Raw genomic sequence first — 69950 nt, 5'->3', positions numbered from 1 at the left:
CACACACATTTACAAAGTGTGCAGCTACCTCATCGCTGAATGTGATACATATGATAGACCATGAATGAGCACTATTTTATAGAAATGAGACACAAAACTCCTCATATCAGTATCAACTGTCAGTTTCCCTATGTCGCCAGATTTCAGCTGTGGGAGGGGTTTGCCAGGTTTATATGCAATGGCTCTGGCAAATGTTGATGGTTCATTTCCATCACTCAGGGAGACAGATTTTCTGCATGTGTGGGACAGCTCTCCCATCTGCTTGGAGCCTCATGAGTTATGATAAAGAAGTAGGAGAAAACCTACAGAAAGACATAAGCCCACCGCTCAGCTGTGGCTGGGTTTACATCAGGGTAGGTAACTTCTCCATCTGGCACATTTGATTATTTGGCACCCTGGTGCCCTGGGGGTGAAGCATAATAGAGCTTCCACTGTACTAATATGGAAGGAAAGAGTGCAGTAAATTACACTCCTTGGACTTCAGAAAAGCAGACTTTGACTCCCTCAGGAACCAGATGGGCAGAATCCCCTGGGGTGCTACCATGAAGGGAAAAGGAGTCCAGGGAAACTGGCAGTATTTTAAAGAAGCTCTGTTGAAGGCACAGAAAGAAACCATCCTGATGCACAGCAAGAGAGGTAAATATGGCAGGAGACCAGACTGGCTTACTGGGGAAATCCTTGGAAAACTTTGGCACAAAAAGGGAGCTTACAAAAAGTGGAACCTTGGACAGATGTCTTGGGAGGGACATAAAGGTATAGCTTGAGAATATAGGACATTTATCAGGAAGGCGAAAGCACAACTGGAATTGCGACTCACAAGGAACATGAAGGATAACGAGAAAAGTTTCTACAGTCATGTTAGCAAGAAGAAGGTGATCAGAGAGGGTGTGGGGCCTCTACTGAATGAGGGAGGTAACCCAGTGACAGATGATGTAGGGAAAGCTGAAGTACTTAATGCTTTCTTTGCTTCTCTCTTCACGGACAAGGACAGCTCCTGGACTAATGCGATGAGTTATGCATTGTGGGATGAAGGTGGACAGCCTTTGCTGGGGAAAGAACAGGTTAGGAGCTATCTAAAAAAGCTAAGTATCAGATGGGGTAGCCGTGTTAGTCTGGATCTGTAACAGCAACGAAGGGTCCTGTGGCACCTTATAGACTAACAGAAAAGTTTTGAGCATGAGCTTTCGTGAGCACAGACTCACTTCATCAGATGCTGGTCACGGAAATCTGCAGGGCCAGGTATAAATAAGCCTGAGCAAGGCTGGGGATAACAAGCTTAGCTCAGTCAGGAAGGATGAGGCTTACTACCAGCAGTTGATCTGGAGGTGTGAACACCAAGGGAGGGGAAGCTGCTTTTGTATTTAGCCAGCCATTCACAGTCTTTGTTTAATCGTGAGCTGAGGGTGTTGAATTTGCAGATGAATTGTAGCTCAGCAATTTCTCTTTGGAGTCTGGTCCTGAAATTTCTTTGCTGTAGGATAGCTACTTTTAAGTCTGCTACTGTGTGGTCCGGGAGACTGAAGTGCTCTCCTACAGGTTTTTGTATATTGCCATTTCTGATATCTGATTTGTGTGAGTTTATTCTTTTACGTAGAGACTGTCCAGTTTGTCCGATGTATATAGCAGAGGGGCATTGCTGGCACATGATGGCATAAATTATATTGGTAGATGTGCAGCTGAATGAACCCATGATGGTGTGGCTGATCTGGTTAGGTCCTGTAATGGTGTTGCTGGTGTAGATATGTGGGCAGAGCTGGCAACGAGGTTTGTTGCATGGATGGGTCCCTGAGTTAGAGTGACTGTGGTGCGGTGTATAGTTGCTGGTTAGGATTTGTTTCAGGTTGGCAGGTTGTCTGTGGGCAAGGACTGGTCTGCCTCCCAAGGCCTGTGAAAGCGGGGGGGGATCATTGTCCGGGATGGGTTGTAAATCCCTGATGATGCGCTGTAGAGGTTTTAGCTGAGGACGGACTGTAGGTGATGGCTAGTGGTGTTCTGTTGGTTTGTCTCTTGGGCTTGTCCTGTAGCAAGAGGCTTCGTGGCACACGTCTGGCTCTGTTGATCTGTTTTTTCACAGGCAGTTCCTTCTTCATCCATTACTTTTCGGCTAAGGACAAAGTACCTCCAAGCACTAGGTCATACTGGGGTTATTAAGTATGAAAGCCAGCTGTGCTGGAGAATGGCTCACTGGTGTTGGAAGAGTTGTGCTCCAGATGAGTACAGAAAGAGTTGAGCCTGCCTTACTCATAAAGTATAAAGCAAAACTAGTGTGGCAAGAGCATTATTACAGCTGTGTTAGGATGGCTGAGTGGTGTAAGGCACCAGACTCCAAGCACTGTCTTTCTCTCCCCTGAGTGTTCTGGTCTCCCCAAGGAGGCATGGGTTCAAATCCTGCTCCTGGCATTGCTTTCTACATGCCAAACCGGCCTCCAGAGGCTCTAAAAAAAGACATGAAAGAGCCAAAGATGTTAACCTGACCCCATCACTCCCTTTCTCTCAAACTCTCCTGTCTGCTTCCCTCCCTGTGGGACCTGCAGGTAAACAATTTCTGGTCACCTGTGACTCCTTGGAGGTTGGCTATTGATACTGGCATCCATGCCTTCCTTCTGAGAAAGGTAGAGTTGCCTCTACAGCAAAACTAAACTCTCACTGTTTTCCACTGGTAAAGAGCACAGCTTAGTGGTGGAGCATTTGACTGCAGCTGAAGAAGTCCCAGGTGCTCCTTCACAGATGGGTGTCTTAAGGGAAATATATTTTCATCTCCAGTACATTTGGGGATTTTCCTGGATGTTTGAAATAGATTTAAACACTTACCATTTTCCTCTGCAAATGTACCAGCACTGAGCAAACCGATCCTTCAGCTGAGATCAGTTCCCAGCCTGCAAAGCTCAGGGTTCTGTTCCCATTGAACACACAAGGGTACTGTACATCACAGATATGCAGGGCCCTGCTCACAGTGGCCTGTGCTGGGCCGGAGAACCAGGCACAAAGCCAGGGGGCTCAGGAATCTAACACACAAAGGCCACTTGGTTCAGATGGAGCTCACAGCACTTTGGCTTCATCACGCTCACCCAGCAGCATCAGGGCCCACCCCAGGCACAGGAAGGAGCCTGTGCCTCTGACCAGGAAACATTCAACTGGCAGGGGGCAGAGCTGCCGGAAGCCCCAGAAAAGAACCCAGCCCAGGACCAGGCAAAGCCCTGCCACAGTGGGGACTGCAGAAAGGACCAACACACCACAGAAAAGTCACTGACAGTTCCCAGCTGCACAGCCCCATGCATTGGCCCAAAGCCCCCAAAGCAAGACATGAGCGAGCCAGGCTAACACCAGCCCCACAGCCAGGGGTTAGGAACTGGCCTTAAGGATGAGAGGTCCATGGAGTGACTTCTGCCCCAAAGGCTCATTTACGAGTTTACCTTGGGGCTCCCAGAGAGGCCAGGGTCTGGAGGATGAGGGGTTTCTTACCTGCAACTGCAGCCTGACATGTCCCCGGCTGCTCAGATTGGCCACAAAAAAAGATCCTTGATCAAGAACTGAACAGTCAGAGCCACAAAACACATTCAGAGACCAGAACAAGTTACAATCCTCAGAATGAATGAAACCAAAAGGTAACTGTGCCAGGGCATCTGCCCAGCACAGGCTTGTGAGGTGGGCAACTGGGCCCAATCACGGCCAAGGCCGTACCTGGAGGAAGAGGCAGGGAGGAGAGATTCATTGCCAGCAGGAGCAGATGGATCTGTAAGCAGGGATGGAAGCTGGTCACACAGAGGCTGCTGGGAAAGGCAGTCACTTGTACGGCTGAGGGGTCATAGCCAGTGAAGCCAAATGAAGAGGGAGGTGTGGGATGCAGTCCAGGAAAGAGCATCGAGACCTGGGACGGGAAAGCTCAGAACTGCTGGGGGGAGGGTCCCAGCCGGGCTGGAACCAGAGGGAAGGTGCACCTGGGTTCCACCAGCAGCCACTGAGGATGTGGCTGAGCTGGGGCCTGTGGCGGAGAACACGAGTGCTCCATGGGTCGCTGTGGGAGTGACAGGGAACTGAAGGACTGTTGCTCAGAAGGAAGGAAAAGCCAAGTTATCCAGACAAAGGCTGAGTCAGCAGCTGGACAGTCGCAGCTTCTCCCAGCAAGAGGTGCTGCCACAGTGAGCAGGAGGTGGGTAGTCACTGGCAGGGCCTCATCTTGACACAGCTAATGCCTCAGCGGAGCCACCGAGTGGCGACTGGCTGCTCCATCACACTCAGAAAAGGAACAGAGGAAAAATGTGCACAAGGACACAAGCCCCCAACAGTCTGCAAAGGACAGAGGCAGAAGAAGGGCTTGTCTGGGACTTGAATCCAGGACCTCTCCCCACCCTCAAAGGGAGAATCATACCCCTAGACCAACCAGCCACAGCAGAAGGGAAGGCATTGACCATGCTCCAGAACCAGGCTTGAACTCACAGCCCGTGCTCTGAGAAGTACTGTGCCTCCGTTCACCTTTCAAAGGTCATTTCCAAGCTCTCTTCACAGCCCTGAGGAAAGAAAGAACCTTCACACTTGGGAGAGTTCGCAAACCACACTGTGTGGGAGAAAAAGAAAGGGACCACGAAGTCAGGGAGAGCAGCAAACACACTGTTTGAGGGGAGCATCACAGTGTTCAACTCAAGACTTCTTGTGCCCTGAGCAGCACTCAGGCTTGCAAAACAAACCCAGCTGTGGAGGAGAAGCAGTCATCGCTTCTCACAATTTAAAACAAAAGCAAAACCAGAGAGCCCCCCACACATGACTTCACCTTGCCAAGAACTTCTCCACACTCCCTCCTGCCTGCAGTGAGATTCAAAACCTGGGAACGGGGCTGATGCTGCTGAGCTCACTCCTTCACAGAGCTGCCTGAGCTGTGTGATTCCACCCAGCACACGTTGAGCTTGCTGCTGTGCTTTACAAGATCCAAACACTAGCAAAGCTGGGCAGGCCCAGGTGTTGGGGCTGGCAGGGACGCAGGTGTGGGCAGATAGCAGAGCTTCCTGCAATATTTCAAAGGAGGAAGTAGAAAGAGCAGTGAGACAACTAAAGAAGAACAAAAGTCCTGAAAATGGTAAGATCATGGGAGAGATGCTCAAAAATGGCAGAGAAAGTATGTCAGGAAATACTCCCACAATGTAACACAACATGAAAAGAAGGGAGGGCACCTAAGGAATGGACAACATTGACGCTAGTGACAATACGCAAGAGAGGAAATGCACTGGAGTGCAAGAACCACAGAATGATTGTCCTCACCAGTGATCTAGGCAAGGTGCTGATGGTTCTACTGACAGAGAGACTGAGGTCGCAGATAGAGGAACATCTAATGGACACGCAAGGGGGATTCAGGAAAGATAGAAGTACCATAGAGCGGATATTGACACTAAGACTGACAGCAGAGAAAGCTCAATGAAAGCACAAAACATCTACAGTCGCTTTGTTGATTTTCAAAAGGCTTTTGACAGGATAGATCAGAAAGTGACTTGGGCGCTGTTGGAGTGACAGGGAGTGGATAGCAGACTGATCGGTTGTTGATAGGTATCAACAACAATGAGAAGGCAGTGGTAAGAATGTGTGGAGGGATGGGAATTTGGTTTATAACAAGTATCTTCATCATGCACCTAGAGAGAGCGATGGACAAGATCATAGACAAAGTAGAAGGAATAGCTGCACGGGATGATAATCTACAAGCTGAGGTTCGTGGATGATATAGTTCTCTTTGAAGATGATGAAGAGAAGCTAACAAGGATGGTGCAGGTGCTCAATGAGGAAGGGAAGTGGTACAGACTGATTATGAACATCGTTATACAAAAACAATGATACATGTAGATAAGAAAATTGGAAGGGAGATCAGCATAGATGGGATCGAAGTAGAGAAGATCACATATCTGGGAAGTAACATCATATATGCTCTAGACTGTAAGAATGAAATAGCGTCTTGAATAGTGAAAGCAACTGCAAGTTTGAAGACAATGGATAAGAACTGAAAAAAACAAAGCGATTATCTTAGGAACAAAGCTGAGTGTCTTGAAAACGTGTGTATTCAACAGCATGTTGTACGGATGTGAGACATGGAGAAGAGAAGAGAAGGATATTGGTGTTCGAGAGGAGCTGTTATGGAAAGATGCTGATAATCGGATGGATGCTGAAGCTCACCAATGAGGAATTCTACAGAAAGAAGCAACTGAAAGAGAACCTACTGCAGAAGGTTATGCAATGGAAGTTACAGGTATCTGAGTATCTCTGCAGAATGGAGGAAAGAAAAATCAAGACCCTGGTATTTAGCACAATGGAGGGTTCGACAAGGAGAGGCAGAGCCCACAGAGAATGGGTAGATGATGTCGTAGGCGGGCTCGGAGTTAGTCTACGGAAACTGAGCTGTTCCACACTGGACAGGGAAAGAATGAAGGAAATTGTGAGGGAGGCGTTGGCCACCAGTGAGCGCTGAGTTGTTGACGGTCTGTGGAATAGCAGGTTAAAGCGCATGTCTGAGAAACAGAAGAGCCGAGGTCCCATTCCCAGCAGTGCCTGGGTTTTAGCAGGTGTGAGGGGGAACCCAGCCAGGGCTTATGCCTGAAGGGGGAGGAGAAAAGGGCAGTGGGGGGGTAGGCAGGGTCTGAGGGGACAAGGGTATCAAGGCATTGAGGGGGTGGGAGAGACAGGATCTGAGGGACACACTTCAGGGGCCCAGGACAGCTGGCAAGGGGCATCCGGGGCTGAGGAACCTCTAACTGGGCTCAGAGCAGTGGGGGATGGGTGACAGAGGCTGAAAGGGGAGGCCAGGCTGGTGGGGGAGGAGAGGAAATCTCATTCCAGTGGCCAGTGGCCCTGCAGCTGCCTTTGGCTCATTTCCAAAAAGGCCCCTTGGGAGGTGCTTCTCTGCAGGCTGGAGAGCTCAGTTGGCCAGAGCGTGGTACTAATAGCACCAAAATCATGAGCTGAAGCCCCTTGCTGGCTACTGAAAGGTGTTTCCTCTTGTCCTTCCCCTGACCCCTCTGGGCAGGAGAACAACAGAGGTGAGGGAAACAGGCTGAATGGCTGGCAGGGAGCAAGCCAGAGTTACCACCCCAGGCTAAGGGAGGGGCTGCAGATTGGGTGTGGGGGAGGAGAGGATTCCCCAGGTTCTCAACACTGACCTCACACAGCAAGGGACAGTAGGAACACTCTGCCAAGGGCACCAGCTTTCCCCAACAGCTGCTCTGGCTTTCTTTGCTCTCCATCACCTTCCCAGGCTTTCTCGCCTCACGTCAGACTGTCAGGTGAAGCCTGAGAAAGGAAAATGCCCCCAGCAGGCATCCAAAAGCTTCCTGTGATCCTACTGGGGTTAGTACTCTGCATTATGGCTGCATCAACCTTGGGTCAAATCCAAAGCCAGGCCGTAGCAGTGATAGCCCAGTGTTTGGGTCGTGCTGCTTTTACTTCACCAGGAGGATGGTGAAATACTGCAGTGCTTTACCTTGACAGGTGGTGCAATCTTCATCCCTAGAGGTTTTCAAGTCCTGGCTTGAGCAAGCCCTGGCTGGGATGATTTAGTTGGGGTTGGTCCTGCTTTAGGCAGGGGTCTGGACTGAATGACCTCATGAGATCCCTCCCAGCACTAGGATTCGATGATTCTAATCTCATCTCCGCAGGAATGAGCCTGGACAGCTCAGTCTCTGACTGGAGGAAGTGTCGTGGGGCCACATGCTAAGGAAGCCCAGGGTGGGGAGAGGGGTCCTGGGAGAAAGAGCAGCTCCAGGGAAGCAATGAGGGCAGAGTGCATGCTGCCAGCTGAGGGTGAGAGGTGCCCAGCATGCAATACCAGCCTGTTCAAATGTGTAAGGAGCAGCTGGGGAGGTGTGAAGGCCACCATTCAGGGCTCTGCTTCCTGCAGTCAGAGTTCAATGTCAGAGGCACCAAAAAAAAATCCCTGGGGAGCTGCACACATACATCCCCTCAATCACCCAGACTACACACCTCCAGCTCTCTCCCGCATCCCCTCCTGCCAAGACTCCCACAGCTGGTGTGTGAGAGGTGAGAGCTTCTTGCCTCCTTTGCAAGCCAGAGGCATCAGTGATTCCTGGCCCCTCTTCCCACCTGGAAGGCTGTGCGGGTGGCTGCTGAGGGAGTGCACGAGGCAGGCTCTTGGGGTGCTAGACAGCTGTGCTTGGCCCTGAGGGGAGAGAGACGAAGCTCCCACTTCACTCTGCCATTGGCACACCTGGCTCTGCACTCACTCAGACCAGAGGTGACTCAGGGTTGGGGAGCATGGCCGCGCTCTCCTGGCACGGCCTGAGACAGGGGTGAAATTATTAGATTGTCAGATGAAGAGACAAATCATTGCCACAACTCCTCTGTTTGCACCAAATCTTGTGCAAGTGGGTCAGGGAATGTATGTATAAAAAACTGATGATTTGCTGCATTTTTTTCCACTTCTCACAGGCACGTCTCATTTTTGGATTTGAAGTTCTGAGTTTTGGCTGCAAACAAGAATGTCAAATGTTTGCTTCTGGGAGACTTCCAACGGCTTGGCCAAACTTTTTGCAAAGCTTGCTGGTCGAGTGACTGACAATGCGCTTTAATAGGTGCCAGTCCACTTCTGAGGTTTTTACTGTGAACGTTGAGCGGATCACATAAGCAATGGCTCCTACTGACAAAGGACTGTGTCACGCGTGGACAGGTAACTTGTTTATGTGACAGACTTCTTCTTGGAATCTAGTTTCACAGATGAAAACAATGCAGTTCCCTCCACACGAGCTAGAGAGCTGAGGAGAAAGCCTTGTGGGTGCCTCCACTTTGGTCTTTATTCCAGCTCCTCTCTTGTGGAACCTCTCTGCTCTGAACTGAGCTCCACAGGCCTTCTGAGCCACGCTAAAAGAGGAGGAGGAGGTCAGAGACTTGTTTTCTCAAGCTGGCAGTTTACTCCGTCTGTGCTACTAGCCTGCACCAAAATCTTTGCAATTAGGGTCTCTAGTTTGATGGCTCTAATCACTTGACCGTCAGCGTTTTGTCCTTTTCTTATTTCTGAAGAAACCTTTCACTTTTGGATTGTAAAGAATTGGCACTGTGTGCTCTTTTGGGTGAGAAGCTGAGAGGGAAGGCTGCTTCCAGTAATGTGGGAGCTCACACAAAGGTACTCAGAAGCAGACTTAACAGCACCATCCCTGGGTGGGCTTCAATCACCATCTTTCTAGTTAACAGCCACAGGGAAACTCCATGAGCTGCAAAGCCACTTGTCAGCAGAATACTCGCCTTCTGTCAGCATCAGTGCAGCATACTCACCAGACTGCATGCTGGGTAGCACCAGCTCAGCTGAGCAGAGTGGTACAGCAGACATCTTCTGTACCCATAACCCAGAGATTGATGAGTCAAAACCATTCTCTGCTAACTGTATACAAGATGCCCTACTGATGGGGCCCAAGACCCAGAGCCGTGTAACCTAAGCTAGCGAACTGGATGCATGATTGCCCCTCCTTCATCTTAGTGGGCTGCAAAAGGCTTTTAACGCACATGGGCTACGTCTACACGTGAAGCCTACATCGAAATAGCTTATTTCGATGAATAACGAAATAGGCTATTTCGATGAATAACGTCTACACGTCCTCCAGGGCTGGCAACGTCGATGTTCAACTTCGACGTTGCGCAGCACCACATCAAAATAGGTGCTGCAAGGGAACGTCTACACGCCAAAGTAGCACACATCGAAATAAGGGTGCCAGGCACAGCTGCAGACAGGGTCACAGGGCGGACTCAACAGCAAGACGCTCCCTTAAAGGGCCCCTCCCAGACACACTTGCACTAAACAACACAAGATCCACAGAGCCGACAACTGGTTGCAGACCCTGTGCCTGCAGCATGGATCCCCAGCAGCAGCAGCAGCAGCCAGAAGCCCTGGGCTAAGGGCTGCTGCCTACGGTGACCATAGAGCCCCGCAGGGGCTCGAGAGAGAGGGTCTCTCAACCCCTCAGCTGATGGCCGCCATGGCGGACCCCACTATTTCGAAGTTGTGGGACGCGCAATGACTACACGGTCCCTACTTCGACGTTGAACGTCGAAGCAGGGCGCTATCCCCATCTCCTGATGAGGATAGTGACTTCGACGTCTCGCCGCCTAACGTCGAAGTTAACTTTGAAATAGCACCCGACGCGTGTAGCCGTGACGGGCGCTATTTCTAAGTTAGTGCCGCTGCAGCGAAGTAGCGTGCACGTGTAGACACGGCTCTGGTCTGATGACATAGGTACTCTGGCTAAATGCGCTTGCCTCCTGAGGCCTTCTGGGGTGTGCCCATTGAACCAGAGCAGCCCCTGGAATAGATGCAGAGGGAGCACACGGCTCTCAGTGTCAGTGGGATGTGCTGGGAACATGCATCTCGTTTTTCCTGTCCTTGCTTTATGTGTATGTTGCTTTGGTAACAACGGTGGGAAGAAACAGTAGGTGGAGCGAAACCAGTGGAATGTGGCCACCCTGCGCGTGGGCGATGATAAGCAGAAGGTCTGATGGGATGCACATGTGGAACCCCAAGGACTGGCACGTGAGCGACGGGACACAGATTGTTAAGCATTGGCCTAGGCCGTGAAGGGGTGTGGCTGCCTGCCCAGAAGTCAAGCACAAGCGTGAGGGATGAAGGCCTCCTGTCTCCTCAGCCGTTATGAAGCACGAGTGCTTCCTCATCCCCTTTTCCCACTCAGAAGGGTGAGGTGGCTTCCAGGGCAGGACAGACCTGGCCAGGCTCAGGCACGGCTGCTGCGTTAGCTCTGTGGTTGGACTGAGAACACAGGCAGAGCTGACAGCGCGGTCACTGGAACGGCCTGGCCCAGGGCTTTTGGCGCAGGGCTGGGAGCATCTCACCAGGGAAGAACCTTCCCTTTCAGTTCACAAAGGCTCCATTGTCCTCGGAGAGCGCAGAGAGCACATACTGCATCCCTGGGACGCTCTCATCCACTGGCGGTTGGGCCTGGTGCGGGGAAGCAGAGTGAGGGGGGAGCCTGCTCTGGGAGTGACCCAGGACACCAGGGGCCCAGAGGCAGAGCCTCGTTAAGCCCTTGGCCCAGCTGGAGTCTCTTCAAATTTCTCCTCCCCTGAGTGGCGTGAATTTGCTTGTGTGTCGCGCGGCAGAGGGCAGTGCAATACACAGCTGATGTGTGACACCTCAGCTTCACCCTGGTGCACAGAACACAACTCCTGTGGCGGGAGTGCGGCCAAGGGTCTGAGGGGGAGGGGCTGTGGGCTGTGGCAGAGGCTTGGGGTGCAGCAGTGTGAGGGCTCTGCCTGGGAGTTCGGGCTTTAGGAAGGTGCTGGAAAATTGGGATTTGGGCTGCCAGAAGGGAGCTCCGGGTGCGGAAGATGCCGAGGACTCAGGGGGAGCAGCTCTGCCGTCCGCTTGGAGCCTCATCAGGAATTATGAAGAAGTAGGCGTGAGTAAGATGAGCTCCTCATTTCCTTACTCTCCCCTGGATATACGGAGCTCATTGATAGGCCCAGGGAGCTGATGTGGAAAGACATGAAGCTACAGAGTGCTGAGGGGCCACTCAGCTGGTGAAGGGTTATTTCCTCTCCTCTCTGGGCAGGTGGGGATGGAAGTGAAGAGAAGAAAATCCTCTTCTCCTCGCTGAGGGTGATGGAAATATCAATTTCTCCTCTCTAGGGCAGGGAAGAAGAGACTTTTCCTGCCTGAGACCAGGATCCCAAAGGAAACAGAGAGAGAGAGCAGAGAACTGGCTGGGTGTCTCTTGGGATCATGATTCCACCTGTGTCAAATATTCCAAATAGCTCTCTTGAAATTATGGCTGTGCAGCCAGGGAATAGAGCCTTGTTCAAAATAAGCCAAACTCCATCCAAGAGCTCGAATTCACAACAGTCTCTACTGTTTGCAGATGCTGTATGTCAAAACAGCTGAGCAGTAGTTTGAAATCCATGTTGTGTGGAGCTGCGCTGCATCAGATTCAGCAGTTCTGGCATTGCTTATTCAGGACTAACGTTGCTGTGCAGACACAGCCTTTGTGCGCCTGAGCCAGAGCTATGGGCAGCTGCGAGGATACTGTGGCCTCCAGAATGGGATTGGTGAGTCAGGATGCTCAAACAGGCAGAGGGGAATTAGCTGAATGGGCAGAGCACTTCCTCTGCATGCAAGAGCAGTGTGATTAATGCCCACGTTCTCCAGCGGAACTGGTGTCCTTATTCCTTCTTTTCCAAAGCAGTGTCAGGCCAGGAGCTAAGTTTCTCCAGTGCCCCCTCCCTCTTCCTGCTTGCTTGCCCCCCAGCAAAAGAAGCCCATTTGGGGCAGAAAGCTGCTGGGACCCGGCCCTCCTGGGCCTTACAGATTTCTGTTCAAAACAAAGGTTCATCTGCGTCACTTTGTCCTTCCAGAAAACTCGGGCTGAATTCCTGTTTCCCTGGGGTGTGGAAATGGGTCCCTCACAGCTCCTGCAGCAGAGCAGGTTTGGAGTCTGGCTTTGGGGGCAGGCAGCTGTTAGAAGCACAATACTGATGGGAAATTCTAGGCACCAGGGATCCAAGCTGATTAGAACCTTCAGAAGCCCAGTGACCAGAACCTGCTGTGCTGGGTGCCAGGCCGGCTTTGTGCGCAAAGGGGGGAGTGTTAATGCCCCAGGAAGATGAAAGGAAGAAAAGGGCTGGTTCCCCTGTCCTTGCTGAGCAGCTGCACAGGAGCACCTGGGCAGGGAAAACAATCCCTTTGCTTCACACCAGCCAACCCAGCACAATCTTTCTGAGCCTTGTGCTATTGAGGATGGATGTTTAACAAGGACCCCCTTTGTCCTACACCTCATTTTACACCGAGAGATGCTGAGCAACAGTAACTGTCAGTGATTTTCTCCAAGTGCCACAGGGAGTCTGGAGCAGGGCTGCGAATTAAACCTCCATCCTTTTAGTGCCTTACCCACAGCAACTGCGTGGAACAGTGTTAGCCGATGGTCTGGTGAGATACCACGTGTCCCCTCACTTCATCCGAGTCTTTGACTATGAGGACAGGCAGTCCCTTCGCAGCGGGCAGCCAGGAGTGGCTGACGGATGCCCCAAGGATTTATCACCCAAGTCTTTCACTGCTAGGATGGAAAGTCCCTTCGCAGCGGGCAGCCAGGGAGGCTGAAGGGTGCCCCAAAGGCTGTACTGAGAGCCTCCTTCACCCGAGACTTTGACTGCTAGGACAGACAGTCCCTTCGCAGAGGGCAGCCAGGGAGGCTGACAGGTGCTCCAAGAGTCTGCCCTGTGGAGGCGGCACGACCCAGTGCTCACCTCTCAGTGTGCCTCACCAGTGACCATGCTAATGCAGCCGAAAACCAGCTGGGTTCTTTTATTTGTGTTCTGTTTGCACAGTAACAGGAGGAGTCAGGTTAAAACTTAACCAGTTACTATTTATTTGATAAAAAAGCTTAACTCTTATAGTTACAAGGCTTAGATTTTCACTTCTTAGTTACAAGTAGCGAGCATATAACAAAAGTACTTTAATTCATAGATCTGTTATTAAATGACCACAAAAGCAAAACACATAGCAGGTCTTATTCTCACCGCTGTGTTACCTGTCTTGGTGTGGCCAGCGTCTGTCACTCAATCCCTCGGGAAGAAGAGAATGAGGATGGAGTCCCCTGGGACCTCGGGAGGCAAAGACCTTCCTGACTGGCAGGTATAGGTGATTAGAGCTCAATTAGAGGGGGCTGCTGGCCCCTTCTTTATACCACTTGGGTCAAGTTCACTCTTCCTTATCTTAAAGATGCCAATTGTGTTAGATCGTCTCGTGATGCCAGTTCTCACAAGGAGTTTCAAGGGCTTAATTCACACCTGTGAGGTGGAGATAATTTAGACATTATTTTCCTATGGACGTGAGATTCCTCTCCTGGGACGATGTGCAGGCGTATCAGTCACCGGTACAAGCCAAGGGCAGCCTGAGGCCCTGGTCATCTCCTAGCCCGTTTGTCTTTTGTTGTCTGGTTTTAGCCCATTCAGGGTCATGATGAGGCAGGACATCTGTGCTCTGAGGCATCAAAGACTGTGCTTGAGATTAGTGCATCTGTGTTCTCAGGCATTCCAAGACTGGGCTGTTTCCTTTGTGCTCTGGAGCACCTCAGAGGGGCAGGATAGAGGAGAGCAGGGGAATTCTGTCTGGCTACAAACAGCAGAAGCATGAGCTGGAGTTGGAGGAGAGGCAGCCAAGGGGGCTGAGCAGGGGTAAGTGGGGATGGCCCAAGCTGCCAGTGTTGTGGGGAAACTGGACTCAAACTGCTGCCCTGGTGTTAAGAGGGGGAGGATACTGATGCCATGTCACAGCCTTGGAGAGGGTTTGTGATCTGCCCCAGACTGGCCCCGCAGACAGGCTCCGCTGTGTGACTCCCCTGCTGGGTCCCAAGGCCATAGTGGCGTTCAGCAACATGGATGTGGTGGAGGTGAGGGGCTGTGACCTGTCCAAACAGGTCCTGGGGCTGAAATATGACCTGACCCCTAAGTCATATGGGCCACCCCCAAAAACATGGCTCCAGTGGTGCAATGGGTTAGCACACAGTACTTATAGAGCAGTACTGCAATAGACATGCTGAGGTTGTGAGTTCAAGCCTCACCTGGAGCATGGCTTTTCCAAAAAAAAAGAGACTCACCTGGAAGACTCTGAATCAGAAAACATGAGGACTGGAAGGGACCTCAAGAGGCCATCAGGTCCAGGCAGCTGCCCTTGTGGCAGGACCAAATACTGTCTAGACCATCCCAGATAGAAATCAATCTAACCTATTCTTAAATATCTCCAGTGATGGAGATTCCACAACCTCCCCAGGCAATTTATTCCACTGTTTGACCACCCTGACAGTTAGGAACTTTTTCCTAATGTCCAACCTTAACCTCCCTTGCTGCAGTTTAAGTCCATTGCCTCCTGTTCTAGCCTCAGATGCCAAAAAGAATAAGGTTTCTCCCTCCTCCTTATGACACCCATTTAGATACCTGAAAACGGCTATCAAGTTCCCCCTCAGTCTTCTCTTTTCCAAACTAAACAAGCCCAATTCTTTCAACCTTTCTTCATAGGTCACATTCTCTCGACCTTTAATTATTCTTGTCACTCTTTCCTGGACCCTCTCTAATTTCTCCACATCTTTCTTGAAGTGCGGTGCCCAGAACTGGACACAACACTCCAGCTGAGGCCTAACCAGTGCAGAGTAGACCGGAAGAATAACTTCTCGTGTCTTTTTCACAACATACCTGTTAATGTATCCCAGAATCATGTTTGCTTTTTTTGGAACAGCATCACACTGTTGACTCATATTTAGCTTGTGGTCCACTATAACCCCTAGATCCCTTTCTGCCGTAGTCATTCCGAGACAGTCTCTCCCCATTCTAAATGTGTGAAACTGATTGTTCCTTTCCAAGTGGAGCACTTTGCATTTGTCCTTATTAAACTTCATCCTGTTTACCTCAGACCATTTCACCAATTTATCCAGATCATTTTGAATTATGACCCTGTCCCCCAAAGCAGTTGCAACCCCTCCCAGCTTGGTATCATCTGCAAACTTAATAAGTGTACTTTCTATGCCAATATCTAAATTGTTGATGAAGATGTTGAACAAAACCAGTCCGAAAACAGACCCCTGCAGAACCCCACTTGTTATACTTTTCCAGAAGGCTTGAGAACCATTAAGAACTACTCTCTGAGTACGGTTATCTGGCCAGTTATGCACCCACCTTATAGTAGTCTCATCTAAATTGTATTTGCCTGTTTTTTTTAATAAGAATATCATGCGAGACCATATCAAAAGCTTTACTAAAGTCTAAGTATGCCACATCTACCGCTTCTCCCGATCCACAAGGCTCGTTATCTTATCAAAGAAAGCTATCAGATTGGTTTGACATGATTTGTTCTTTACAAATCCATGCTGGCTGTTCCCTATCACCTTACCACCTTCCAAGTGTTTGCAGATGATTTCTTTAATTACCTGCTCCATTATTTTTCCTGGCACAGAAGGTAAGCTGACTGGCCTGTAGTTTTCTGGGTTATTCTTATTCCCCTTTTTATAAATGGGCATTATATTTGCCCTTTCCCAGTCTTCTGGAATCTCTCCTGTCTCCCATGATTTTCCAAAGATAATAGCTAAAGGTCAGATACCTTCTCTATCAGCTCCTTGAGTATTCTGGGATGCATTTCATCAGGCCCTTGTGACTTGCAGACATCTAATTTTCTAAGTGATTTTTAAATTTTTCTTTTTTCATTTCAACTTCTAACCCGACCCCTTTCCCACTTGCGTTCACTATGTTGGGCCTTCGTTCAGCTGATTTCTCAGTGAAGACCAAACCAAAGAAGTCATTAAGCATCTCTGCCATTTCCAAGTTCCCTGTTACTGCTTCTTCCTCCTCACTGAGCAATGGCCCTACCCTGTCCCTGGTCTTCTTCTTGTTTCTAAAATATTTATAAAAAGCCTTCGTGTTTCCCTTTATTCCTGTAGCTCATTTTAGCTCATGTTGTGCCTTAGCCTTTCTTGCTTCTGCATTCTTGTGTCATTTGCCTGTATTCATCCTTGGGAATTTCTCCTTGTTTCCATTTTTTATATGATTCCTTTTTTATGTGAGATCATGCAAGATCTCCTGGTTAAGCCAAGCTGGTCTTTCACCATATTTTCTCTCTTTCCTGTGCAGCGGGATAGCTTGCTTTTGGGCCCTTAATAATACCCCAATGAAAAACTGCCAACTCTCCTCAGCTGTTTTTTCCCTCAGTTTTGCATCCCATGGGACCTGATCAACCAGCTCTCCGAGTTTTCCTGAATCTGCCCTCCTGAAATCCATTATCTCTATTGTGCTGTTTTCTCCTCTTTCCTTCCTTAGAGTTCTGAACTCTATGATTTCATGATCGCTTTCACCCAAGCTGCCTTCCACTTTCAAGTTCTTGACCAATTCCTCCCTTTTGGGGAAAATCAAATCTTGAACAGCTTCCCCCCACCCCACAAGGGCTTATCTGGGATTTGAACCCAGGATCACACCCACCTGGAGGGAAAAAATCACACCCCTAAATCAACAAGCTAGCTTTCAAGGGTCATCACACACACGCACAGCCTTCCGCAATCCCATGTTTACCCAGATGAACTCCCACTGCTGGTACTGACAGCTCTGTGGGAAAGTTTACAATGGATTTCAACTACATGTGTCTTCAACCCCATGTTTATATTTTCATAAGCTGTGACATATTAATATAGTAGAAGCTCTGTTATCTATCACTCACAGGGCAAGCTAGATAATCAAATGCGCCAGATAGAAGACTTACCGACCCTAAATGCAAACCCAGCCACACCGGACGGATGAGCTGATGTCCTTCAGTAGATTTTCTCCTACTTCTTTATAATCACTGAAGAGACTCCAAGCAGATAGAAGAACATTGTCCCACACACAAAGGAAATCTGCCTCCCTGAGTGATGGTAGCTCTGTGAGTGGGAGAAGCAAGGTCAGTGGAGAAGCTGTGGTGTGCAGCTGGGCAGAGAAAGTTCAATCAACCCCCATTTCAAAAACTACTCTAGGCTGGGACAGAAAAAGGAGCCTGGGGAAGAAGAGGTTGTCCAACAGGGACCCAAAGATTAGTGATTCAAGCAAGAGTGAAATGTGGGTGTGGGCCAGTGGTAGAGTGTTTGATTTCAGATGAAGTGATCTTCTTTCTAATCCATGCTCCCCTTTTAAAAGGCAGCCACTTGTATGACAAGAGTTGTCTCACCTTAACCACCATACTCTGGATTTCTATAGTGTGGGGATCCTGAAAATGGAGATGAACCCTTAACATTTACCAGTGCCAATGCAGATAAACCTAGCAAACCCCTCCCTCTGTTGAAACCTGGCTACACAGGGAAACTGACAGTTGATACTGATATCAGGAATTTTGGGTCTCATTTCTGTAAAGAGGTTCTCATTCAGAGTCTATCAAATATTTCACTTCCAGCAGGAAAGGTCTCTGCACACTTTGTAAATATGTGTGGAGAGAGGACGTTAATTACTCTGGGAATTCACAGCCAAGGCTATTGTGTTCTCCCTCAGCTAGATATTCATACACAAGCACCACCAAGCTCCCCAGTCTCTGCACTTCTGTTAATTCTCTGCAGGCTGGTTATTGTAAAAACAAAATTGACCCTTTTCATCCTTCTGGGGGCTTCAAAGAAATGTCACCTTACAGCCAGGTGGAGCCGGCAGCAAGACGGGCTGGGCTCAATGTCTCGGGAAGAAGAGTGGTAGAAATGGGGCAGGAAGGAGTTTTCTGAGAGGTGAAACAGCTGGAGGGTGCCATGGAGTGCAGGGTGCCAGCCTGTCAAGAGTCACAGGTGCCCCAAGAAGTTCCATTTGGTAGGTCCTGGGGTGTAAACAGCAGGACTCTGATCTCTGCAATCTGAGTTCAAATCTCAGTGGCCTCCTTGTTGGTTGTGTTGTTGCTGTAAATCTCTGTCTCCCCAAAGCTTGGGCTTCTTTATCCACAGGTGCACCTGAGGAAGTGTTTTTTCCTCCTATTGGATGAGTGAGGCCCACTGGAGCTAGACAGGTCTCTGGCTGGGCTGATTTACCGACATGGCTGCAATAGGTTGGGACCCTGGAACTTACCAGTCTGTGTAGAGATACATGAGCACTGAGGTTGTGTTTTTCACAGCTTCTCCTGGTTGCCACACAAGTGGTGCCTGTACCTGGAGCTGCCAGGCTATTCCTATTGCACACATGGCATTTAAAGGAAGGACCATCCAGAGCAGGCTAAGAAAGTCAGGGGACAGCAGGTGAGAGGGAGAGTTCCAGGCTGGAACACAACTCATCTGTCCCCCTCTGGGCCCTTGGAGGAGGGGCTGCTAGTTCTGACACCTTCATGGGATGCCCTAATGCTACCGAGCACCCAAGGCCAGCACAAGAGGAGGGGAGGGCCTGGACTCCATGTGGCCAGAGGACTTCCCTAAAGATCACAGGGCTGGGTGCTCCCCCCTGCAAAGCAGCATGTGCTCTGCAGCCAGCCTCAAAATGGGATAGAAAAGCAGCCACTCCCCCAGAGGGGCCTCTTAACTGTGGGGCAGGAGATGAGTCCCAAAGAGGCTTTTCCCCAGCTGCTGAGAAGCACAGGAGAACTCAGGGCTGCACAGGGTGGCACAGTTGAGTGGAGACCTGCCCCTGCCCCTGCCCCTCCCCCTGTGGCTGGATCTATTGCTGTCAGGGGCAGAGCACCTTTCATTCCCCTGGGCAAGTACCTGCTCCTCTCCCAGCTGTGCACTGCCCAGCCCAGGAGCCTGGAGAGACCAGAGCCCCATCTCAAGCCTTGGAGAGGTGCCCTTCCCCCTCATTGGCTGCACCTGAGCCAGGGCTGCCCCCTCCTTGCCAGAGCACTGCACCCCTGGGTGCATGTGGGGCCCTGCTGAGGCCCTGGCAGCAGCACTGCAGGGGACTGAGGGGAGCAGAGCACTGTTGGGCTGACACTGGAGACAGGCTGGGCCCTGTCAGCAAATGAGATCATCCCACCCCCACCCTTGGCAGCCAGAGCTCAGCTCAGCCTCACAGAGCTGGTCTGTGCTTTGCAGGAGCCCAGCAGAGGAGCTGGGAGGCAGCAGGCTCAGGGAAGGGGGTGGGTCAGAAGCAACATCACACCCTGAGGCTGGGGCTCAGCAAACCTGTGACTAGGAAGGTGCAGGGAGGAGGGGATCTGAACCCAGGCATGCAGAGCACAACGGATTATTAGTGCATCACCTTCCCCACTCAGCCACCTCCCCTGCTACCTCTATGGGCTTTTCACATCCACCAACGTCAGTCCTGCCAGGAACCTTTCTGCCACTGGCTGCTCAGCCGGGGACACAGGCTGGCAGGTTTGGCCCAACAGGGCTACACTCACTCCTGTCTCCTGCACTGCGGCTGCCTCGGGGGAGCAGGGCCCCAAACACAGCCGGGTGCAGTGCCCCAGCCAGAGACAGGGGGAAGGTGGGGGCAGCCCTGGCTCAGCTGCAGCCACTGACACAGGCAGCTGTCTCTGAGGGAAGGGCCTGTCTCCGAGGCTGGCTCAGGGGCTCTGCTCTGTCCCAGCTGCTGGGCCGGGCTGGGCAGTGCACAGCTGGGAAAGGGGCAGACACTGGCCTGTGGGGATGAATGTCACACTCCCCTCTCTGACACTGAGAGCAATAGATCAGTCTGGAGCACCAGCCACAGGGCCTGAGGCAGGCGTCCCTGTGTCCATCCCGCCCTGGAGCCCCCGGGGTCCCTGCTCAGCGGTGCCCAGAGAGAGGCTGTTGAAAGTGCCGTTTTCTCCTGCTGCCCTGGGAGCTGGGCACTTCCCCACCGGCACAACAGCACAAGCAGAACATGGCCCCTGCCTGCACTAAATGCCGTGTGGGGAGCTCCTGAGAAAGCGCCAGTGGGGAGCACCTGGGGCTGGGCACAGAGAGAGGAGACGAACCCCGGGGGTGGGAGAAAGTGCCTGGGGCGCAGAGACACACACAGGGCCTGGAGCCCAAAGCTCGGCCCCACTCGCTCCTCCTGCTCCCAGGGACTCGGCCAGAGCGGCAGCTGCAGCTTTTGGGGGTGTAATGGCCTGAACGCCCAGCAACCCCCCTTCCCCTGGCGGTGGGTCTGTGCACACCCGAGCCCTTCCTCCCCGGGGGGGAACAACTCGTCTGCAGTGTGGGGCGTCCCTCCCAGCTCCCTCACTGCCTGCAGCCCAGGGGTTAGTGATTGTCCCCTGGACTCCCCTCCGCCTGTCAGACCCACACACTGTCAGGCCAGGCAGCCCTTGCTGGTGCCCTGCTCTGACCTCCTGCCCATGGCCAGTCCCAGGGCCTCACCAACGTGCAGTGCAGAGTGACGTGGGGGTGCACTAGGGGTCACTCGCACCCTCCAGCTTCCACTCCCACCGCAGTCACCATCAACGCTGCTGGAGGAGGAGGTGGGGCAGGGGCAGGAGAGGGGCAGAGCCGGAGGCGAGGGCAGGGCGTGGGGCAGAGGGGGAGCTGTTTCAACACTTCCCCAGTCACCACTGAACCCACTTCACCCACAGCCTCTGTGCAGTGGAAGGAAAACCCTGATGTATGGACCTTGGGCACAGCCCGGATCGAAGCTCCCTCTTCCCCTGCTTCTGCTTAGAACAAACCCAGCTGTAGTGCCCTGCCCTGGGACCTGCACAGTCCGGACACGGGCAGGCTCTGCTCTGGGGCTGGGTCGTGCACCAGCTCTGTCCATGTGTCTCTGCTGGACGGGTACAGACAGGGGCTGTGGCCGGCCCTGGGCAGGGTTTGCAGCTCTTGTGTCTCCCCCGACACTCTCTGCTCCTTTGCAGCTGCTCCGTTAGCGCAGCATTTGCAAAATGGCCATTCTCCTGGCCTGCTGCTCACACAGCTCCCCTGTCCTTGCAGCCTCCGCTGACTCCCACTTCTCACCTCCTCAAACACAGGCTGCAGCTCCGCACTCACCTGGCCCTTCATGAGCGACCGCCCTGCACAACTGCTACCCCCATTCAGGTCCCACCTCCTGTCAGCCTCACCCCAGCCTCCATCGCCTCTTGGACCAACCACACACACGTTTCCTGCTCTCTCCCTCGCAGGCCCTCCCACCTGGGACCAGCTTTCCACAGAGATCCACAAAGCTCCCAGCCGCCTCCTTCAAACCCGTCTGCACCACGGTCCTCCAGCAAGCGGTACGGCAGAGAGGCTGCGGGTGCTGGGAGATCCCCGCCTGCACTGCTGGGCAGGGCTGTCTGCTTCTTCCCTTGCTCCCCGTCTGCCTGTCTGTTTGCAGCTGCAGTCACTCAGCTGGGCCTGGAAGCTGTCGGCTGCAGGGACGGCTTTTCTGTCTGTGTCTGTACAGCCCCGAGCACAAGGAGCCCCAGGCTGGACTCCTGCACACGGCAGTGACACACACAGTGCCAGGGACGCACAGATCGGATGCTCTATAAGGGCGCTGTGTGAATCGAGACAGGACTCTGAGTGACTCTCTGGCTCATCCCCTAAGGCTCCACTGCCCCATTTCTGGCTCCCCCAGCCCTGTCCTGTCCATGGAGCTACCAGGGCCATGGAGAAAGGCACCTGTCACTATTTCCTGCCTGCAGGGAGCAGGAGGTGGCCGGAGGGGAGGAGGTGGGGCAGGGACAGGAAGAGGCAGAGAGCGGCAGGGCCTGGCGATGAGGTAGAGGGTGGGCAGAGACAGAGCAGAGCAGGACACCGTTTCAGGGGCAGAGCGCAGTGGGGCATGAGGGGGGCACCGACTTGCCTGGAGCTTTGCTCTGAGCTCCCCCAAACAGCAGCAGCCAGTGCGTGTCTGGAGCAGCAACTGCATCACAGCCTCAGCGTTTGCCCCAGGCACAGGCACCTTTGTGTGGCGAGCTCAGGCTGTGCTCAGAGCGCCTGCCTGCACTGCCAGGGTAGGAGTGTGGCGAACACAGGCCTCACTGTGAGCAGGATTGGAACCTGCCCAGGGAAACCCTATTGGGGGTCTAGTCCAACACCCTCATCGCTCAACCATCACAGCTGAAATGTGGTACCTGGTGTTAAGCCAGAGACACTGGAAAATAACCACAGGGCCCCGGCCTGACGTCCTCAGCACCACAGAATTCACCCAGCAGCCTGGCTCCCAGCACACGGGGGATCTGGGGCGCTCTGTGCTCAGCCATGTGCAATGGCACAGGAGAGCACCTTGAACATCTCCCCTCCCCCTGGAGGGAACGGGAACAGCTCTGCCCTGGAGGCTGGGTCTGGAAGAGGACGTCAGGGCCATGGCTGAAGCACTTGGCTGGGATGCAGCACTCAGGACCCCTTCCCCAAATACACGTATCTACTCCCCATCGGACACTGTGTTCTGCTTCAGCTGTCCGGCTGCCTCCAGCATGGGCTGAGCTCAGGGGCATGTGGGTGACCTGCCCTGCAGCTGAGAGGGCATCGGACCCCTCCCACCAGTCAGCTCCCTCACTCAGTGCACCCCAGGGAGCTGAGCCCTTGTGCCCTGCAGTGAGGCAAACCAGGGCAGGGCAGGGCTGGGTGTGGTGCTGTGTCTGTGGCTGGGTTCCCTATCAGCTGTGCCCTTGTGTGACTGCTCGGAGAGACTCGAGTGCTGCCCAGCTCATTAGCAGAGCGCTCACCACTGAGGCTTTTGTTTCCATTGGTGGTGCACATTGGTGCATAGTTCAGAGCATATAAAATTTGTTCCACACATGGTTGGAAGAGGCTGGAGAGAACATCATCTGTGGGTGCCCAGCCAGGCCAAGGCAGGGCAGTTGGTTGTGTGCTGGGCCTCGCTGGGAGTTTGGGGAAGGCCAGCTGGGGCGGCTGAGCTGGGTGTGCGGCTGGGTTTGTTGGGTTACGTCACAGTGGTTTTCTTTTCTGCGGTGTTGTGGAAGCCATCTCAGATAGACACCGTTTCTTGTTTCTTAGTTCTGCACGTACACAAGAGCTTGAGCTTTTCCTGGCCTATTTGGGAACGGCAGGGAGGGTGAGCTGAGTGCAATGCGTTAATGAACTCTGGATTTGGGGCTCTTACTCCCTAGTACCTGCTCCTCCTGCCTGATAACAGTTTTCTCTCTGAAAAGAATTGGTTTCTCTCACTAATTCCTTCTGGCTCTGGACTTGTTTGTGTGAGGGTATAAAATACTGGAGTTAGCTGCATCAAGCAGCCTTGCTGGACCTGGCTTTACTGGTGTCCAGTTTGGCTCATCTGTTGCCTTGTTGAATTCAATAAAGCTGAACGTTAGCCGCCTACACACAGAGAAGTCTTTTGCTTCAACATTGTGGTGCTTTTTGAGGCGGTAACACTGATCTCTCTGGCACACCTCATGCAGGGGCCATTGCTCCTTGTGCCAAGGCATGTGGCTGGGATCAGGACTCAGGACCCTTTCCCAAATCGACACATTCCTCCCAACACACCCATGTGACAAGACTCTAGAGCCATCACTTTGCCTGGCTGGTGCCTCAAGGGGCTTGTCTACACTTGCCCCTAACAAAAAAGGGGACACGGTAATCAGGGCCAGGGGAGATTACTAAGGAAGGGCTGCTGTGTACACGCACCACTTCACTAGGCCAATTCTCCCCTTCAGCAACTTCCAAGTGTCATCCTGACACTGCAGGTTCAGCATCACTTCCCCATGAAGTTCATGTCTGAGTTATGCCTGTCTTGGTACTGCTCTAACAGAAATCCAGAGCAAGGCTTGGTGCAAGGTTAGAAGAGTCCAGCAAGTGGAAGTGGGCTGATAGATCAGTTCTTTCCAGGAGCCTCTGGAGGCCAGTTTGGCATGCAGAAAATGAAACTGATGGCATGAATGGGATTTGAACCCATGCTTCCTTGGGGAGACCAGAACAGCCAAGTGGGGGTGGGGGGGAAATGTCTTGAGGCTCAGGCTTGTCACCAGTTGGCCATCTTCATGGGCCTGAAAGTAAAGCTCTCTCAATACTAGCTTTGCTTAATCTTTTTATGAGTCAGGCAGATTTAACTCTCTCTGTCCTCATCTGCAGCACAACCCATTCAACACCAAAGAGCCATTCTCCAGCACAGCTGGCTTTCACCCATGATCACCCTGATATGAGCTAATGCTGGGAGGTACTTTATCCTTAGCTGAAAATAAATGGATGAAGGAGGAGCTGCCAGTTTGCCACACTGAGGCTCTGTTTACCCTACAGGGATCTTGTGAAAGAAGCCCTTCCAGAAGATCTCTTCCGAAAGAGCTTCTTTCAAAGAGTGTGTCCACACACAAAGAAGAGAATCAAAAGCGTGATCTGCTCTTCCAAAAGAGAGCATCCACCCAGCTCCCGCTCTTTCGAAAGAACGCCCCAGGGATCCTAAATGAAAACTGTTCTTCCAAAGAAAGGCCCTTCAAAGGCCGTTTCTACACAGACCACTTTCTTCGAAAGTGGCATGGTAATACACAGCCTGAAATATGCTAATGAGACATGGATGTAAATTCCCCATGCCTCATTAGTATACGGCCAAGTGATTTGGAGTCTGGAAGACCGTTCTTCCGGACTCCAAACGCTGTGTAGAAGCGCGTCCCCGGAGGTGCTCTTCCTGGAACAGGAAGGAAGACTGATTTCAAAAGGAGCACTGCATTCTTTCCATTGACTTCCAAAAGAATGGTTTCAGAGTGCAGACGATCCATGGGCTCTTTCAAAAGAGCCCCCTTCTTTCAAAACATCTTTCGAAAGAACTTGCTAATGCAGACGCAGTCTGAGGGTTGGAATTCTCCTCTGCTCAGATTTGTTAAATAAGTGGCAATCAAGCGCCCAAGTGACGGGAGCTCTTTTTGGCTACTATTCCCCACTATCCTTCAAGTGTTAAAGTTTCATGAAAGGAAAAAAACCAATGAGGAAGAAAGCAGAGCAGGTGAGGGCTGGACATCCCTGGACCCAGCCTCCCAAAGCTCAGAGCTACCTGCCCTAAGCCCACACTGCACAGCTCTCCTTACACAGGAAGGAGCAGCAGGATCACTCTCCCAAGGGCACCAGCCCTCCACAGCAGCTCCATTGGCTTTCTCTGCTTCTCATTTCCTTGCCAGGTCTTCTGGCTTCAAGGATTCCCTCTCCAGGAAGCGAGGAAGTCATAGAGACAGGAATCCAGTACCTAAGCCAAACACACACAGCCACACTTCAGCAGAGACTCATGTGGCACCCTAGAAATCCCATTCAGCCTGGTTCAAATGCCTCTGACTCTGTCTGCACTACAAAATTAGGTTGAACAAGTTTGTCGTGGCTGATTTTAGTAAGAGGGCGGCCAACGTTGCAGAAGAGAGAGACATTTGCAAGCTGACAACACTGGGCTCCTGGGAAAGGAAAACCAGCAGTGGGAGAATATGGACATGGAACTGACTCTCACCTCACCTGAAAGGGGAGGAGGTACCGCTTGAGCTAACCCCCACATGTGCAAGCCGTCTGAGGCACCAGCCAGGGAAAGTGAAGGCACCAGAGTCTGAAGTGGAACAGTGTCAGATGTGTGTGGTGGGAGGGGAATATGTACATTTGGGGAAAGGGTCCTGAGTCCTGGATCCCAGCCACATGTGTTGGCACAAAGAGCAACGGCTCCTGCATGAGGTGTGTCATGGGGATAAGAGTTACCCTCACAAAAAGCACCACACCTCAGAAGAGAAAACCACTGTGACGTAACCCAACAAACCCAGCCGCACACCCAGCTCAGTAGCCCCAGCTGGACTTCCCCAAACTCCCAGTGAGGTCCAACACACAATGAACAGCCCTCCCTTGGCCTGGCTGGACGCCCACAAGCAATGTTCCCTCCAGCCTTTTCCATCCGTGTGTGGAATAAATTTTATATGCTCTGAACTATGCACCAGTGAGCACCACCAACAGAAACAAAAGCCTCAGTGGTGAGCACTCTGCTAATCAGCTGAGTGACATTGGAATCTCTCCTGAGCAGTTGAAGAAGCCCACAGCTAATGGGGAACAGGGCCTCAGACACAGCACCGCACCCAGCCCTGCCCTGATTTGGCCTTGGGATGCACTGAGTGAGGGAGCCAACTGCCCCTGAGCTCAGCTCACACTGGAGGCAGCCGGACAGCTTTAGCAGAACACAGTGTCAGATGGGGGATAGATGGTACATTTGGGGAAGGGGTCCTGAGTTTCGCATCCCAGCCCTGCACTTCATTCATGGCCCTGACTTCCTCTTCCAAATCCAGCCTCCTGGTCAGAGCTGTTCCCATTCCCTCCAGGGGGAGGGGAGACGTTCAAGGTGCTCTCTTGTGCCATTGCACATGGCTACACACAGAGAGCCCCAAATCCCCCCTGCCTGCTGGAAGCCAGGTTGTCGTCTGAACTCTGCAACCAGTCATTGTACCTGAATGTATTTCCCCTTCCACCAGCACAGCCATCCCTGGGTTCTTCTGTGCTTCTCAGCAGCAGCTGGGAAAAAGTATCTTCCAGGTCTATTTCCTACTCCAATGCAAGCCCCACAGAGGGAGTGGCCATTTTCTTTACCCCCTTGTGATGATGCCCTGACGGCCACATCCTCGTTTGGGCGTGGCCTTAGTGAGGGGGAGGAGCCCCACACTGGGTCTTTATGGAGGCCTGAAGGCAGTCACGGTCTCCCCTGCACTTCCACACATTGCAGCTATGTCAGTGAACCAGCCCAATCAGAGACTGAACTCCAGTCCACCTCATTCATCCGCCATCAGGCCCAAACCCCTCTCTTAACAAGCATGTGGATGGAGAAGCACAACCATGATAGAGCCAGAGATTTGCAGCCAACCATCCCAGCACTTCGAGGTCCCACTGAGATTTCAACGCAGATTGCGGGAATGAGAACCCTGAGCGCTGCCCATTACCCTATGGGCCCTGCAGTTGTACTTTTCTTGGGAACCTGTGACTCTTGGCAGGCTGCTGCCATGCGCTCCCTGCCTCCCTCCAGCTGCTTCATCTCCTGCCCCATCTCTGCCTCTCTCCTCCTCCAGACATCAACCCCAGCCCTTCCCGCTGCTGACTGCAGCTGGCTGCTGGGACACATTTCTCTGACGCCCCGAGAATGATGAGAAAAGTCCATTCTTCCTTTACAAAAACCAGCTGGAGACAAATAACGGAGATGCAGAGATTGGAAAGGTCGGTGGTGATTGTAGAGCAAGATCCGGCCAACAGAGGAGATAATAGCTCTGGTTGTGAATTCACAGGGTAACTGACATCCTCTCTGCACACACATTTACACAGTGTGCAGACACCATGCGGCTGAATATGACACATTTGAAAGACTCTGAATGATCATCCGCCAAAACACGAGCAAGCTGCAGACTTTTGCAGTTCACAAAACCATCCCTGTTGCATGTACAGCACCATCACATCTAGCTCAGCAAACCTGTGAGAGCCCAGGCCCAGCAGCACAGAGGATACCAAGAACCCACACCTGACTCCCTGCCAGCCCCAACACGTGGGCCTGCCCAGCTTTGCTGGTGTTTGGATCCTGTAAGGCACCAGGGTGAGCTCAGTTTGTGCTGGGTAGAGTCACACAGACCAGGCAGGTAAAGGGGCTATGAAGGACTAAGCCCAGCATCACCAGTCCATCCAGCTCAGAGTGTGTGAGTCTCACTCCAGGCAGGAGGGCGTGTGGGGAAGGTTTGGGAGGTGAGGTCAGGTGCAGTGGGTGTGAGAAGTGATGTTTGTTCTTCCTCCACAGCCGGGTTTGCTTTGCAAGGCCGAGCGTTGCTCAGAGAGCAAAAAGTCTTGAGTTGAGCTCCCTGATGCTGCCCCCAGAGAGTGTGTTTGCTGCTCTCCTTGACTTTGTGTTGTTCCCGACATTTTTCTCCCATTCAGAGTGGTTTGTGACCTGTTCAGAATGTGAAGTTAGTTTCTTGATTTAGACCTGTGAAGACACCTTGGAAATGACCTTGGAAATCAGAAGTTTGATGCAGAACTTCTCAGAGCACTGGCTGTTTGTTCAAACCTGGTCCTGGAGCATATCCCAGGTGCTCCCCCAGCAGGGGGCTTGTTGGTCTAGGGGTATGATTCTCCCTTTGGGTGGGAGAGGTCCTGGGTTCAAATCCCAGACAAGCCCTTTTCCTCATGCTCTCCCTGGGCAGCTGGTGGCCTTGCACTTATTCTTCCTCAGCTCATTTGCTCAGTGTGAAGAAGTTGTTGAATTGAACTGGATGGCTCAGCCCAGGCATTAGCTCTGCCAAGATGAGGCCCCTGCCAGTGACTACACCCCTTCTCTTCACTGTGGCAGCGCCTCTTGCTGGCAGAAGCCACCAATGCCCAGCTTGCAACTCAGCTGCCTTTTGGATAACTTGGCATTTCCCATCTTCTGAGCTAAAGGCCCTTCAATTCTCTGTCACTCCTACAGTGACCCAGGCAGTCCGCTTGTTCCCTGCCACAGGCCCAATCTATACTACACCAACAGGGGCTGTTGGGGGAACCCAGGCCCACTCTCCCTCTGGTTCCAGCCCAGCAGGGACCCCACTCCAAGCACTTCTTGGCTTTTCCCTCCCAGCTCCCACTGCTCCTCCCCTGCATTGCTTCCTACAGCTCCCCCTTCATTTGGCAGTACTGGCTATGAACCCTCAGCCTTTCAAGTGGTGGCCATTTCCCAGCAGCCTCTGTGTTACTAGCATCCATCCTGCCTTCACAGCCCCATCTGCTCCCGCTGGCAATCGCTCTGTGCTCCTCGTCATTTCCTCCAGGTGCAGCCTGGGCAGTGATTCCTTCACAAGCCTGTGCTGGGCGGATGTCCTGCCACAGTCACCGTCTGGTTTAGTTCACTCTCAGGACTCTAAGTTGTTCCAGGCTCTGCACATGTTTTGTTGTTCTGTTTGGTTCTTGTTTTTGGTTCTTTTTTGCGGCCAAGCAGAGCAGCAGGGGACATGGCCGGCAGCTGTCCCAGGTAAGAAACCCCTCATCTTGCAGACCAGGACTGTAGCCTCTCTGGAAGCCCCAAGGTTAACTAAGACATGAGCCTTTGGGGGCAGGCGTCACTGCAGGCTCGTCTCAGCCCTGCAGTCTCAGCGCCACCTTCTGACCCATGGCAGTGGGGCTGCTGTTTGCCTGGCTCACTCATGTCTTGTTTTCAGGGGCTCTGGCCAATACATGCAGCTCAGGAACTGGGGCCTTTTCTGTTGCTGCTGCATTGGTCACGTCTGCAGTTTTCTCTCTGGTAGGGCTGTGCTGCTCCTGGGCTTGGGGCCTTTCTGGGGCTCCTGGCAGCTCTGCCCCAGCCTGGTGAATATTGCCTGCTGAGAGCCACGGTCTTGTCCCTGTGCCTGGGACAGGCCCCGCTGCTGCTGGCTGGCTGTGATGGAGCCAAAGAGCTGTGAGCTTGTCCTGCACCATGAGGCCTTTGTTTGTCAGACTCCTGACTCCCCCAGTGGTGGCTCTGGTTCCCCGGCCCAGCACAGCCCGTGGTGAGCAGGCCCTGCATGTGCATGTCATATTGTGCCTCTGTGCGAGCAATGGAACAGAAAGCTGAGCCTCGCAGGCTGGGAACTGACTGCAGCTGAGGGCTGGGTTTGCTCAGGGCTGGTACATTTGCAGAGGGAAACGTGCAGTGTTTAAATCCATTTCAAACATCTAGTGCAACCCCCCACTTACTGGAGAGGGAGATGAAAATATATTTCCTTTAAGGAAACCCTGTGAAAAGGAACATTTGGGACCTCTTCAGCTGCAGTCAAATGCTCCACCACCTTGTTATTCACCAGTGGAAAATGGTGAGAGTTTTGTTACGATGGAGAAGTAACTTGACCTCTCTCAGAAGGAGTGTGAACGTGACAGTCTGGCCAGCCCAGGAGTACATGGTGCCGGCCTCCCAAGACTGTCCAGAAAAGGCTTAAGTTGCAGGTTGCCTGGTGTAATGGGCAACACTCACTCAGAATTGTTAACTGTGCAATCTGAGTTGAAAGCTCAGTGGGACCTCCTGGTACAGCGAGTGCTGCTGTAAATCTCTGTCTGTTCAAGGACTGGGCCTTTTTTTATCCACAGGCACACCTGAGTGTGGGACTTTCCTCATGCTGTGTGAATGCGGCTCACTGGAGCTCCACCAAGAGTATCTCACCTTCAGAGGAACCTCCGGGAAATTGGCCCATGTCCCCCACTGGTTCAAAGCCCTCCCCATGCACCAAGCCAAAGGGGAATTGGTTGCCGTGTTCACCTCAGCTGCTCTGAGGGAGGCTGTGGCTGAAACCCTCCTGCTCTCTCCTCCCACTCAGCCAGCCACTGTTTTACTAAGGGAGGGGCCCCCCTAATCTCCACTACCCCCCCCCCCACCAGCAGCCACCACAAACCTGGCACTGCACTGAGTTAGCTGCAGTAAACGCAAGTAGTTGTCATGCCACCATTTCCCACTGGTGTGCTCTGTCCCCTGGCTCAGCCACCCCCCAGCCTGGCCCACTCTCCTCCTCAGCCAGCAGTTTAAACCTGAAACCAGCACAGCAGCCCCCGCAAACCAACACACTCTTTCTTCTTCCTTTCCTCTTACTCACGTAACCCTTCTATTTATGCCTGGTGCTGCCAGAAGGGCCGGGCTCAGCTCCTGGGGGGTTTCCTGTCAAGGGTACAACCAACCAGCTTCAGCCCCCACCCAGTGGCCTGGGACAATTTCAGCCCCATGCTGGGTGCCTGTAAGGTGGTTCTCCCCCCCTTGCAAGCACAGACTCTGAGATAGAAATGGCTTGTTTAATGACCATAACCTACCCCAGGTTACAGTGACAGCTGCAGTGTATCTAAGCAAAGAAGAGACAAACCCCTTTACCAAGATCCCATCCCCATATGCAGTAGAACCAAGCATCTTGCTGCTGCCTGCCGACCACTGGCCTCCTACCAGCTGCCCACCATCATCCACCACTTCTCCTTACAGCCACCATTGTCACTCCCTTATCTATTACAGTGCCGGGAATTGCCCTGAGACAGACCCCTGTGATTTCAGCTTTGCATGGCCTTAGCTATTACTTTGTAACTTCAGCTCTTAATATCTTCTGTGGGGTTTCATAAACACCCTAGTATCCTGCTCTGTCTTTCAACAAGTGGGGAAGACTAGTCAAGCCCAGTTTATATCTATGTGGCATAGACACGGCTTGAACCCCTCACCAAGCTGGCTGAATCTGAATCACAATCACACCCCCCCTCTTTTCTTACTTTACAGTGCTTTAAACCAGGGAGCCCTGTGTCATCAATGTCTTATGCAGCTATGGCGACTGCCCTGTCCCCCACAACAACCCAGAGCATTGGTGAGATCTCACAGCTCCCACACTGAATGTCAGCCTAAATTGTGATTTTACAACAACATGTTTACAATAGACCAAATCTCATGGCTGACTTGCTCCCCATTAGGCTTTGCCTGAAAGGTATCACACATGCACACCTTTGCATTCTTATGCAAACGATCTCTGGGAGACACACTCCTCCCAGCCTCAGGAAATCCCAGCTTCAGTAACCTTGCGTTCCTTCTGCCACATTCCCCACACTACCAAAGACCGGGGAACTGCTGCTGCCCCCCACTTGGGCAGCCCACCTCCTCATCCAGCAGCTGCTGCATCCTCACCCCCCAGGAAAGGTAAGGGGCTTCTGAAAGCAGCGGTTGGGCCCCCTCCACAGGCCTCTTCCTGTGGAGTGGCCTGGGAGGGGTGAGTTTGGGCAGAGCCCTTCCTTTCCACCGGGGCTCCAGAGGGGTGGCTGCATAGCCAGGGGTGGGGTGTTAGGGTGTGCCCCTGCCCCACCCCTGCAGCCCCCCCCCTTACTGCCCCCCCACCCACACCCAGCCACCGCTGGGGGCCCCTCCTCCACCTAGGCCCCCTTCTAACCAGCTGCCCCTTCCTTCTCCCCCTGGTTTCCTGAGGGCTCTGCAGCAGCTGCTGTGGGCGCCCCCCCCACCCTCAGGCGCACGTGGGCCCCCCCTTCCCCCATTTCCACCAGGTTGGCTGTGCCCACGCCCCCTCCCACCCCCCTTTATTCTTCACTTCACCCAAGCGCCTGAGCCCCCACCACCACACGCACAAACTTTACTCCCTCACGTCCCAGTGCAGAAAAGGAGCCATCTGACCATCTTGTGCTGGGAGCAGCGGCCATCTTAGGTCTCACCTTCCCCTGACCTCACTGCCCTCACTCTGCCCTTCCCCCACCTGACTGGGTCCTCAGCCCAGCCTGTGGGGGAGGGGCAGCCACGCCTCCACCCTTCCTTCCCCTCCACTCTCCTCCCCTCCCCCGCTCTCTCTTAAAGGCCCCGCGCCCAACAAACTTCCCCCATCTTACAAACCCACCACCATGACCCCCACACCCGCCGGAGGGTCATCCGGTGACACCCTCCTCCCCTCGTCTTCCACTGTCACCCCTCCCACCCCCGAAACGGCGGCCCACTCATCCAGGGCCGCCCAAGACTCTGCCGCCATGTCGGCTGAGGGCGCGAGCACAGGCTCCGGGGCTCCCACCACCTCCACCGCGGCGTCCTCCAGCAACCTGGCCCCGAACCCCCCCCCCAAAAGGGCAGGAAGGGCCAGGGGAAAAGGAAGGGCAAGAGCCCCGCCCGGAAGGCTAAACCCCCCGTGGCGGGGACTCTCCCCCCGGCTGCCCAAGCACTCGCCGCAGCCTCCCCTTCTCCCCCTCCCCCTGCTCCCTCCACCACCCCTGGGGGCCCCGACATCTCGGCCCCCAGGTTGTATGCCCAGGCAGCGGCCGCCGCCCCGCACCCTGCTCCTTCCGCCTCCGCCAGGACTACCATCCCCAACGGTCGCGGCCCCTTCCCCGCGCTCACCAGGAGGCACGGGGTCCGCTGCCTCCTGGTGGCTGCCTCGCCCCACGTGGAGACCTATGTGCGGGCGTTGGCACGGGTGGTGGGGCCCGCGGCCGTGGTGGCGGCCTCCCGGATGTTCGGGAAGATCGTCTTCTTCCTGGCTTCGGAGGCCGCCGCCCAGGAGGCGGTGGAGAGGGGCCTGGCGGTTGGGGATGTGCACCTGCCCCTGGAGCCGCTGGAAGACCTGGGCGTGCGGGTGGTGTTCTCGTCCGTCCCGCCCTTCCTTCCCAACGCCGCCCTTCTGCCTTTCCTCACCGCCCTGGGCCGGCCTTTGACGGTCCTGAGTCCCCTCCCCCTAGGCTGCAAAGACCCCGCCCTCCGGCACGTGCTCTCATTCCGCCGGCAGGCCCAAGTCCAACTGCCGCCGGCGGCAGCACAGGGCGGGGTGGCCCAGGAGGGGACTATACTGGTGCCCTATCAAGGGGCCCAGTACCGGGTCTTCTACACCGTGGGGGAGGCCCGGTGCTTCGGGTGCCGGGCGGCGGGGCATGTCCGGAGGGATTGCCCCCTGGCCCGGCACGAAGGAGAGGAGCCCGGGACCTCCTCCAACCCGGGGGGCGTCAGCCACGAGACCGGCGGCGCCCCGACCGCGACAGGCCCTGGGACCGCCCCTCCTCTTTTAGGCCCGGACGGATCCATCGCCGCTCGGGCGTCGGAGGGCGCCCGGCAGCATGGTGCTGGGAGAGAAGAAGCGGGCGCCGGCGCCCGAGCGGGCGCAAAAGCCGGGCCCGTGGAGGAGAGGGAGGCAGGGCCGGCAGCAGGACCAAAAGAGGGCCCACCCCAGGGCGGGTCGCCCCTCTCCCTCGCTGGCCCACCCCCACCCCCTCCCTCCTTGTTGGCCCTATCCCCTGGCCCCTCCTCCTCTACTGCCCAGCCCGCCTCCTCGGAGGGCTGGGTATTGGTGGGGGGGAAAAGGAAAAAAGGGGGTGCGCGCGTCCGGCACCCCACCCCGCCGGAGGACGGGGTAGAGGTGCCGCGCAAGGCACCCAAGAGATCCGCCAGCCCCGCTCCACCCGCCGAACCCCCGGCTACCAACCATCTGCCGGGGGCGACGGAGGTTGCCGCCGCGGCGGCCGAGGAGATTAACACCCCCTCGGCCCCGGAGCCAGAGCCAAAAGAGGCCGAGACGGCCCTCCCTGTGCCCGCGCCCTCCTCCGACACCCCTCCGGCCGCTACCCAGGCGGCTGTAATGGAGCGCCCGGAAGAGGTGGCTCCCGGCCTCGCCCTCCTCTCGCAGGAGGTCGAGGCCCTGGGCCTCACCCCGGTGGCCCTGGACATGGAAGGCCTGCTATTAGAGGCCTGTGGGCCACCTATGGACTCTCCCTCACCCCTCCCACTTTCCCCCACCCCTCCCACCAGCGATCCCTCAGTTGCCACCTCTTTCTGCCCTGAGCTGTCCCAAGGGGCAACCCCTCCCTCAACTAGGGACGACCCCCCGGCAGAGGTCGGCGAGCCCCCGGACGCCCCAGGGGAATTAGGGCTCCCCTTGCCCCCCCCTTCGTCCCCGCAACTGAACACCCCGATACCCTCTCCCCCGACCTGCCGGCGCCTCCCGCTGAGAGTGCCGGCACCTCAACCTCTACCCTGCCATTGCCTGAGGAAGCCCCCCTCCCGGAGACCTCCTTGGCCCGTATTTCCGCCCTTGCTCCCACCTTGGCCTCACTGCTTGCCACCCCCGCCATACCCCTTCCCGGCCAATGCCCCGCTCCAGAACCCGCAATCCCCCCCACTCTAAACCCTCCCCTTCCTCCTCCCCCCTCACTCCCTCCTTTCCCTCCCCCCCATGACCCCTCTCTTCCCCCACTGATCTCTACCCCCCCTGCCCCCATCCCTCCCCCTCCTTTTTACCCCTGCCCGCTCATACCTGCCCCCGAGGTTGTAACCCCTCAGGAGGCCCCTCTTGCACTGCCCTCTCCCAGCACTTCCGGGGCTGCTCTCCCTCCACCGCCCTCATCCCTCCCAAACTCAGGCCCCAGTCCCTCCCCCAACCTCTTCTCTGGCCAGGGGGCCCAAGAGAACGCAAGGCCGACGGGTTCTCAAGACCCCGAGACCTCGGCAACCCACGCGCTGGCGGGCGAGATGCGCCAGTTCTTGGAGGACGTTCGCGGCTCCAAGAACAAGGTTACTCTCGCCCTCCAGCGCTGGGGAGACTTTCATTCTGCCCTGGAGTCCGCGAGGGCCCTTCTGAGGGAGGGCAAGGGGACCGGGAAGAGGGACGCCGCGGTCTACCAACGGGCCCGTGGCTTCCGTGACGCCCTCGTCACCTTTGGCGTGGCTCACGGCTTGCTGCATGGCCCCACAGGAACCGCCGGCGCTCCCTCTGGCGAGGATCCTCCCCAGGCCTCCAAATGGCGCCGTTCATCTTTGCCACACTAAACGTCAGGGGCTGCGGGTCGGGTCTCCGCAGGTGCCGAGTGCTCTCTTTCCTCCGAGAGGGCGGGTACTCGGTCACCTTTCTACAGGAGACCCACACTACTCCGGCCGCCGAAGCCAAGTGGCGGCTGGAGTGGGGAGACGGGGTCCACTTTAGTCATCTCTCGGCCCACCGGGCCGGGGTAGCGACCCTGTTCTCCCCAGACCTGCAGCCCGAGGTGCTGGGGAGCGTCGAGGTCGTGCCGGGCCGCCTGCTGTATCTCCGGGTGCGGGTGGAGGGGCTGCCTCTTCACCTTGTCAACATCTACGCCCCGACACTCGGCCCGGAGAGAACCCCCTTCTTCCGGCAGGCGGCGGCCTTCCTCGACACCATCGATCCTCGCGAGTGCCTGGTCCTCGGCGGGGATTTCAACTGCACCCTCGAGGAGCGGGACCGCACGGGGACCGAGAAGTGCCAGGCCGCTGCAGACGTCCTCAGGGAGCTCATTAACCGTCGCTCCCTGGTGCACGTCTGGCGCAGCCACCACCCGGACGAGGACGCCGGTTTCACCTACGTCCGGGTGGTGGGCCATAAATCTGTACACTCCCGGTTGGACCGCATTTACATCTCGCGGCACCATCTCTCCCAGGCCCACGCCTCCAGCGTACGGCCGGCCCCCTTCTCGGACCACCATCTGGTGGCCGTGAAGGCTTCCCTCTCGCCGGGGAAGCGGGGGTCGGCCTACTGGCATTTTAACAACAGCCTGCTGGAGGACGTGGGCTTCGTGGTGTCCTTCCGGGAGTTCTGGCTGGCCTGGCGCAAGCAGCGGCGTGCCTTTCCCTCAGCACGGCGGTGGTGGGACCTGGGAAAGGTGCGCGCGCGGCTCTTCTGCCGCGACTATACTCGGGGGGCCAGCCGGCGGCGGGATGCGTTGATAGGGCAGCTGGAACGGGAGGTCCTTGAGCTGGAGAGGCGTCTAGCCGCCAGCCCCGGAGATCCATCCCTCTGCGGCACATACCAGGAGAAGCGGGACGAGCTCAGGACCCTCGACGCCCATCGGGCACAGGGGGCCTTGGTGAGGTCGCGAATCCAACTCCTCCGGGAGATGGACCGCGGCTCCCGCTTCTTCTACGCCCTGGAGAAAAAGAGGGGCTCCCAAAAACATATCCCCTGCCTTCTGGCGGAGGATGGCACCCCTCTTACGGATCCGGTGGAGATGCGCGAGAGGGCTCGCGCCTTCTACGCCGCCCTTTTCTCCCCGGATCTGACCGACGCCGACGCCCGCAGGGTGCTCTGGGACCAACTCCCGTCGGTCAGCACGGGCGACCGGGACCAGCTGGAGCTTCCTCTCACTCTGGCCGAGCTCTCGGAAGCCCTCCGTCTCATGCCCACCAATAAAGCCCCGGGCATGGACGGGCTGACCGTGGAGTTTTACCGCGTGTTTTGGGACGTCCTCGGCCCAGACCTGCTCGGCGTCTGGGCCGAGGCCCTGCAAGGCGGGGTGCTCCCCCTCTCGTGCAGGCGTGCAGTCCTCAGCCTGCTACCCAAGAAGGGGGACCCCCGCGACCTCAAGAACTGGTGTCCCATCTCGCTCCTCAGCACGGACTACAAGATCATTGCCAAAGCCATCTCCCGTCGCTTGGGGTCCGTGCTGCAGGACGTGGTCCACCCCGACCAGACCTACACCGTCCCGGGCCGCACCATCCTGCATAATTTGTCCCTGGTCCGGGATCTCTTAGAGCTTGGGTGTAGGGACGGCCTGTCGTTCGCCCTCCTGTCCCTGGACCAGGAGAAGGCGTTCGACAGGGTGGACCACGGGTATCTCCTGGGCACCCTGCAGGCCTTCGGCTTCGGACCCTGCTTCGTCGGGTTTCTCGGGGTGCTGTACGCTGCCTCGGAGTGCATGGTCAAGCTCAACTGGACCCTGACCGCTCCGGTCAGCTTCGGACGGGGAGTACGACAAGGCTGCCCGCTCTCAGGACAGCTGTACGCTCTGGCCATCGAGCCCTTCCTCTGCCTCCTTCAGCGAAGGTTGACGGGGTTGGCGCTTCCAGAGGCAGGGCTGCAGCTAGTCCTGTCGGCGTACGCCGATGACGTGCTCCTCGTGGTCCAGGACCCGGGAGACCTGGCGCGTCTGGAGGCCTGCCAAGCTATCTACTCGGCAGCCTCCTCCGCCCGGGTCAACTGGGTCAAGAGCTCTGGCCTGGTGGTCGGGACCGGATGGCAGACGAGCCGCCTCCCACCCGCGCTTCAGGCCATCCAGTGGAGCGCGGGTCCGCTGCTCTATCTAGGCGTCTTTCTCTCCGCCACGCATCCCTCTCCGCCGGAAAACTGGCAAGGCCTAGAGAGCAGGGTCGCTGAGCGGTTGCAGAGGTGGACAGGGCTACTCCAGTGTCTCTCCCTCCGAGGGAGAGCGCTGGTGTTGAACCAACTAGTCCTGTCCATGCTCTGGCACCGCCTCAGCTCCCTGGTCCCACCCCCCGGGTTCCTGGACCAGCTCCAGAGGTTAATCCTGGAGTTCTTCTGGCCAGGACTGCACTGGGTCCCTGCAGGGGTACTCCATCTCCCCCCGGAGGAGGGGGGACAGGGCCTGACCTGCATGCGCACTCAGGTCCATGTCTTCCGCCTCCGGGCCCTGCAGAGGATTCTCAACACCAACAGTGCAGATAGTCCGGCGTGGAGCACGCTGGCGCACGCTTTCCTCCGCCGTTACCGAGGGCTCCGATGCGACCGGCAGCTCCTCTATTTATCCTGCAGAGACCGTCCGCGAGGCCTCTCGGAGCTGCCGGCCTTCTACCAGGACCTCCTCCGCACTTGGCGGCTGCTCGCAGCCTCCAGGTCCTTAGGGGCCACTGTGGGAGAAGATCTCCTCGCGGAGCCCCTGCTACACAACCCCCACCTTCGTGTGCAGGCGGCGGAGTCTCGCACGGTGCGCCGGAGGCTGGTCCTAGGTGGAATCACCAGGGTCGGAGACCTCCTGGACTACGAGCGGGGGGACTGGATGGAGGCCCCGGCGCTCGCCCGGCGCATGGGGCTCTCCGACCTACGCTCCTCCCGTCTCGTACTCCAGGAGGTGAAGGCTGCCCTGCCCTCCACCTCTCACAGTTACCTCGGCCGGGTCCTGCGAGAGGGTGCACCCCGCCCCCCTCCCACTCCTAGCCCTCCGGACCTCTTCGTGGGCCCCTGGCTTCGCGATCCTGCCCGCCCCCCTCCCCCCCATCACCTCAGCCGGCTGCACACTTTCCAGCCGGTCCCCTTCCGAACCGCGCCTCGACACCTTCTGTACGCGCTCGTGCTTCACACGCTCCACTTCCCCACCCTCGTGTCCCGCCCCGATCACAAATGGCGGAACCTCTTGCCGTCATCGGAGGGTGGGGAGCCCCGGTGGGCCGGCCTCTACTCCACCTTGGTCCCGCGGCCCGCTGGGGACATCAGCTGGAGAATCCTCCACGGAGCGGTGAGCACGGGCGTGTACCTGGCGCGGTTCACCCCCATCCCGGACACCTGTACTTTTTGCGGCACGAGGGAGAACCTGGCACACATCTACATCGAGTGCGCCAGGCTGCAGCCCCTCTTCCGGCTCCTCCAGAACCTCCTCTTGAGGTTCTGGCTGCACTTCTCCCCACACCTTCTCATCCTCTCACACCCTATCCATGGCCCCACAAAGTCGCGGGACCTCCTCGTCAGCCTCCTCCTGGCCACGGCCAAAATGGCAGTAGTTCAGCTGCTCAGGTGGGGTGACCCTCGGAGCTCAGGCCAGAGAACAGGTGGCTGAAGGCTGCAGCATCCTGGCACCAGCCAGTCATGTGGAGCAGCAGCTCCTCATTCCCCAGAGCGTCAGAAGTCCTTAAACTCAGTCTCACTCCAGGAGGGGCCCTCGTCTGCGTCCCCTGGCTGGGCTCCTGGCACACCTCAGATGGGCTGAAGGGGCGTCTGGGGGATACAGGGCTGTGGTCATTGGCCATGGATTGCCACATGGAACTTTAACCGGGCAGAATGATCCCCATCCCCCACCATCTGCTGCCCCAGGGCCACAGCTCCCTCGAATGTTCCCTGGGGACGTAGAATACATTTTGCTCTGTGCACCAAGGCCTGGGCAGATGTGCACCTCCAAGAGAAACACCGGCTGCTGCCTGTGGGGCTCTGCTAATTAGCCAGGCAGCACCTGCATCTCTCCTGAGCAGCCGCCCCAAGCACACAGCTTCCAGGGACACTGCCGGGGCCGGGGCTGAGGAAAGGGAAGGGCAGCAAACGCACCAGCTGTCTGGAGTGTTCCTCACCAGCCTCGGTCCACTGAGCATTCACCAGGGTCTCTGGCCTGGGGGCAGAGATGGTCTCACAGCTGTGATGGCTGAGTGGTTAAGGTGTTGGACTAGAAATCCAGTAGGGTTTCCCTGTGCAGGTTTGAAACCTGCTCACAGCGAGGGCTGTGTTTTAGCCACATCCTGGAACCAGGACAAGACAGCAGCACAGGCCGTGAGACACTGCCCAGGGGCTGTCTGTGACCAGTGTGTCTAAGAGGCCAGCGGGGTCTGTGCCTGGGGGAAATGCTGACCCTGGGGGGTGGTCACTGCTCTGGCTGCTGCTGGGCCCAGCCTGTCTCCTATGTCAGGTGACAGTGAGGCACCGGAGATGGAGGTGACACAGCAGAGACAAAGGGGAGTGGAGGATGGGTGTTCCCTCTTGGTGCAGAATGTGCTGAAAATAAGGGTTGAGAAGCCTCCCAGCAGCCACCTCACAGCAGGGGTCCTGGCCAACAGGCAGCTGCCCCATGGAGAAGACTCCCCATAGCAGGAGCTGCCTCCCTGAGTAGCAGCATGCCAGGGGCTGAGGCAGCTGCCCCACAGAAAATCTCCCTGACAGCTGTGACTGACAGAAATAACAGCCCAAACCCACGAGAAGAAACAACTGCAGGAGCAACACTGACAGAGTGGGCAGAACTGAGGTCCCTCAAGTGTGTTTGCCGACTGCTTCAAGAACCTGCCCGACTGCCTTGCCCAAGATCCCCTTTCCCTCCCCGGTTTTTACCTCACAATGGCCGTGTCTACACGTGCCCCAAACTTCGAAATGGCCATTTCGAAGTTTACTAATGAAGCGCTGAAATGCATATTCAGCGCTTCATTAGCATGCGGGCAGCTGCGGCGCTTCGAAATTGACACACCTCACTGCCGCGCGGCGCGTCCCGACGGGGCTCCTTTTCGAGGTCCCCTTATTCCCATGAGCAGTGGCCCAGGTCCCAGACTGTGGAGTGATGCCCAAGAAAGAAAAGCTCCCTAGAAAGCTTTCCTGGCTGGCCATGATTGTACAGGGGTTAGTACTCTGCACTGTGGCTGTAGAAACCTTGGTTCAAATCCAAGTCATGGCAGTAATAGCACAGGGCTGGTACTGCTTTTATTTTCCCCAAAAGGGCGGTGAAGCACTGCAATGCGTCACCTGAAGAGGTGGTGAAATCTCCATCCCTGGAGGTTTTTAAGCCCTGGCTTGACAAAGCCCTGGCTGGGATGATTTAGTTGGGGTTGCTCCTGCTTTGGGGAGGAGGCTGGACTCAATGATCTCCTGAGGTCCCTTCCAGACCCAGGATTCTGTGGTTCTAAGCCCATAGCCACAGGAATGGGCCTGGAAAACACAGTGTCTGTCTGGTGGAAGCTTTGTGGGGCCAGGTGATGAGAAAGCCCCGGGCAGAGAGTGGGAGACACAGGATCTCCAGAGAAGCAATAAGGACACAGTCCATGCTGCCAGCTGAGGGTGAGAGGTGTCCAGAGGGCAATGCCAGCCAGCCCCAAAGGGTGAGGGGCAGGTGGGAAGGGCTGGAGCCGTTGTTCACGGCTCTGCTTCCTGCAGTCTGAGTTCAAGGTCAGAGGCACCTCCTGGGGCTGCCTTACTGAGGCACAGCCCTAAAGTTCTCTGAGCTGCTTCCCTCTCCTGTCCTGCACGAGAGTGAGTGGGGTGACTGGCGCCTGGTGGAGCCTGGTCTTTGGCTCAGCCAGATGGAAGGGTTCAGGCAATTGTTTGGTGCTCTGCAACTTGGCAGTGTGCCCAGCGATCCCTGGAGTCCTGATGCTGGTGTGATCTTGTAAGCCTGGGGCAGCCCTCCCTGGAACTGCGGTATCTCTCCTGCTGAAGGCTCTGGTGCAGTGAGAAGTGATTTAAACTCCCCACTCACATGTACACAGTGCTCTTCTGACCCCCATAGGCCCCCTGCCGCCCATCCCTGCAGCGTGGGAAACAAAAGTTTATGACCAAGACAAAACAAAGGAACAGGACAGGAGGTGTTACAAGGCAGGTCACAGACATACAAAGCCTTCAGAAGCCTTCCTCCACGCCGTGCTGGGGAGTTTGCAGGCAGGAAAGTCCCTCTGCAGCCAACCCCAGCTGGGGCGGGTCATTCAGTGCTTTTCTCAGAGCTCTGCTTGTAGAAAGGTGACCCCAGAGGTGAGGAGCAGAAACCTGGGAAAGATGAAGCTCCCTTTGACCTTCCTGGTGGCTTGTGTTTCCTCTGTCCCAGCCACAAGCCTCAGGGTTATGTGCACAGGAATGGCCAAACCCACCTGCTGTGCCTTCAGGTGTACCCAAAGTTTGCATTTCCCCTGGTTCAGCCAGGGGATGCATCCAGGGCTACTTCGAACACTCGACTCTTCCTTTCGGTAGGGGTGTGGTGATGAGCGAGGCTGGAAGATGCTACTGAGCTGCTGCCATGAATATGCAGTGCATCATTAGCATAATGGTGGACATGGAAGTTGAAAAGTGCCACTTTCATATCATGCACCGCTGTGTAGACGGGGGCCTAGCGAAAGGACCCCCCCCTTGTCTTCAAAAGCACCGTCTTCCGCTTTGGTTTTAGGAAGGGGCTGGTGTAGGCACAGCTAAAGCGATGTGTCAGGGCCTGCCCGCACTGCGCAGAGTTGTGAGTGGGACATTTGAAGTGGGTAGGGAGAAAGTTTGGGTGTGTGGACTGGCTGTTTACAGTGTAGGACTGCTGAGCCTGAGAGGCAAAGGGCGCTGCTCCATCTACTTGAGCTGGGACAGTCACTTGAGGGTTGGTTATGAACTCTGGGTGTGGTATTTTCACCAGGTTATGCCGTATGGCTTTTCTGACTCTTTCATTAAAAGCTTATTTTTTCCACTCAGACTCTGCTTGCGAGCGAGGAAGCATGGCCTTTCCGAGGCGCCCAGGGGTGTGTGAATTTCCCAGGCTACTGGGTGGGGGCTTGAGTTGGTTCTACGTGAGACAGATGAAAAGGGACCCCAAGATAATGAACCCGGCTCTTGTTGCTGCCGACTCTTTATGACCGAAGGGTAACATGACAAAACTGTAGACTCTCTTATCAGACTGAGCTCCTTCATGTGTGACTCAGAAAATCAAAAGTGTGACAATGCACCAGTCTTTTTCCTAGAGTACTAGAACAGGAAGGGTAAGACCTGAGCTGCTGCCACCGCTGCACCTGGGGCAAACCTGGAGCTACCACACGGGGCCCAGTTTTGTGCTTGTTACCAGCATAGACTCCCCAGACATCAAGCAAAACTGTCGCAGCTTAGATGAACCATTATGAAGTATTTATGCCCCACACAAAGAGCAGTTGTGTGTGTTTCGCGGTGGTATTGGTACAGGCGTCCAAAACTGTTACAAACGAAAGAAAAGGCAAATTCTCATCTAATTCCTAAATCTTCTCGTGCTGAGCTAGATGGGAAAGTTTCCCTTCCCATCACTTCTAGCAGTTTGTGCTTATTGGGCTGCTTTTCCAGTTAGGCCAAATCAAAGCTGTCTTTGTCTTTCCAACATTGCTGTTGCCTTCAGTGTAGGTGCAGGAGGAGAGAAGAAATGATGACGTCATTGTCCCTTATTTTACACTTTCCTCCAGGTGCCAGAAAGATCCATTGTGTGTCCCAGAGCCAGGCAGCTCCTGGTGTCCAGCCCAGTGAGCAGCTGCCTTTCATGGGAATTGTGAACCTGTTGCCTACATCTCCCTGGCTGGGGATGGTGACCTGGCCCAGGGCGGTGACTCTGTCCTGCTCCCTGCCAGGCTCTCAGCCTCTTTCCTTCACAGCTTTTTTGGCTTCCTGCCCAGATTAAGGGAAACCAAGAAAGGCCTGTAAGGGCCTGCATGGGGCTTGAACCCATGACCTTGGTGCTATTAGCACCACACTCTAAACAGCAGAGCTCACCACACTGGGAGGAAAGGGCTTCCCAAGGGGCCTTCTTGGGAATGAGCAACAGGCAGCTGCAGGGCCCCTGCCCACTGAATGAGATTTTCTCCCCTCCCCCACCAGCCTGGCCTCCCCTTTCAGCCTCTGTCACCCATCCCCCACTGCTCTGAGCCCAGCTAGGGGTTCCCTCAGCCCCGGCTGCCCCTGGCCAGCTGTCCTGGGCCCCTGCAGTGTGTCCCTCAGATCCTGTCTCTCCCACCCCTCCCCACTGCCCTGATCCCCTTGTCCCCTCAGACCCTGCCGACCCCCCCACTGCCCTTTTCCCCTCCTCCTTCAGCCACAAGCCCAGCCGGGTTCCCCTCACACCTGCCACCCCTCCCCACTGGCAGCCGCCCTCCCCCTCCCTCTGCCCTTCACCGTCACACACTGAGACCTTGGCCTGCCCGGGGCTGTGTCAGAGCAGAGACAGCCTGTGGGTGCAGCCCCTGCCCGGGGGGATCCTGCGGCTGTGTCTTCATGTGCCTCTTCTTCCGGAAGCAGCATGGTTGTGAGCTGTCCAGAAGATGCTAATGAGGAGCAGATGCAAATTGCCTGCACCTCATTAGCATATGGTGCATAATTCAGAGTCTGGAAAAGGCTCTTGCAGACTCCAAAATACGTGTGCCGACGTGTGGCCCACAGGGATCTTCCAGAATGAAATGCTCGTCTGCCGCTGCTCCTTCCGGCCGCCTGCCGCTGCTCCTATGGGCTGCCCCCCGTCGCCGTCATCCACTGCTCCTTTACCAGTCATGCTGCTTGGGATCGCCCTGAGGCAGAACCCTGTGATTTCAGCTCTGTGTGGCCTCAGCTGCCACTCTGGCTATGTCAACACTTGTCAAAAACTTTGAAATGGCCATGCAAATGACCAATGTGAAGTTTACAAATGAAATGCTGAAATATGTATTCAGCACCTCATTAGCATGTAGGCAGCCCCAGTACTTTGAAATGGATGCAGGTCTCTGCTGTGCAGCTGGTCCAGACAGGGCTCCTTTTTGAAAGGACCCTGCTTACTTCAAAGTTGCCTTATTCCCATTTGCTCAGAGGAATAAGGGGACTTTGAAGTAAGCAGGGTCCTTTCAAAAAGCAGCCCCATCTGGGCAAGCCAAGTCAATTTCAAAGTGCCACAGCCCCCCACCTGTTAATGAAACACTCAAGATGTATTTCAGCACTTAAGTAGTAAACTTCAAAAGAAGCATTTTGAAGGTTTTGGTTCGTAAAGACACAGCCTCCGTGACTTCAGCTTTTAATATCTCTAGTGGAGACGTGCACAACCACTCACGTATCTACCTCCATCTTTCAACAGCTGAGGAAAGCTGATCTACTGACCAACCAACCCTTAACACAATAGGTGGGGTCTCCCTAGGCCAAGTCCTCAGCCCAGCATCCCTCTCCGCCTCCCAGCTCTGCACCACACCCAGCTGTGACCTGCTCCTGCTCCACGCTGCTGCTGCACTGGTGCTGCTCTGCCTGCACCTTCCTGGATGGCTTCTCCCACTGCACTGGTGGCTACAGCCCTGCCCCCACACAGGTGCGCAGTCTGGGCTGGTTCTGCGCTCTTGCGCCCAGCTCTGCCCTTCTCCCTGGGCTGCTCTCCAGCTGTCTGTGGCTGAGGCAGCTCTGCCCCAGCTCTGCTCAGGTCCCTGCTCTCTCCTTACTTGGCCCCACTCTGCCTGACCCTGAAAACTGCAGCTCACATGAAAGGCAGGACCCCCACCCTTCCAGCCTCCCGCTTCCTCTTTCCTCTGCCTCCTTGTCCAGCACACGGACCTGGAGCATTGGCCTTGCCTCATCGCCCCTGGGGCCCATCAGTCTCAGGGTCCTGATCTCCCACCCACTCATGCTGGTGCTGGGCCCAGTCACCCAAACCCTCCCCCGCTGAGTTTGAGTGTGGGGCCAGCAGTCCCAGACCCAGAAATGAAGGGTGAGCACTGAGAGAGGCCTGGGGCGCCAGGGGAGGGCTGAGGAGCTGAGAGTTTGCCTGAGAGCTCAGGGACACAGTGCGAGGCCCAGTCCCCGAGATCTGTGTGAATGGAGCAGAAGGGGATTTCCCTGGCAGGGCAAGTGTCTGGAGAGTGTCTCAGGGTGTGCAGAGCTGTAGTGCCCGAGTTACGGTTAAATTTACACAGGCAGAAGATCCAACTGAACAGTTCCTGAAGGTATTTCAATTTCCTCCAATTTCTTTTGCTGCTACTTCAGCAGAAACCCTGCCCCACTGCTGCTGCCACGTCAGGGGAGAGAGCGAAAAGAAGCTTTGTAGGGCTGCATTTACCAAAACCCTTGCAGGTCAAAGCACTTTGCTTCCTCGCCCTTAAATGACCCACAGTCAATGGTTTCTTCCCTGCGGGGTGACTGATGCCCAACTGAGCTCGATCTTTGATCCAAAGGCTGGGGACCAAGAACGTAACAACCTCCTAAGCCCAGCACCCCAGGGCAGGGAAGGTCGTATCCAGGGTGAGACTGAACCTCTCAGCCCAGGGAAGGCTGGTAGCCGACGTTCCCATCTCAGACTAGTCTGCCGACCTCACACCCATTCTCAGCCCAACCCTACAGCCCCCTGCAGCCACTGTTCCCTTCCTTCTGCCCCTCGCTGCTCCCTGTCTCATCCCCTCGGGCTCCACTGACCCCCTTCTGTCTCCCCAGCCCTGTCCTGTCCGTGGCGCTGCCAGGGCCATAGGCCAGTCACCTGTCACTATTTCCTGCCTGAGGGGGTGGGAGGTGGGGGCAGGGAGAGGAAGAGGCAGAGAGTGGCAGGGCCTGGGAGAAGAGGCGGCGGAGTGGGGCACACACACCGCAGAGCAGGACACCATTTCACAGGCACAGTCGAGCGGGTACCGGGGGCACCCACTTGCCTGGAGCTTTGGTCCAAGCTACCTAAAGGCAGCAGCAGCCAGTCTGTGTCCAGAGCTGTGAGCAGGGCCCAGCCTCAGGGTTTCTTCCAGGCCCAGACAGCCTTTCCGTGGCAGGCTCAGCCTCCCCTGCCTCGTGCGTGTGCTGCCACATGCAGCCTTTGCACAGAGCGTCTCAAGGGGTGTGCAGCTGTGTCCTCTCATGAGGGGCTTGTGAGACACTGCGAAATAGTCACCGGGCCCAGGCCTGCCACCATCTGCAACACAAAATCGAAACAACAACCCGGCTCCCACTTCACAGCGGGACTGGGGGGGTCTCCGTGCTTAGCCGTGTGGTTCAGCATCGCACCAGCCCCCTGCTGTGGGTCTGTGGCTGTGACCCCGGCTCCCTGCACTGTTGAAAAGTGCACTCACTTCCTGTTACTGAACAGGGTTTGTGACTGGCCTCTTCCATTTCTAACCACCTGGGCCTGGGTCGGCCCCTGCGGCTCTGGGGCACCTACGGCTCTTTAAGGAGCTGTTTGGGGCTCCGCGCGCTGGCGCCACTGAGTCCGTGTGCGGCTCTGGAGGCTGCTCTGGAGGCTGCTGTGTTTAAGCGGAGCTGCTGAGCGCTCGGCTGTGCCGGGGGAACCAGCAGCGCAGGGAGCCCCAGAAGAGGGAACGGGGGCAAAGTCAGCCTGCAGGAAAGCCGGGGGAGGGGCGGCCGAGCCTGCCCTGCCGGAGCTGCGCAGCCACGCGGAGAAGGTGGAAGCAGGGCAGGGGGAGCAGCCGCAGTGCACAGAGCCCCTCGGCTGAGCCAGGTAAATCCGGGGGCTTGCGGGGGGCGGGTTTGGGGCTGAAGGGGTTAAGCCTGGAGCTGTGGGGGGAGGTTTGTGGGGTGGGGGTGGGGGTGGGGCTGGGTGTAACTTAAATTTCTCGCGGGTACCAATGCCTGTGTGAGCGCTGCTCTGAAACCAGGGCTCACCAAAAGTCCAGTCTGGCTTCATTTCCTGTTTCTATGTATCCAGGACGGTGCCGGGTTCACAGGCCCTGAGGCTCTTGAAGGATTCGTTTTGTAACTGAATTTGCAAAAAATGGCTCTTCTCACTATTTCGGTTGCAGACCCCCGGCCCGAGCCATGAGGGAGATGGTCAGACGGGGGGAGGTCGCAGGGGGTGGCCGAGCGAGTCTGTCGCTTCACAAAAATCAAGCAGCTCTGTCGCACCTTAAAGACGAAAAAATTCCTGTGTTAGGGAAAGAGCTAATGGGTGGGTTCATTCACTGTCAGGGCTTTTCCATTTCTGCTGAGAAAATAGTTAGCAGTTGTACGGCATTATGAGGAGGAGATTAAATGTTGTAGTCTTGCTGCAGAGAATTTTGGTCTCCAAATGCGTCAGTTATGTTACGATATTGAATCGCCCTCGTGAGGAATTAAAAATTAAATGAATAAAAATTAAAAATGTAAAAAGCAAAAAACTTTTAACAACTGAGGAGGACGGGGCCTCTGGAGAAGTGTTTCATTCTGGAAGATCCCTGTGGGCCACACGTTGGCACACGCAGAAAGGGGAGGCCAGGCTGGTGGGGGAGGGGAACAAATCTCATTCAGTGGTTGGGGCCCTGCAGCTGCCTGTTGCTCATACCCAAAAAGGGCCCTTGGGAAGCTCTTCCATACAGGCCGGCTAGCTCAGCTGTCTAGCGCGTGGTGCTGCTAACACCAAGGTCCTGGGTTCCAGCCCCCTGCTGGCCATTGCAGGGCCTTTCTTGTTTTCCTTAATCTGGGCAGGAGGCCAATAGAGCTGAAGGAAAGAGGCTGAGAGCCTGGCAGGGAGCAGGACAGAGTCACCACCCTGGGCCAGGTGAGGATTCCCAGCTCTGTAACACACACCTCAGCCAGCAAGGGGCAGCAGGAGCACCCTGCCAAGGGCACCAGCCCTCCACAGCAGCTCCATTGGCTTCCCCTGCTCCCCATTTCTCCCCAGTCCTTCGGGCCTCACAGGCTCCCTCCCTGGAGCCCTGGTACTGCAACACCACAGGCCCAGATAACTCCCCAGGGGGGGCACGTTCCTGCCTGTACTGCTCCTCTTCCCACACTTGTGCTGCCCGTCCCTGAGGTGGCCCAGCCCCTGCTCGGGCTGCTGGAGGGGCTCGGTCCATGGTGAGCAGTGTTGGCCAGGGGAGCTCAGGGGAGGGGCAGAGAGGCGCATGTGGTGGGACGGGAGGGGTGTTTGTGATATTGCAGCTAGTGTTAGTCACAGAGTGACACTGAGCTAATTCTCCAGCCTGTGCAATGAGTCACCCCTCTCTGGGAGTGAAACTTCCCCAGCTGCTCTGCCTGACAGCATCCAAACGCCACCAGCGGAGCTGGGCAGGCCCAGGTGGGGGCAGGCAGGAGTCAGGTGTGGGCAGAGCAGAACTTAGCTGGAGGTCAACGCCCTGGCTGAGCTGGGTGAAGCCCCTGCCTGGTAAACAGGCAGCTCTGGTTTCAGCTCCTACTGGGACCTGCTGCTGGGCTTCTGGAGCACCTGAACGTGGCCACTGCCAGACGACTAGACACTGGGCCGGACGGACCTTTGGTCTGACCCCCAGGGCGCTTTCCTGTGCTTTCCATGGTGCTGGCAGGCGCTGATCTTAGAGGTGCCTGTCCCCATTGCAGGGTGAGTGCCCTGGGGTGGCAGGCTGTGCTCCAGCCACCCCAGCGTCACCACGGCCTCATGTTGTCAGATGTGTTGACGAGATTTCACAGTGTGCTGGAAATTCCCAGCAAACCTCTGGGAAGGGCCAATGGCTGAGCGCAGAAGCCAAGTGTGGGGAGAAAAGGGGTTGAGGCCAGTGGTGAAAGTGGGGGATTAAGAATCTGGTTTCACTGGGGTTTCACTGTGCAGGTTCAAGTCCTGCAAACTAGGGAAATGCTGCTGTGCTGGTGGTTACTACTTTGGTGCTGAGCACCTTTGTTACCAGACAAACCCGGGATGGGCTTATTACTGCCCTCTTTATACTTCTGTGCTCCAGTCTCACTGCACTTCTGAGTGAAGCGAGGTAAAGGAGTTCACTCACGCACCACCTGGGCTTTGCTGAGAGCCGCCCGTCCCATCCCTTGCACCTCTCTGCCTGGGCACACAGGGATGGGGGGGACTTAGGTTGTGTCTACACAGCAGCCTTGTTCCCAAAGAGCTGTTCTGAAAATGGTAATTGTGAAATAATGCTGCTGTGTGGACGTACAACACTGGTTGCAAGTGCCTCTCTTTTGTGCACTTCCACAGGCTCTCACCTGAAATAGTGCATGTTGGAATAATAATTCTGGAATAAGCTAAAGGTGTGAGGGGCGGCTGGGGATGGGTGAGTGCCAGTGTTCAGGGCTCTGCTTCCTGCACTCTGAGTTCAGTGTCAGAGACACCTCCTGCCTCTGCCTTGGTGTGAGGCACAGCCCTACATCTCTCTGAGCTGCTTCCCTCTCCTGTCCTGCGTGAGAGTGAGAGTGGGGTGACTCGCTGGCTGGAGGGGTTGGAGGCCACCATTCTGGGCTCTGCTTCCTGCACTCCGAGCTCAAGGTCAGAGGCAACTGCTGGTGCTGCCTTGGCAAGTTCTCTGTGCTGATTCCCTCTCTCATCCCATGTAAGAGTGAGATGGGGGTGACTCTCGCCTGCTGGAGCCAGGTCTTTGGCTTAACTGGCTGGAGGGGTTGGGGAATCGGTTGGTGCTCTGGAACTTGGCAATGTGCCCAGAGACCCCTGTACTTCTGAAGCTGGTGTGATGTGGTGAGCCTGGGGCAGCCCTCCCTGGCAATGCTGCATGGCTCCCCTGCTGGAGGCACTGGCTACCTCTCAGGGCTTGATTGGATTCCAGTTCTCTGGCTCCCGATCAGCAACTCGGTCTGGTACAGTGGAAGTGCTAAGAAACCCCTGCTCACCAACACTCACATACCATTAGAGTGAAAACAAACCAAAGCGCCAGGCTGGTGGGAGGGTGTAGCCAGACAGACCCCCCTGCTTTACTCCATCTTGCCCCTCTTCGGTGCCTCAGAGCACACGGCCCAGAGAAACAGCCTGGTCTTGGAATGTGTTGAGAGCACAGATGCGCTAATCTCAAACACTGTCTGCTGGTGCCTCACACACACAGATGTGCTCGGTCAGCATGACCTGGACGGGAGAATACCGATAAGAGGGCTAACGGTCCGTCCGACGGCCTCGGGGTTTCAAGCTGCCCTTGGCTGGTATTGATAATTGAGCCACCCGCACTTTTGTCCCAGGAGGGGAATTTTACTGCCCGTGTGAAAGTTTGCCCCATTTCTTTCAATCTAGTTATCTCTGTCTTACAAGTGTAACTGCCTTGTAAGCGCTGGCATCACAAAGACGAACCAGCACAATTGGTACCTTACAGATAAGGAAGCCTATACGTGCCCCAAGGGGGTATAAAGATGGGCCTGGCAGCCTACTCTAACCGAGCTCCAATTACCTACACCTGTCGGTCGGGTAAGGTCTTTGCCTCCCGAGGGTCCAGGGGACGCTCTCCTCGTATTTGTTCTTGCCAAGGGATTGAGTGAACGACGTTGGCTACGCCGGAATCGAAGGACATAGCGGTGAGAATTATACCTGCAATGGGTTTTTTTGTGCACATTTAATAGTAAGAGCTCTTTAGGCTGAGGCTTCTGGTCCTCATATGGGTAACTCTTCTGACTGACATGTCATTTGTATCATCCTACTAGTAGTTAAGTAAATAGAGCAATAACAGTGTAACCATTAAGATTTTATCTCAGCTTTCCTGCAACTGTAACCATTAAGACTTTCTATAATTCTGTAAGCAGTAAGATTTTCATTTCTGCTTTGTAATAAATAGTAACCATGTTTAAGCTTCAACCTGACTCCTTCTAGTTGCTGTAACTCAGCCAAACACAAACAAAGAACCTTAGCCATTTGGCTATACCAGCCTGGCCAGTGGCAAGGTGCAGTAAAAGCTGGGCACTGAGTCGTGCTGCCTCCACAGAGCAGACTCTTGGGGCACCCGTCAGCCTCCCTGGCTGCCCACTGCGAAGGGACAGTCTGTCCCAGCAGTTAAGGACTCGGGTGAACCTCGGGGGCATCCGTCAGCCATCTTGGCTGCCCGCTGCGAAGGGACGGGCTGTCCCAGCAGCTGAAGACTCGGCTGTAAAATAGGCTCACAGACCACTCATCACCTGGCCATCGGCTAACACTGGGGCAGGCCCCGCTGCTGCTGGCTGAGTGTGACATGGCCTAGGTGTGTCAGCCTGCACCAAGGCCATTTCTGCATCAGACTCCTGAGCCCCCCGGCTGTGGGTCTGGGTCTCCTGCCCAGTGCAGCCCATGGCAAGCAGAGCCCTGTGCATGTGCATCACACTGCACCTTTGTGTGATCGATGGGAACAGACACCTGCGCCTCGGAGGCTGGGAACTGAGGCAGCTGAGGGACGGGTTTGGTCGGCGTTCGGACATTTGCAGAGGAAAGTGTGAAGTGTTTAAATCCACTTCAAGCATCCAGTGCAACCCCCCAACATACTGGAGCCAGAGATGAAAATGGATTTCCGTTCAGAAAACCATCCAAACCGGAGCACCTGGGATAGCTTCATCTGCAGTCACGTGTTCCACCACCGAGCCAGGTTCTCTATGGCTGGACAACAGTGAGAGTTTTGTTACTATGTTGAGGCCGCTCCACCTTTCCAAGCAGGAACATGCCTATGACAATATGACTGGAAAAGGGACTGTTGGAAATTGTGCTGCCAGACCAGTTTAAAAGATGTGTGACATTGTGAAAGTCTTTAACCCCAAACTCTACATGGATTAAATTTCACTGGTACGGGAATGTTCAACGCAACCCAGCACCTTCCTACTGAAAACAACACATCATATTGTCACGAGGGCTGACATTTTAGTACTGAAGAAGCTCTGCTGTCCAGCACCTCAGGGAACCAGGCTGCTGGATCACCACGTGTGCCAGAGGGAGGAGTTACTGCCACTGACGGCAAACCCAACAATATCTGATTGATTGGTGGGTGTTCTTCCATAGGTTGTTTCCTGGTTCTTTGTAACCACTGATGATGCTCCAAGTGGATGGGAGAGAACTGTCCCACATATGCTGGAAATCTGCCTCCCTGAGGGGCTGTAGCTCTGTGAGTGGAAGAAGCCAGGTCAGCGGGGGACAAGCTGCATCATGCACAGGGAGAAATAAAGTTTCATCAAACCCCATCTGTGCGTCAGTGAAACCAGTCTGGGGTTGAGGAAGGGAAAGGAGCTGGGAAAAAGTTTGTTCTGCAGGACACTCAAGATACGTGAATCAAGAGGGGCTTTAGAGAAGGGGGTGTAGGTCAGCAGTAGAGCATTTGACTACAGATCAAGAGGTCCTTGGTTCAAGTCCAAGCACTCCCTCCCAAAAGCTCTTACTGCTTCTTCTTTTCCAACACACTCTGGATTTCTATTCTTTGGGGATTCTTTAAATGGAGCTGAACCCTCAACATTTGCTATTGCCAACACCTGTAGACCTAATAAACCTGTCCCTTAGCTGCCAGTGGATAGTGATACCTTTTCAGGCAAAGCCTAATGGGGAGCAAGTCAGTGATGAGATTTGGTCTATTGTAAACATGTAGTTGTAAAATCACAGTTTAAGCTGACACTTAATGCGGGAGTTGTGAGATCTCACCAATGCTCTGGGTTGTTGTGGGGGACAGGGCAGTTGCCATAGCTGCATAAGACATTGATTACACAGGCTCCCTGGTTTACAGCATTGTAAGAGAGCAGTACTGATTGAGCCAACTTTCTGAATGCCCTGGCCCTGCCTATGCCCTGGTGCTATAGCTATAAATTTGCATTGACTAATTTTCCTTGTTCGTAAAAACACAGAGCTGGATACTAGGGTGTTTGTGAAACCTGGTATGAGAGATGGCAGGGGCTGAAATAACAGAGTGGTAGCTGAGGCTGTGCAGAGCTGAAATCACAGGGTTCTGCCTTAGGGTGATCCCAAGCAGTGGGTTTGGGAATGACAGAGACCAGTGGGTGGCTGGTGGGAGCAGTGGTGGGTGACAGGGGGTGGCTGGTATGAGGAGTGGAGGTGGATGATGGTGGGTGGCCTGTGGCAGCAAGGGGAGGCTGCAGACAAGTGGGCAGCTAGTATTGCCCTGGTGATGTATCTGTGGGCTTCCGATTTGGGACTGCACTGAAGAAGGTTCACCCTGTAACTGTGTGTGTGGGGTAAAGGGCCAAGAGCCCCAGCAAGAGACTGGGTTCTACTGCATATGGGGATGGGATCTGGGTGAAGGGGGTTTGTCTTTTCTTTGCTTAGATACACTGCAGCTGTCGCTGTAACCTGGGGGTAGGTTACGGTCATTAAACAAGCCATTTCTATCTCAGACTCTGTGCTTGCGAGGGGGGGAGAACTGCCTTACAGGCACCCAGCACGGGGGTGAAATTGTCCCAGGCCACTGGGTGGGGGCTCGAGCCGGCTGGTTGTATCCTTAACAGGAAAACCCCACAAGAGCTGAACCCGGCCCTTCTGGCAGGCATCTGGCATTAACAGAAGGGTTACACTTTTAAATGTGTGTGTAGAGAAAATGTCAATTACCCTGTGAATTCCTAGCCAGGGCTATTGTGTCCTCCTTCACCCACCTATCCCTCTACAATCACCACCAGCCTTTCCAGTCTCTGCTTCTCCCTTAGTTCTCTCCAGGCTGGTACTTTAAAAGAAAAATGACCCTGTCTTGTCACTCTGGAGTTGCAGCAAGAAGGGCGGAGATCGAGGTCTGGTGAGAGCAGCAGAAGTGGAGCAGGAAGCACTGTCCTGAGAGGTGAAAGAGTTGGAGGGTGGTCAGGAGTGCAGGGTAGCAGCCTGCCAAGAGTCACAGGTGCTCAGAAAGCAGCTTAGTTGCAGGTCCTGTGGTGTAATGGTCAGCCCTCAGGGCTTTGAATCCTGTGAACTGCATTCAAATCTCCATGGGACCTTTGTGTGGTTTATTATATATCTTAGCCAGGGCTGGCCGCCTTTATCCACAGCTGCCCTGAGTGAGACCTTCTCCCTCCTGCCTGAGGAATTTGATCCCCAGGAGATATGGTCCCTGCATGGGCTGGTTCACCAACATGGCTGTAATACAGGGGAACCCCAGAACTTTCCTGTCTGGTCTGAGATCCAGGAGGACATGTGCCTGGTGCTGCAGACTCACCAATTGCTGTCGGGGGTGGAGTTGGACGTTCTGTCCCTCAGGGCAATTATCTGCTTCTGCACAGCCCAGCCCAGCCCAGCAGCTGGGAGAGACCAGAGCCCCTGAGTCAGCCTGGGGGACAGGCTCTTCCCTCACAGGCAGCTGCCCATGGCCCTGTCTGCAGCTGAGTCACAGCTGCCCTTTTCCCTGTGCCTGGCTGAGGCTCCACATGCCCCAGCTCTGATTGAGTCCCGGCTCGGCTGGGGTCTGTTTGGCACTCTTGGGCTGACATAGAGGACAGGCTGGGCTCTGTCAGCGATAATTAAACCATCCCACCCACCCTCACACCGTCAGGTTGTGCTTGGAGTCTGCCCAGCAGAGGAGCTGGAACCCAGCAGGGCCAGGGATGGGGCGTGTCGGCAGCAGCATCGCAGAAGGGGGCTGGCGCTGAACAGGTCTCAGTGGGAAGAAAGCTCTAAAGCCGTGGTGATAATGGAATTCAAACCTGCCCATGTGGAGCACAAGGGATGAGCAGTTCAGCGCTTGCACCACCCTGCACCTCACTCAAACCTGCCCATGTGGAGCACAAGGGATGAGCAGTTCAGCGCTTGCACCACCCTGCACCTCACTCAAACCTGCCCATACGGAGCACAAGGGATGAGCAGTTCAGCGCTTGCACCACCCTGCACCTCACTCAAACCTGCCCATGTGGAGCACAAGGGATGAGCAGTTCAGCGCTTGCACCACCCTGCACCTCACTCAAACCTGCCCATGTGGAGCACAAGGGATGAGCAGTTCAGCGCCTGCACCACCCTGCACCTCACTCAAACCTGCCCATGTGGAGCACAAGGGATGAGCAGTTCAGCGCTTGCACCACCCTGCACCTCACTCAAACCTGCCCATGTGGAGCACAAGGGATGAGCAGTTCAGCGCTTGCACCACCCTGCACCTCACTCAAACCTGCCCATGTGGAGCACAAGGGATGAGCAGTTCAGCGCCTGCACCACCCTGCACCTCACTCAAGCTCTTTGCTGCTCTTTCAAACGTCCCACAGCCAGCACTGCCGGGAACCTTCCTGCCACTCGCTGGCTGGCTGGGGACACAGGAGGGGCAGGTCTGGCTGTTTAGAAAGGCCCCTGTGCTCTGTGCACTTGTTTGCTCCTCCCCTGGGCTCACCTTGTCCTGTAGACACACACTCAGTGGGCACCTGTGCTGGGCTAATGTCCCTGCCTCTGCATTGGGTGCTGGGGAGCAACCGACGACAGAAAGAGATTTGGCCTCAGGCTGGGCTCTGGCCTGTACAGCTCCACTGTCCCTGCACAACCATTTACAGTCGTATCATTAACCACCCCCAACACTTCAACGCCTGCTCCTGCACGCGCACACGCACCACGCAGCAGTGAGTGCGCCGGGGAAGCTTGGTGTCCATTGGCCTCATGCACTGGCCCAGAACCACCTAAAGCGAGACACGAGGGAGCCAGGCTAACACCGGCGCCACCGCCATGGGTGAGAAGGGGGCCCTAAGAATGAAGGGACCAGACACCCATGGAGTGACGCCTGCCCCAAAGGGCTTGGGGCTCCCAGGGCTGGGACAGGTGCCTGCCAGACCCCCTGCTGCTCTGCTTGGCCACAAAAAAGAACCTAGATCAAGAACCAAACCCTGAGAGCAAGAAAACACACGCAGAGACTGGAACAAATCCGAGGCCTCAGAATGACCCAAACAAAATGATAAACGTGTGAGGGCATCTGCCCAGGCCAGGCTTGCCTGAGGGCCAGGCCAAGGCACTGCCCAGGCTGCACCTGGAGGAAGAGGCAGGGAGCAGCTTTTGATTGCCAGCAGGAGCAGAAGGGGCTATAAGGCAGGGATGGCAGCTGGTAACACAGAGGCTCTGGGAAAGGGAGGCACTTGTGTGGCTGAGGGTTCAAAGCCAGTAGAGCCAAATGAAGGGGCAGTTGTAGGTGGCAGTCCAGGGAAGGAGCAGTGGGAGCTGGGAGGGAAAAGCCCAGAAGTGCTGAGTGTCGGGTCCCTGCTGGGCTGGAACCTGCGGGAGGTGAGCCGGGGCTCGCCCAGCAGCCACTGATGGAGCAGCACAGGTTGGGCCTGTGGCAGGGGACAAGAGGCCGGCCTGGCTCACTGTGGGAGTGACAGAGAATTGAAGGGCCTTTAGCCCAGAAGATGGGAAATGCCGAGTTACTGAGAAGGCAGCTGAGTCACAGCCTGGGCACTGGTGGCTGCTGCCAGCAAGAGGCGCAAGCACAGTGAACAGGAGGGATGTGGCCAGTGACAGGGGCCTCATCTTGGCAGAGCGAATGCCTAGGCTGAGCTACCCCGTGGAGAGGAACTGCTCCACCACCCTGAGCAATGACCAGAAGGAAAATACCCACCAGGCCACCAGCTGCCCAGGGAGGGCATCAGACAAAAAGGGCTGATCTAGGATTCGAATCAAGGACCTCCCCCACCCTCGGGGAGGGTCACACCCCAGACCAACAAGCCATGTCCATAGACAGGCCTTGGGGATGTTCCAGCAGCAGGTGTGAGCAAACAGCCAGTGCTCTGGTAAGTGCCACACTTCACTTCACCTTTCCAACCCATTTCAAAGGTCTCCTCACAGCTCCGAAGCAAGAACTCAACTTCACACCCTGAACAGCTCACAAGCCACACTGAGTGGGAGAAAAAAGTAGGGACCACAAAGCCAAGATGCGCAGCAAACACACTCTTTGGCAGAGCATCAGGGAGTTAACTCAAGACTTCTTGCTCCCTGAGCAACACTCGGCCTTGCAGAACAAACCCGGCTGTGGAGGAAAAACAAACATCACTTCTCACCCCAACTGCACCTCCCAAACCCTTCCCCACACGCCCTCCTGCCTGGAGTGAGATTCACACACCCTCATCTGGGTGGACTGGTGGTGCTGGGCTTAGTCCTTCCCAGCCCCTTTACCTGCCTGGTCTGCATGACTCTACCCAGCACAAACTGAGCTCGCCCTGGTGGGTTACAGGATCCAAACATCAGCAAAGCTGGGCAGGCCCAGGTGTTGGGGCTGACAGGGAGTCAGGGGTGGGTTCTGGGTGTCCTCTGTGCTGCTGGGCCTGTCACCTACCTGCTCTCACAGATGTGCTGAGCTGCATGGGCAGGTGCTGAACATGCAGCAGGGACAGTTCTGTGAACTGCAGCTTGCTCTTGGTTTGGTGGATGATCATTGAGAGTCACATTCAGCCGCATGGTATCTGCACACATTGTACATGTGTGTGCAGAGAGGGTGTCAGTTACTCTGTGAATTCACAGCCAGGGCCATTATCTCCTCCCTCGGCCGGATACTCCTCTACAATCACCACCGACCTGTCCAGTCTCTGCATCTCCGTTACTTGTCTCCAGCTGGTGATTGTAAAAGAAGAATGGCCCTTTCTCGTCACTCTGGGGCGTCAGAGACATGTGGCCCAGCAGCCAGTTGCAGTCAGCAGCGAGAAGGGCTGGGGCTGATGTCTGGAGGAGGAGAGAGGCAGACATGGGGCAGGAGATGAAGCAGCTGGAGGGAGGCAAGGAGCACAGGGTACCAGCCTGCCAACAATCACAGGTTCCCAAGTGTAACCCTTCCAGTAATACCAGATGCCTGCCAGAAGGGCCGGGTTGAACTCCTGGGGGGTTTTCCTGTCAAGGATACAACCAACTGGCTTGAGCCCCCACCCAGTGGCCTGGGACAATTTCACCCCCGTGCTGGGTGCCTGTAAGGCGGTTCTCCCCCCCGCCCTCGCAAGCACAGAGTCTGAGATAGAAATGGTTTGTTTAATGACCATAACCTACCCCCAGGTTACAGTGACAGCTGCAGTGTATCTTAGCAAAGAAGAGACAAACCCCTTTACCAAGATCCCATCCCCATATGCAGTAGAACCCAGTCTCTTGCTGGGGCTCTTGGCCCTTTACCCCACACAGGCTGTGTCTACACGTGCCCCAAACTTCGAAATGGCCATGCAAATGGCCATTTCGAAGTTTACTAATGAAGCGCTGAAATGCATATTCAGCGCTTCATTAGCATGCGGGCGGCAGCCGCGCTTCGAAATTGACGCTCCTTGCCGCCACGCGGCGCGTCCAGACGGGACTCCTTTTCGAAAGGACGCCGCCTACTTCGAAGTCCCCTTATTCCCATGAGCTCATTATCAATCCATGAAAGGATCTTCCCTCTTATCCAATGACAACCTAATTTACAAGAGGCTCTGGTGAGGGACTTTGTCAAAGGCTTTCTGGAAATCTAAGTATACTACATCTATGGGATTCTCCTTGTCTTCATATTTATTTACCCCTTCAAAGAATTCTGCTAGATTAGGAAGACATGATTGCTCTTTACAGAAACCTTGTTGACTTTTGCCCAACAAATTGGCTATGCGTACAGTATCCCAAAACTTCGAAAATAGCCATGCAAATGGCCCTTTCGAGGTTAACTAATGAAGCGCTGAAAGACCTATTCAGCACCTAATTAGAATGCAGGCGGCCGCAGCACATTGAAATTAACGCAGGTCACCGCCTCTCAGGTCACCCTTTTCAAAATGACCCCCAGAAATTTCAAAATCCCTTATTCCTAGCAGCAGACGGCAGATTTTTGAAGTTGGTGGGAGTCCTTTCAAAAGGGGATAGTGTAGACACAGCCATTAAGTTCTTCTATGTGTCGGACAATTTTATTCTTTACTATTATTTCAACTAAGTTGCCTAGTGTTGATGTTAGCCTTGTCTTCTGTAATTACCAGAGTTGTCCCTAGAGCCCTTAAATCACAGTTAATAATTCTCCCATTTCACATTTGAGTTCTTTGTTGTGGATAAGTTTTTCTATTTGTTCCAAAACTTCCTCCAATGACACTTCAATCTGGGGCAGTTCCTCAGATTCATCATCCAGAAAGGATGGTGCAGGTTTGTCACCCTCCCTCACATCCTCAGCTGTGAAGACTGAAGCAAAGAAATCATTTAGTCTCTCTGCAAAGGCTTTATCATTCTTTTGTATCTCGGCGGGGGGGGGGCACTGGGTGTTTAGCAGGCCTTCTACGTCTAATGTACTTAAAAATATTTTGCTAATACTTTTTGAGGTTTTGGCTAGCTGTTCCTCAAAATCTTTTTTGACTTTTCTTATTACATTTTTACACTTAATTAGGCAATGTTTATTTTCCTTCTTATTTAGCTAACTCGGATTGGACTTCCACTTTTTAAAATATGCCTTTTTTAATCTCTCGTTGTTTCTTTTACAGAACGAGGAAGAATGTCACCTGTAAAGTAAACTAGATCAAATACCAATGAGACGTTCAAAGCACTAAGTGCTTCGTCATAGCCAGTTATATGGAATACAGAAATATAAGGGCTGCTCATCTTTGCTCAGCAGGATGTCAAGGCTGGTTGAAACATTTATCTCAGCTTGTCCTGTGGCTTGGGCTCTGGACAATTGCTCTTCAAGTGCAGCTATTAAAAAAAAACAAACAAACATGAGCTCAACTGGTGATTTTAATCTTGCCAAAGTCTGGGAATGGGGGAGCAGGCTGGAGGATTGTGAAGAAGGGCTGGTGTGGGGCAGGTTGCTATATCCTAAAGCAAGGCTTCCCAAACTGGGAGGTGCATCACTCTGGGGGGCGGGGGTGGGGCATGATAAAATTCTGGGGCGGTGGGGGGTGCCTGAGGTGACTGCATCCCCCCCCACCTCCAAGAAATTAACTACCAATTGAGTCCTTTCCTCAGAATTCAGCGACACTGTTTCCCATGGGCGACTCTGCAGCCACTAGAAAATGACCCACGGGGAGTGCCCCCTTGCGTGTATGAGTGCCTGAGTGTGGGTTGGGGGCGGCAGGAGAGGAGGATGGGGTGTGGCCTGTGTCTGCTGGGGGAGAGGTAAGTGGCAAGCTGGCTGTGCCTGGCTGGGGGAGCTGGGAGGGGTTCGGGAACTTGACCTGTGGCTTATAGAGTGGCTGCAGCTGGTGAGCGACTCGCGCAAGGGGGTGGGGGGTTCTGGCTCGTGGGGGGAGCGCTGGTTTGCACAGTTTTCGTGGGAGTGGGCTCTGGCTCAAGCAGCTTGCGTGGGACTTTTATGTCTCAGGCAGCTCTCCCCAACAGTGGGAGGCCCATGGCTCGGGTGGGCAGCTGGTCTCGGGGCTTGGGCAGCTTCCTGGGGCTCCGGCAGCTCGGGCCACAGGCCTACGGCTCGGGATGGCGAGCCCATGGCTGGAGGGACTTGGAGCAGAAGGCCAGCAGCTTAGGCTAGAGGTTTTCTTGGCTTGGAGGCTGACCCTGGCAGTGGATGGCTCAGACGTGCAGCTGGCCCACAGCTGGTGGGGCTTGGGTGGTTGGCTGGGTCTCAGGCAGTTCGGGCCAGAGATTCACAGGGCTTGGGCAGCTGGCCCTGGCACTGCAGGGCTCAGGCAACTTGGTAGGGAGCTTGGGCAGCTGACGCGTGGCTCGGGCAGCTGGCAGGGCTTGGGTTGGCAGGGCTCTGGCGGCTGTCCCTGTCAGTGCGAGGGGAGGGCTCAAGCAGGAGGCTAATGGGGCTCGAGCTGCTGTCCCTGGCAGTGTGGGGCTTGTGCAGGAGACATGTGGAGCTCAAGCAGCTGGTGTCAGCCATGTAAGGCTGGGGGGGCTCACAGGGCTCGAGGGTCTGGGCTCAGCAGCGTGGGGCTCAGGCAGCTCAGGTAGCTGGCTTGGGCATCTGGCCCGCAGCTGGAGACGCTTAGATGGCTCGGGCAGACAGGCAGCTCTGGTGGCTGGCAGGTGGCTCTGGCAGGTGGCCAGTCTGGCCTGCACCAGGCACCCGCAAGACGGATCTGTGTCATTAGCATGACTGGTCCATAATTGGCCTACAGCTGATCTGCTGTGCCTGCAGCTCTGGGGCCATGCTGGTAGCCCAGTCAGGGCACAGCTGGCACTCATGTGGCCGGGGAAATATCCAGCATGGGGAAGGATCCAGCTTTTACAGCCCATCACATGGCTCCTACGAAAGTCTCTCTCTCTCTCTCTCTCTGTCCTACTTTCTGTTTTTTCTCTCTCCCTCTCTGTTCCACTTTGGTCTGGCAGAAGGTAGGGAGGCCCCTGGGTTGGCAGGGCACTGAGGCTCACGTGGTTGGCATGCAGCTTGAGGGAGCATGACTCCACTGTCAATGGCAGGACGGGTAGCGTGCCTAACTGGAGAGTGGAGAGTAGGGTGCCTGGCTGCAGGGGAAGGTGTTTGGCTGCGCAGGGTCATGGGGCGATCCACAGGGAACAGAGAGGGCGGTGGGTGAGGGTTGTAGGACTTGGCTGACATTTAAAAAGGGATTTGGGTGTAAAAAGCTTGGAGCCCATTGCTTTTAAAAATTTTAAATTTCATATTTCAAAATGTGATTTTTTTCCTTTTGATGTGCAGGAGTACTGGGTTAGTAGGGTGGGAAGCTGAAAAACAATATACAAGGCACTGGAACTTTTTCAAACTTTCTAGCAAACTCGTGGAAGTGTTTGGGATTATTCTATCATGGGAGCAGGTACCCAGTCTTGTGCAGTTACTTTTGGTGAGTTATATAAGACAGCATGAGCATACATAGGTAAAGTGAGCAAGTAAATAAGCATTTGCAGGAATTTATCAAAGTAACTTGAATCCATTAAGTTTATCCTAATCAGGAAAATTGTTTTTATAGATTTTTTTTAATATATTATGGCTGCAAAGGGAATAATGGGATCAATCATTCTCAATGACGCCTTGAGAACTAGTAACAGAGAGAAAGCTGTGCTTGTCTATCAACTATGAAAACAAAAAGAGCAGTCCAGTAGCACTTTAAAAACTAATAAAAATAACTCATTAGGTGACGAACTTTTGTGGGACAGACTCACTTCTTCAGACCATAGCCATACCGGAACAGGCTCACGGAGACATGGAGAACCAAAAACACGGAGAACCAAAAACAGTAATCAGTTTGACAAACCAGAAAAAAATTATCAAGGTGAGCAAATCAGAGAGCAGAGGGGTTGGGGGAGTAGACAAGAATTAGATTAAGCTAATTATGCAGACGAGCCCCTATAATGACCTAGAAAATTCCTATCCAGGTTCAAACCACCTGTTAATGTACCGAATTTGACTATAAAAGAGAGTTCAGCAGCCAAATTGTTGTGAAAAATTCCTCTTCAGTAAAACACAGACTTTCAGTTTAGTAACAGAATGATCCACTCCATTAAAGTGCTGGCTGACAGGTTTGTGAATCAGGAGTGGTTTCATGTCTGTTTTATGTCCATTATGCTCTCTTTGTCGAAGAGAACTTTTAAGTCTGTCCAATATACACAGCATTGTTGGCACATGATGGCATATACGATGTTAGTTGAGGAACATGAGAATGTGCCTGTGATTCCGTGAATCACCCTGATGGTATCTCCAGAAATGGTAAGGGGACAATTTCAGAGATGGGCCCTGTTGCAAAGAAAAGTTCCAGGACTGGTTTTCCTGCAGGATAGACTATGATTGTTGGTGAGAATCCTCATGGGGTGGGAGGTTGTCTGTAGGAGAGAACAGCCTGTCACCTTTTGGAGTGTGGCACCCTGATTAAGGATAGGTCGTAGGTCTTTAGTAATGCATGGCAGTGGTTTGAGTAGGGGGCTGTAGGTAATGACCAGTGGTGTTCTGTTCTTGGCTTTTTGGGCCTATCTTGTAGTAGCTGGTCTCTGGGTATTTGTCTGGCCCTGTCGATTTGATTTTTATTTCTCCTTGTGGGTAATTCAGGTTTATGAATATTTGGTAAAGATCTTGTAGTTTTCGGTTTCTGTCAGTCGGCTCAGAGCAAATGCGATTGTACCTAAGGGCTTGATTGTAAACAATGGATCTAGTTATGTGTGCAGGATGGAAGCTAGAAGTTTGTAGGTAAGTATAGTGATCAGGGTTTTCCAGTCGAGTGTGGTACCAATCAGGCCATCCTTGATTTGTCCAGAAAATGTCTCTCTCGCATGGAGTAGTCGAGGCATAAGTTTATGGTGGGGTGTAGATTGTTAAAGTCTCTGTGGAATTCTTCTAGAATCTCTATACCATGGATCCAAATCATAAAGATGTCATCAATGTATCTTAAGTAGAGGAGGGGGGTAACAGGGGACGAGAGCTGAGGAGTCGTTCCAGGTCAGCCATGAATATACTAGCATATTGTGGGGCCATGCGGGTGCCCATAGCAGTTGCACTAATCTGGAGGTATAAGTTGTCCCCAAGTCAGATATAATTGTGGGTGAGAACAAAGTTACAGAGGTCAGACACCAGTCTGGCTGTGGTGACATCAGGGATGGTATTCCTGATTGCTTGTAATCCGTCTTTGTGTGGAATATTAGTGTACAGAGCATCTACATCCATGGCTGCAAGGATGGTGTTGTCAGGAACTTTTCCAATGTTTTCTAATTTCCTCAGGGAGTCAGTGGTATCTCAGAGATAGCTGGGAGGGTTGGTGGCATAGGGTTTGAGGAGGGAGTCCACATAAATGGATAGGTCCGTGGTAAGTATGCAAATACCTGAAATAATAGGGTGTCCGGGGTTTCCAGGTTTGTGGATTCTGGGAAGTAAGTAGAATAATTCAGGTTGGGGCTCACCTGATGTGTCTGAGTGAATAATAATAATAATAATAATAGTAATAGCAGCAGGGAGTTCCTTAAGTAGTAGTTGTAATTTCTTTTGGAATCCCAAAGTGGGATCAGCAGAGAGAGGTCTGTAAAATTTGGCCTTACAGAGTTGTGGCTGCCTCCTGTTCATAGTCTGAGTTATTCATGATGACAACAGCACCCCCTTTGTCAGCTGGTTTGATTATAATGTTTCAGTTATTTTTGAGACGCTGAACAGCATAGTTGAGATTGTGTCTCATTTGGCATTGTTTGCACATAAGGTCAGTCTGAGCACTGTTGTGGAAGCAGTGTATGCAACAATCCAGACTTTCACTACTACTGTTGGGGAGTCCACATAGAGTTTGTCTTCTTTTGGTGTTGGTAGGAGGGGTTGAGAGAATCAGATTGTTGTTTATAGGTGTGTTGGAAGAATTTCTTTAGCTGGAGGTAGTGAAAGGCTTCAAGTTCACCACAGCATTGTATTAAGTTTGTGGGGGCAGAAGGAAAGACCTGGGATAAGAGAGACTCTTTTGCTGGGCTGAGTTGGTAGATGGAAAGGTAAACAATGTTGTTAGTTGAGCTGTTGTTAATGTAGTTGTAGCATCCTGAAGTATGAAGTAATTTAGAAAATTTATTCTCTTTTCTTTTTTGTAGGAAGTGGAAGTGTGTCCTATAAGGTTTTGGCTAGTACAAATAAAGTCTCGTTCTGTGGGGATCTTGCGTGGATGCCTGATTGTTGAGGAGAATTTCAAGTTCAGAGAGTTCATTTTTAATCATCTTTTGTTTATTGTGAAGGATTTTGATCAAGTGGTTCCTCAGTTTCTTGCAGAGCACGATGCATAGTCGGTATCGTACCTTGCTTGTAATGTGTTTTTCACAGTCAGTTCTTTGGGTACAATGTCCATTTACACCTAGTCATCTTGGGTGATACTTGACAGAGAACCACAGCACTTTGACACACAAAAGAGTGTTTTGCTGAAGTTTTTTGCTGCTAAAATTCAAAATTTAAAACTCATGAAGCTGGACACTATTGGACCTTTTCATCAAGCATCAGCCAAAGCAATAGAAGCATCTTATGAATTGTCATGGCGCATTGCTAAAGCCAAGAAAGTGCACATAACCAGAGAAACTCTTGTGAAGCCTTGTATGTTGAAAGTAGCTGACAGTGTGTTTGGTGTTGAAAGCAAGAGAAAACAGTTGGAAATTGTGGTTTCCGACAATTCTGTGAAACGTCGCATTGAAGACCTGGCAGAAGTAGTTGTGGAAGCAGTGTTGGCTTCTTCTTTTTTTTTTTTTTTGTAATTCACTACGACACCACAGATGTAGCACAATGCTGTCAGTTGCTTGTCTACATTTGATTCATTAACAATGCAAATGTGAAAGAACTGCTTTTTTTCAAAGGAATTGATAACCACATCAAAGATTTCTGATGCTATGAATATGATTTCTGCCTTTTTTGGAGAGAATGGACGTTCATGGGGAAAACAGGTTGGTGTATGCACAGACAGTGCTACAGCAATGCTTGGCTCTTGCTCTCGATTTGTGACGTTTCTGAAAGAAAAAAAAAATAATCCACAACTCACTATCATACACAGACACGGGCTGGCTGCTAAACCATTCCAGGTGATCTATGTGACTGTTCGAATTTGGCCCTCAAAGCTGTCAATTTTGTGAAGAACGGTGCTTTAAATACGAGACTTTTTGCTGCTCTTTGTACAGATTTGGGAGCAGATCATGAAACTCTTTTGTTTCACTTGGAGGTATGGTGGCTTTCCAAAGAGAACACATTTTTGAGATTATTTGAACTGAAAGACAAAGTGGAAATTTTCCTCAAGCAACAGAAGAAAGAAAAGTTATATCACGCATTTACAGACCAAATATTTCAACTTTCACTGCCGTACCTCATGGACATTTTTAAATCTTTGAACAACCTCATTTTGAAGCTGCAAGGAAACACTGCTGCAAACATTCTAGTGTACCATGATGCCATTAAAGCGTTTACAGAAAAAAATTCAGCTCAGACACCCAACGTTTTGTCTTTTCTGACCTTTTCATCACTCACTGGAAATGAAGGCTTCCAGGCATTTTGTAAAGAGGATGAGAAGACCAAAACTGTGTTTCATCTGGACTGTCTTACCAACAAATTCATCCACTATTTGCCAGCTAACTTTTCTGGCAACCCCATTCATAAATTAGTGCGCCATCAATTCAACGCTGATGTCCATATATTACCAGAAAATACTGCAAGACTGAGCACTCGAAATGAAATATGATTCAAGTGCAAAAGATCATTTTGAAAACACTAGCTTGGAAGAATTTTGGATAAAATATTTCCCAATAGACTTGAAAGTTGGAGCAGCTCTACATACTATTCTTCCATTTTTGTCAATGCACCTGTGTGAAAAAAGTGTATCAAGTTTAAGTCACACTAAAACAAAAAACAAATAAATCAACTGTATGTCGAAAGTGATTTGTGTTGTGCACTTTCAAGTTCCACAAGGATTTCCCAACTTGAAGAAAATGCAGCAGCATCTTTCACATTAAATTTCATTTTGTTTCTATTGTTTCTGATATTAAACTACATTTTTATTGAATTTTTGGACCAAGAAAAACTATTTGTGCTTATTTTTATTTTAAAGAACATTTTATATCAATTTTTGTGTTTTAAATTAATTTTTTGTGAAAAGGGGGGGTGACTGATGATAAAGAAGAGGTTGGTGGGTGTGAGGGTTTCTCAAGCATCAAAAGGGGAGCATGATGCCAAAAAGTTTGGGGACCACTGTCCTAAATGGAATGACGGTGGGTGAACAGTTTAGGAAGAAGGTTGAAGGATACAGGGTGGGAGGGGGTTGTTAGTGATGAAGGAAGGACGGGGACTGAGGGGCCCCACAGGTGGAGGGATGGACTGGGGGAAGGAGAATGATAGGGATGTAGTTTAGGGAGTGTTGAAGGAGGAAACAGGGGCACTGGGGACCCGACATATGAAAGGATAGGCAGGGACAGAGTCTGAATTGGGCTCGGGGTGGCACGGATGGAGGTGTAGGTGGTGGTGGGCTGGGGGAGGCTGAAGGTCCCTGTTAATGGAGACATGAAGGTTAGGGGTTATAGGCTGCTGTGGAGTTGAAAGGAAAAAAGGTGGGGCTGAAAGACCCAATGGATGGGGGGAGGGACTGGGAGGCACTGGGGTGAACTGGGAATTGTTGAAGAGGAAGATGGTGGCTGAAGGGTCCTTACATGTGGAAACGCGGATGGAGGAAAGGGAGGGCTCAGCACACAGGATGGGTGCGCTGGGGAGGTGTTAGGTAGAGTTGGCGGCTCAGGAATCCCATGAATGGAGAAATGAAGTGTGGAGCTCGGGTGAGAAATGGCAGGTTGGGGGGCGTTTGGGAGGGAGGGGAGCTGAGGACCCCATAGGTGGCACCTGGATGGGAGAAGGGTAGAAATCGGTACAGGCTGGGTGGCTCTTGAAGGGAGAAAGTGGGTGGCTGGGGGCCATGAATGGGCTGGGTGTCGTGGAGAGAAGGAAGAGTGGGGGGTGGGGGGTTGGGCCAGCTGGGGGTGTGGAATGGACAGAGGAGAGAAGGAGAAGTAGGGGGTGGGGCAGGGCTGGGCTGGGCTGGGGGTGTGCAATGGACAGAGGAGAGAAGGAGAAGTGGGGGGTGGGGAGGCAGGGGCAGGGCAGGGCTGGGCTGGGCTGGGGGTGTGCAATGGACAGAGGAGAGAAGGAGAAGTGGGGGGTGGGGGAGGCAGGGGCAGGGCTGGGCTGGGGGTGTGCAATGGACAGAGGAGAGAAGGAGAAGTGGGGGGTGGGGAGGCAGGGGCAGGGCTGGGCAGGGCTGGGCTGGGGGTGTGCAATGGACAGAGGAGAGAAGGAGAAGTGGGGGGCAGGGCTGGGCAGGGCTGGGCTGGGCTGGGCTGGGGGTGTGGAATGGACAGAGGAGAGAAGGAGAAGTGGGGGGTGGGGAGGCAGGGGCAGGGCTGGGCTGGGGGTTTGCAATGGACAGAGGAGAGAAGGAGAAGTGGGGGGTGGGGGAGGCAGGGGCAGGGCTGGGCTGGGGGTGTGGAATGGACAGAGGAGAGAAGGAGAAGTGGGGGGTGGGGAGGCAGGGGCAGGGCTGGGCTGGGCTGGGGGTGTGCAATGGACAGAGGAGAGAAGGAGAAGTGGGGGGTGGGGGAGGCAGGGGCAGGGCTGGGCTGGGCTGGGGGTGTGCAATGGACAGAGGAGAGAAGGAGAAGTGGGGGGTGGGGGAGGCAGGGGCAGGGCTGGGCTGGGGGTGTGGAATGGACAGAGGAGAGAAGGAGAAGTGGGGGGTGGGGAGGCAGGGGCAGGGCTGGGCAGGGCTGGGCTGGGGGTGTGCAATGGACAGAGGAGAGAAGGAGAAGTGGGGGGTGGGGAGGCAGGGGCAGGGCTGGGCAGGGCTGGGCTGGGGGTGTGCAATGGACAGAGGAGAGAAGGAGAAGTGGGGGGTGGGGAGGCAGGGGCAGGGCTGGGCTGGGCTGGGGGTTTGCAATGGACAGAGGAGAGAAGGAGAAGTGGGGGGTGGGGGAGGCAGGGGCAGGGCTGGGCTGGGGGTTTGCAATGGACAGAGGAGAGAAGGAGAAGTGGGGGGTGGGGGAGGCAGGGGCTGGGCTGGGCAGGGCTGGGCTGGGGGTGTGCAATGGACAGAGGAGAGAAGGAGAAGTGCGGGGTGGGGAGGCAGGGGCAGGGCTGGGCAGGGCTGGGCTGGGGGTGTGCAATGGACAGAGGAGAGAAGGAGAAGTGGGGGGTGGGGGAGGCAGGGGCAGGGCTGGGCTGGGGGTGTGCAATGGACAGAGGAGAGAAGGAGAAGTGGGGGGTGGGGAGGCAGGGGCAGGGCTGGGCAGGGCTGGGCTGGGGGTTTGCAATGGACAGAGGAGAGAAGGAGAAGTGGGGGGTGGGGAGGCAAGGGCAGGGCTGGGCTGGGCTGGGGGTTTGCAATGGACAGAGGAGAGAAGGAGAAGTGGGGGGTGGGGAGGCAGGGGCAGGGCTGGGCAGGGCTGGGCTGGGGGTGTGCAATGGACAGAGGAGAGAAGGAGAAGTGGGGGGTGGGGGAGGCAGGGGCAGGGCTGGGCTGGGGGTTTGCAATGGACAGAGGAGAGAAGGAGAAGTGGGGGGTGGGGAGGCAGGGGCAGGGCTGGGCTGGGGGTTTGCAATGGACAGAGGAGAGAAGGAGAAGTGGGGGGTGGGGAGGCAGGGGCAGGGCTGGGCTGGGGGTGTGCAATGGACAGAGGAGAGAAGGAGAAGTGGGGGGTGGGGGAGGCAAGGGCAGGGCTGGGCTGGGCTGGGGGTTTGCAATGGACAGAGGAGAGAAGGAGAAGTGGGGGGTGGGGGAGGCAGGGGCAGGGCTGGGCTGGGCTGGGGGTTTGCAATGGACAGAGGAGAGAAGGAGAAGTGGGGGGTGGGGAGGCAAGGGCAGGGCTGGGCTGGGCTGGGGGTTTGCAATGGACAGAGGAGAGAAGGAGAAGTGGGGGGTGGGGAGGCAGGGGCAGGGCTGGGCAGGGCTGGGCTGGGGGTGTGCAATGGACAGAGGAGAGAAGGAGAAGTGGGGGGTGGGGGAGGCAGGGGCAGGGCTGGGCTGGGGGTTTGCAATGGACAGAGGAGAGAAGGAGAAGTGGGGGGTGGGGAGGCAGGGGCAGGGCTGGGCTGGGGGTTTGCAATGGACAGAGGAGAGAAGGAGAAGTGGGGGGTGGGGAGGCAGGGGCAGGGCTGGGCTGGGGGTTTGCAATGGA

At 54.5% G+C, this 69950-nt stretch overlaps 1 long non-coding RNA gene and 4 other non-coding genes across 5 annotated transcripts; all 5 read left to right on the top strand.

The window, feature by feature from the left end:
* Window positions 1-14461: 14461 nt before the first annotated feature.
* TRNAI-UAU (transfer RNA isoleucine (anticodon UAU)) lies at window positions 14462-14554 on the top strand. The gene is given in 2 exon segments: window positions 14462-14499; window positions 14519-14554. It is a non-coding gene; the product is annotated as a tRNA-Ile (tRNA).
* A 13796-nt stretch (window positions 14555-28350) lies between these two features.
* TRNAP-UGG (transfer RNA proline (anticodon UGG)) lies at window positions 28351-28422 on the top strand. Its single transcript has one exon. It is a non-coding gene; the product is annotated as a tRNA-Pro (tRNA).
* Window positions 28423-31790: 3368 nt separating this feature from the next.
* LOC142003801 (uncharacterized) lies at window positions 31791-66817 on the top strand. Its single transcript, XR_012642885.1, has 3 exons — window positions 31791-31908; window positions 62441-62578; window positions 64857-66817. It is a non-coding gene; the product is annotated as an uncharacterized LOC142003801 (long non-coding RNA).
* TRNAS-AGA (transfer RNA serine (anticodon AGA)) lies at window positions 39836-39917 on the top strand. Its single transcript has one exon. It is a non-coding gene; the product is annotated as a tRNA-Ser (tRNA).
* TRNAC-ACA (transfer RNA cysteine (anticodon ACA)) lies at window positions 52808-52879 on the top strand. Its single transcript has one exon. It is a non-coding gene; the product is annotated as a tRNA-Cys (tRNA).
* Window positions 66818-69950: the final 3133 nt, after the last annotated feature.

Source organism: Carettochelys insculpta, chromosome 30 (assembly GCF_033958435.1).
Source record: "Carettochelys insculpta isolate YL-2023 chromosome 30, ASM3395843v1, whole genome shotgun sequence".
In the NCBI taxonomy this organism is placed as follows: domain Eukaryota; kingdom Metazoa; phylum Chordata; order Testudines; family Carettochelyidae; genus Carettochelys; species Carettochelys insculpta.
The sequence above is the reverse complement of the archived record's forward strand: the minus strand, read 5'-3'. Positions and strand labels throughout refer to the sequence as shown.